General features: G+C 34.2%; 1 long non-coding RNA gene across 1 annotated transcript; it reads left to right on the top strand.

Annotated features, from left to right (window-relative positions):
• The first annotated feature begins 34,162 nt into the window (after positions 1 to 34,162).
• Positions 34,163 to 50,473, top strand: LOC138337739 (uncharacterized). The gene is made up of 2 exons (XR_011211133.1): positions 34,163 to 34,428; positions 49,969 to 50,473. It is a non-coding gene; the product is annotated as an uncharacterized lncRNA (long non-coding RNA).
• Positions 50,474 to 72,089: the final 21,616 nt, after the last annotated feature.

Genomic DNA, 72,089 nt, shown 5'->3' with positions numbered 1-72,089 from the left:
CTTCAATTTGCACTACAGATACATTCTCAACCCAGTAAGATATAGTACATATCGTTTGGAGCCTACAATTTTGCTTCATGGACTTACAGATATTTAAAGTTGCTTCTTATTTATTCAACCTTAATTTCATCTACCCCTTTAACATATAAACTAATGCACACCTAGCGTCAAGGAATGGTCTTCCTAGAATAACGGGGACCTCGAAGTCAACCTCATAATCAAGAATCACAAAATCCGCAAGAAATATGAATAACTCCACTTTCATAAGCACATCATAGACTATACAAATAGGCCTCTTCGCAGTTCGATTGGCCATTAGTAACTGCATCATTGTAGGATTTGGGTCAATCAAGCCTAATTTCTTGTAAATAAACAGATGCATGAGATTTATACTCTCGCCAAGAAAACATAATGCCTTAGAAAAGGGTATCAACCCTATCATACATGGAATAGTGAAGGCGCCTAGATCCTCTTTATTTTGCACAAGAGACCTTGTAGCAATAGCACTAAAATGTTGCATTCTATCATAATCCTTAAAACTTACCGACCTTTTCTTTGTCACCATATCCTTCATAAACAATAACCAAGCATTTTCTCCAAATATTCTATCAACAAAACATAGATGGAAAGTTATTTCAACATAGTGATAAATCGCCTATATTTACCATCTTTAATTTCATCACTAACAATTGTGGGAGTTGTGGTGGAGACTATGAAGGGCGACCACTTACGAGATAACTCTGCTTTCTCTGACGGTGCATCACCAACCTCTATATTAGCTTCTTTCACCTCATCTTCCTTTCGAATATCTTCTTCAACTACAGAAAATATAGGTTGATCAACGGTCTGTCCACCTCCTCTAGTAGTGACTGTCGTGCAATTACCATAATTCATAGTATGATGGATAATGTTTCTTGGAAGAGTTATAGGTTGGCTTGGGTTCACAGAAGTAGAGAACTGATTCATCAGTATCTCATGGTATTTTATCAAGAGTGCATGTGAATCTCCTTTTTGTCGAATGCCTATAGTTAACCTCTCATCTCCTTGACATTCTCATCTATTGCATCAATGTTCATCATCATCTTTTGAAGCATATCCTCAACCGGATCCATACTACTTCCACCGTCCCTAGGTGCCACTTCCCTATTTTGAGGTGGAACATATAGACCACCCTTTTCATTCCTGTTACCATAGTTGTGCTGGTTGAATTTGTTGTCGCGGTTATAGTTTCCATATCGGACATTTTTTCCCTCTCGGTTGTAATTTCCATAGTTTAGACGTTGTTTTCCTTAAACTTTGCACCAATTATCCTAATTAGAACCTTGGGCTTGTGGTCGAAAACCCCCTGTCTGATCATTCACTCCATATGTATTCTCTTCATATTACTACTCATCTGCTAGTTGTGATGGTTTATCCAAATAATTCACTGCATTTACTTTCTCTGCGTCTTCGATCACATGCTTCAAAACCAACCTAAATTCAACTCTAATATACGCCACCTTTTCCCGAATCGCATTAGTGGTTGAGCTATTTGTATCCCATACCGCGATGGTATTCCGCCTAGTGTCTGACTTTATAGTGCTCCACCCACAATAGTATCGAGAATTACTTTGTTGTTATAATCTTGACCTTTGTAAAAGTACTCTTTCAGTAACTCATCCTCAATGCGGTGGTTTTGGATGCCTCTCACTAACAAAGTAAATATTTCCCAAGAGCTACTTATCGACTCTCCTAGCAATGCCATAAAGTTGTTCACCTTATTCTTGTGGCTTAGCTTCTTGGACACTGGATAGTACGTCACTAAGAATACATCTATCAAACGATCCCAAGTACAGATAGAATAATAGGGCAGCTCAGTGAACCATATAGCGGCATCTCTTGTTATTGATAAAGGAAACACTTGCAAGACAATAAAGTTCATGTCCAAATCTGGTCTACCCACACAACTTTTGCACATATACATCAATTTAGCCATAAGGGCATGTGGATCTTCAAATGGGATTCTTGAAAACAAGCCCCTCACAGTAAAAATCTGAATCAAGCTGCTCGAGGTTACAAACCTAAGGTATCACTTAAATGATGTTTAATGTGCGTCTGGTGGTGGGCCTCAACAGGTAAAGGTGGCTGACGGCTTGCTCCTTATTTAGATCCCCTCTATTAAGATTAATTGGAACCCCTTGATTTTATATTTGTCTTAAAGTTCGGTTAAGCTCAGGATTATAAATAGTGAGTTGTTCTCCTTGGATACATGTACTTTCAGTCAATAAAGCTAGACCTTAGAGAAGCAAAAACAGAAAGGTAAATTAAAATCAGGAAATACTTGACTAAATTTCAATAATGTAATTAAAGTTAATCTAAAATGTTAATTCCCCAGTAGCAGTGCAAAAATCTACTACGCTCAAATTATACCTCCTTAAAGAAGCGTAAGCGGTCATTACAAAGTAGAGTACCCAACTAGAAGGTTGGGGTTGATGGGGTTGATCCATCGAGGAATATGGTTTAGACTTAGCTTTAATTTACAATTCTGTGTGTTTAGTCAATGTCATTTTGAAAACAAGTAAATAAATGGGGGTCTTTGAGAAACATGATTCTTAAAAAGTGAAAGTTAACAGATAAACTAAAGTTGATTTTTCGTTTTTATCACGTTTTGAGAATAATTTGGGTGTTTGTGTTCCCCACAGGCTCATAACACAGTATTCAGAGCAATCACAATCCTTTCCTTGTGTGTTACATGCAAAATGGTAAGTTAGGTATCTCTAAATTCTTGGTCTAGCATCTAAAGAATTTCACCCCGCACCTTGGTACGGCTACGTGTATATAATATACTTACCATTACCTTTACCTCAGATTAGACATCATAACCGATGTATGAATTAGTTATTACTTCGCACCAATCGACATGAACCTATAAGATAGTATCACATTAAATCTATGTTGATAATTCTTTTCTTATTTCTACCTCCTTGGTCTGACAAGCAGCAACAAGGTGATTTTAACCTGTGCACTCGCTAAAAAGACTTCTAAGAGAAAGATTTATCAATGCATGCAACACACTATTCAAGTATGGCTTAATTTCTAAGATTACTTTGTTAATTACCCATGATTCCCACAACCCTAGTTGAGGATTTAGTTACCCATGCTAGAAATATCGCAATATATATTTTTGAATGAAGAAATAATGAACTTACTCAAAAATAATAAGAAACCTATAAAACTAAATCCATAAATTTATAAATTGCTCATGTTTGCAAAAGTCAGTCTCCAAACACCAAATAGAATAATAAGGAAAGTAGCAAACCCCAAACATGAAGTTTAAGTACCCTATATACAGAAAAGATAGTCTTTAAGAAAATATAATTGAAATAAACAATGTTTTGTCTAGGTACACAGCTTCAATCGACGACCACACTGATGGACCGTCGATTGATCGACGGTCCGTCAACTGCCTCCGTCAATCAGAACATAGAAATCTTTTTCTCCAACCGATAGAACCTTATTTGAGTCAAATGAGGGACCAGAAGTACGGTCCATTAGTGCACCTCCGTATCTCCATACGTAGAATTTTTAAAAAGTAAGGTACTGGAACCTTCTCTAAACTAGTCGACCATTCACCAGTACCGTCCGTCGAACAATCGACGTACTATCATTTTATTTTGTTGTTCCATACTTGGCAAGATTTCCCTGATCTTCTCCCAAAGACTGAAATACAGATCGACAATTACCAACTATGGTCCGTCGATCAAATGATAAGTCGTCGATGGCATTCACAAGTCATCTTCTGCAATTTTTCACCTTCCTTCTGCGCTTTCAGCTTGGACATCTTTCCTTCAAAACAAAACACACAACTTCTTAAAACTACTATCAAAAGTCTCTATGCACACACAACTCTCAAGTAAAATGAACGAAAATACCGTGAAACCATGGTACATCAGCCCCACGCCAGCCAGAGTGGCCCAACTACTTGTCTGATGTTAGGTAGGGTCTCCTTCCCCAACTAGTTCTTCATCGTTTCTTCCGAGAATTAAGCTTTGAGAAGTATTTCAAACATTTAAAGAAAGTCCTTCTAAGGAGGCTTCTACAACTTCTAGTAACTTGTTTCAAGACTCGAGCAATTGAGTGTGACGGTGAAGAGAATGTATTCATGAGTATACCTAATAATTATGATATCTACCATATAATGAACTAAAACCCTTCATAATTCACACTAAAGAGAGAGTAAAGACTAGAGTTTAAGAAAGCCTTTGAGTAACATTGTGAATCCTTTTGACATCCATCATTGAAATCAATCATAAGTTTCATAATCCTATTTTGAGATTTTAACTAGAATAAATGGACTATTATATTTTACTAATGAAGTCCTTGATTTAAATTCTTCATGCCCACAATTCCACATCAACACTATAAGTCGAACAATCTTGAGATGAAAAGTATTTTGAGTCCGTGAGATAACTAGTTCATGCTCATATTTCGTCATGAACCCTACGAGTTAATCATTCTTGAAATATGTAGTATTATTGAAGTTTTTATTCCCAAATTTTGATTTCTAACTAAGGTTATTTAAAACTTTGCATTCAGTAGTTCATGTTTATAATTCGACATGAAACTTATAAGAAGTCTTTTACAAATTTTTTAACTTTGTGTTTAGATTTCAGCATTGATTTCAGTAAAGTGTAAATATTGAATTCAATTTCATCAAAGAATTATATGGGTGTTATGTATTCCCAAAGATTGTAAACATGTCCTACACTTGAGCAAGAAAGGGAATATCAATTTAAAGACAAATTTTAAGAAAAGTTTAGAGCAATTATCTTACACCAAAGAAAGAGTTTTCTTTCATTAATATATGATCTAAGTAAATATTTGGAGTACTATTGAGTACTGTTATTGGGACATGAGTTCAGATAAATCAAGTCGCCATAAACCATGTAGCCATCATGGGTAGCGAAGCATCATACTTTTTGAGATGACTCCTTAACTTTGTTTTATTATAGACTAGTGGATCCACTTAGTTAAGGCATCCTATATGACGGCAAAGTATAGGGACAGTTCTGGCAGCGTGGGCAAGACGTATTATTACTTAGAGTGAAAGTGGTGGTTGTCAATAAGAGAAAATCCCACATAGTTATATTATATTTTATAGGCGGAATAATCTAAGAAGGCCCTTATACTTGACTGAATGTGTAATTTAGATCCTTCTACTCTTTTAAGTTTCAACAAGACACTCGAACTTCTTGAATATAAGAAATTTAAGTCCCTCAGCCAATGTGCTCCTCACTTGCTCTAACATGGATGACACATCATATCCAAGACAGAAAAATTAAGGCCACATCATATCCATATAATTAACCACGTAATTTTTTTATTCATTACTCATAAAAAACTTTTTAATCCTCTATTTCCTTTTTATTATATGATTTTTGTCTAAATTAAAAAATTAATGCGGCAACAACTAAATTTTGCAAGCCATTTTCTTCGATTATATCTCCCAAGGGAGTCAACGTCTATTTTGTTGCACAAAATAAACATATCAATGAAACACATGATAAAATGTATTAAAACACAGATTATGGGTTGTGACAGTCCGAGTAATGGTAAAGTGTACCAGATTTGCAATTTTTGGCAATAATAAGGGTTAATCACAAGAACAACTCAAAAATACACATGAATATATGCATATAATCATAAAATAGAGAAAAGCTCACCGATTTTTATGTGTGTTTGCCGGAAAATATATATCTGAATAGATTGAGTATTCGTTTGAGAAGTGAAGATAATAATATCCCTATGAAATTTGTTCAATGGCAACGCAAAAAAGGTGTTACACAGCCATACCTGAGATCTCACTGTGAAAACCACAATTTTAACGTGTAAATGTAGTGTTTTACCATTGATAAAATATTTTCTGAAATATCTTTTTTTATGATTTTACTATACATACTCACTTTTTATGAGACTAAAGAAGTTAGGAACGATGACGATGAAGGAAGGAGGGGTTGGGGATGATGATGGAGGAAAAAGGGGTCGGGCACGATGATAACAAAAGAGAGGTTAGGGACGATCAAGATGAAAAAAGGAGGGGTGAGAAGCTAATTTGGTTTATCTTTATTTTCTTTGTTATTCAAGTAATTTTTTGAAGAAAATTATTGCTTCACTCTCCTTTTAGAGCATGGATATCACGCTCTATATTGAGTCAGCAAAAAAATGCCACATAAGTTCGGTCAATAATCAGAAGGTCTTAAGAGTTTTGTTTTAATTGAGTTTAAGGGTTCAGTGTACCAAAAATAATTATAAGAGTCCAGAATACAAACGCATACAAGTATAAGGGTTTTATCAGATTACTTCACCTATTTTATAAGAAAAGTTGTTATTGTATTCTTCAATATACTGAGTTTCTTTCTACTATTTTAAAAGCTTTCCATATATTGCATGTGTATTGTTATTTTATATTGGGTTGAGTATACATAGTTGAGTAACTAGAGTTGAGTATCTAATCTTCAAGTTGAGTACCTTTAGATTAATTTTATTTCTATTGTGTCGATTACCTTATTGTGGAGAACCTAATTACTATTTCAGTATTTTATACTTGACTACTTTCGAGTTGAGTAATTTAGAGTAGTTTTGAGTATCCTTGATTCTTCCTTGAGTTGAGTATGTTTAAAAGTGGTAAATATGTTTTCTTTCTTAAAAGGATATTTAAGGTTATGTTGATGCTTTAGAATTCTTCTTACATTCACATACATTAGCCTGCATCCTTTCATGATGCATACACAGGTATTTAGGATCATCAACAAGAGCTTCGTTAATACATGCGGGAGTTCGAGTAAGGTATGGTAAGCCTCCTTAATTATAGAGGATTCCACTTTTACCTACTCCTATATCACTTGTTAGGAGGTTTTGGGTTTTGTCCCAACTTCTATATTTATCTTTTAGTGGCTTCAAGATAGATTGTAGAGTTCCCAAAATTTGTCAATTTATTTTATGAAATGATTAAAAGATATCGAGAGTAGAATACTTTATTTTTTTAAGAGTTTTTCGTTAGAGTTAAAGCTTTGTAATTTATTTTCATGAAATTTTTACTTAGTTTATAAGCTTTTGTATGTTTGAGTTAGTCTTTCACTTATACTCAACCAGGATGAGGGTTCACTTGGGGATGACCAATATTGTTTCTAGAGTGCCGGCCACATCCAAGCAGTAGGCTCGAGTTTTGACACCAAACTATTGGGAAATTATAAATAGTACAAAGAACGGAGAAATTAATAGTGTGTAAATCCCAAGTACCGAAGAATAGTAGAGAATTCTTAATCTATTCTTAAAGAAAGAAACACTATAGTTTGTGATGAACACTTTTAATTTTGTAGGGGTTTCAAACATTTCTTTTAAAATTGATAGATTGAAGTTGAATTCATAGTGGTTTTTCTTGTAATTACTTAATTCCATGTTACACATGGCTACATTCGTAAAAGATATAATTTTTTTTACTTTTTTTAATGGGTGGCTAAGATAGTCAGATCTTGGAGTGCATTAATATTGCTGGGTTTTGATTTACTATAGATGGTATTGTGTTATGTTCTAATTTATATTATTCATACATATAATTTTTCTAATTACCATTGATTTAACTTAAGCTTCAAGGTTGCAAAGTTAATTCTATTTTCGATATCCTATTGATGGTCCAAAGAAATTGATTGGAGTGGGTAATTATTTTCTTACTTGCAATTTAGATTTGATGTATGTAAATTTCATTGAAATAGAGTCTACGGGTCAAATCTATATGTTTTTTTGTTGCATCGAAACAATGGATAGTGTAAGGTATTTTGTTGAGTAATATATGACATAGAAATGATCAACACGAGATTCTATGAAATGTTGTTATGAGATATCGAGAAGATTATTGTCATTTACAATGATCCAACCTATATATGAATTTTTATCATTATAGAGAAACACAACTATCCCTATGTGACATCAATTTCCAATCCTTGCACACTAATTTACTTGTTACCTATTTGAATTTATTAAATCTAAGTTTATTGTGACTTTTGATAACAAATTCTTTTTATGAATTTTTTTGGGTTCATCAACTCAATTGTTTAATTATTGCAAATGGATGAATTTATATTCAAAATTTATGGATTGAATCTTGCCTTGTATGATACTATGTGGAACTCGTCTCTAATTATTATATGTTTTGATCTTGAAAGATATGGATTCGTAATTACCTTTCCTATTTGAAATTGATAATTGACTTTTATGTACTCCATTGGTATTTAGACTTAATCACGGGAAGGGCTTGAGGTGGAAAATTGAATAGGGTAGTCTCTCTTAGATACCTCTTGTCCCAAATTAAGTGCCCTTGTAGAATATCTTAAATAACATAGCTAGTGGATCCACTTTAGCAAATGATGATATCTACTGATTCTACCTTATCTAGTATGGATTCCTCTTCTTGATGTATGAGGGTATAATGGATTCCATGATATAGCTCTCGTGGTCTATTGTCACTTAAAGGTATGATCCCAGAAATTGATGTTTTCTTCAAGCTTTTGTTATGTAATTTAAGCATTGACTATATCTCATAATTTTCATGTTTTACTTCCTCTTGTTTAAAATGTCAAAATATTTATCATGTCTACATGTTATAAACCATTTATACAATTATATTCATGGTAATGATTATTAAATCATATATAGTATAGTTTATGTATAAATGCATACTTGTGCCTACATTATTATATGAATGTAGTATCCGACGTTCTTACCTTGAAACTCATGGCTAGACCTCTATTGGATGATTTAAGTGATTTGTGAGTCCTCTTGTTCTGATGATCGAGACAATATATATGTTTTGGTCTTTTCATTTAAGACTTTCTATATGATGTATCACAATCACTTTTCTTATCATGAATTAGTTGACTTTGACTCTTATATTACAATTCCACCTTTGTAAAAATATTTTGATTTATAAAATGTTATCCTTTGAACTCTTTATTTCTATTATATTTTATGATGTACGCTAAGTGACTTGTGTAGGTCCTCTCGGGGTTTAATACACCATGTCACGACAAGGGTGTACTATGGGTCGTGACATTTTCATTTTCTTTAGCTTATTGTTTCTTATTAAGTAATTTCCACATGATAGCCCATTTTCTATGATTCTGGGCTATGAGTTAATTATTGAAGGGGATAGTCTTGTAGAGATAAGATTCAGAGGTAAAACTGTACCTGAAGTAGAGTAAAAATAACACATCTTAATCATTTCTAAACAATGTTATAGATTCCAGAATATTAAAAAGTAAATCTTTCACTGAAATGCAAAACTAAATATAAAGATCGTGTGCCTGTCATGAATTAGTAAACACAAAAAGTGATACAGCTGAAAAAGCCTATAGTAAAAAATAGACTAAAATCTCCAAAAAATGATTCGAAAAGTGAAAAAGCTTAGTCAAGTCAACAAGAAACAATCTATAAAAGTTTTTTGCAAGAATTTAAACAAATTAATTCCATAATAAAATTTACGTGATAAAATAGACAAAAATGTTCTTGAGTTAGCATGCTTATATATAAAAAAGTAAGTAGTTACCATTCGTATAAAATTAACATTTTCTTTCCCATGAAATTCAGTTAGACCCCCAAAAGAAGAATCCTTTGAAATGCTATTTTTAAAAATATAATTCTAATATTTCCAAAGCTAATTTTTTTCATCCTTATATAATCATAGAAACATCTCTCATTTTTCGTTTGGCAGAAATAACAAACATTCCTAGAATATTTACATGCTTGAGAAAATATTTTATCAAATGGTAGTATTGACTTATTTTTATATATCGGTAAAATATAAGACAGTATATTGATTGTTTTCACTGGAAAAAGAGAGTAGTTAAACTACTTTTTGAAATTAAATTAAGTTAGATGTTGTATGAATTGATATGTTCAATATATCTAAAAGCACATCATTGCTTAATTTTATCCAAAATAGGCCTTTTTGGTTTACAACATTTTATGAAAAAGTCACAATCACCATCAAGCATTCAGTCGAGATCATCCAAAGTAAGCACAAAAAAAGGACTGGTACCTTGATGAGGTTGTAATATATGAAACACGTTTTTCAAAATACGCAACCATCTCTATAATTGATTTTACAAAGTATATTGGATAAGAAGATAAATATATGCCTCTTAATTTCGGTAAGACAAATCTAGATTCTTTTCAGGGAGCACGTCAACTAAACATCCCACAAGAACTTCAAGCCAAGTTTAGCATCGTAAATCATATTTGGATCCATATCTAGTATTTCCTTACAATTTTAGTAAAATGGTGGAACCACATCCCTGACATCTTTCAATGATATGTCTTTTCTAGAATATAGCAAAAACAAGGGAGCGATCAAACATAACTCTAGTTTGTACTTCTAATATCAGAACCATTGCATTCATCATAAAATAGAAGCATAAATAACTAAAGCGTAACAGATTCACCATGATATAGCACGCACAATTACATGATATTTGTTAAGTAAATTTGAATAGTGCCAAATAACTTCTTCATTGTTTGAATTTGAAAATCTGCTAGATCAATCGTTTATAAAACTCAATCATGGTAAAGCTAATGGGCCTTTTGAGTTAAGGGAGTTGTTTTTATTGGAATGTCAAGAGACCGTCAAACCTTAGAACTATAATAGCCTAGAAATTTCTTCGAACTAATACTTGAGTCATTAATCGCAGTGAATGATATTTCATCAAGGAATTAAAAATTTCTTATGTCTTGAGGTCAGTTCTCTAGATATGGCACTAAGAGATCCAAAAAGAATTACATTGGGAATAACAAAAAATCTGAAATTTTGAGAGTTAATCTAAGTATGAGTTTTTGGACAACTTCAAAAGACCATAATACCAAGTACAGGATGAGGTAGGTGTGTTGAAAGATTCCATTGGGAATATAATTTAATATATTTCCAAATCCTCCAAGTTTTCTGAATTTCGAGTTCGGATAAGTGACATATGATCATTTGATGTTAGGCTGTCCAGTTAAGGAAAGTTAGCCGATAATAGTTAGGGGTGTTTTGGTACTTTCCTTGTAGGTCATTTTTAGTAATATTTTAGGTTGTAATACTTTTACTCTCAGTTTTAGAATCCTAATATGCACCTTTTAGAATCCTAGTATACACCTAGGGTTTTAGTTGATAGTTGAAGAAGAGGCAAAAAGAGAATAGAGGAGAAAAGAGGTAAGGATGAAGGCGTTTATCGTCGTTCTTGAGTCTACTTACAGATTAATGCCATTGTTTTAATCCCTAAGAGATATGTGAGCTTTCATAGTGTTGTGTTAGTTCACCCAAAGGCCAATCATGTATTTTTTATCAGCAAAATTTCGTTCCTAAAGATGAAAGATTAGAGTTCTTGAGGAGTTATTGAAAGGTGTTCTTGAAGTTCATTCTAAATCTTGTTGTGTTGGAATTTTGATTATTTTTTGAGATCAAATTAATAAATTATAGTTTTTTTCAATATATCAGAGTGTAATTAATTTGAGTAATCGTATCCATGTTATTGAGGAAGAGCCATTCGAATTTAGGCGATTTACAGTGAGAAAACAAGCAAAAGTGCTCGGTATAATTTTCTGGGTTGGGGCCTAGTAGCGCCTGCCAGAGCTCCCCAAAACCATCTATGTCTTCAAAGGTTGGTTCCCCACACCATCATAGCTCTAGGGTCGTCTTCTAAGTCCATTTTACATCCGGTAGCTCCGTTTAAATTTGTTTAAAGTGCACTTTCACTCCATTTCTACTATAACTGATCTAAACTACTTGTAAATACGTAAAATAAGTAATTACATGATCAAACTTGAATTCATAATTCAAATTCAAGGTAGAGTTGAGAGTTAAATTTTTTAGAATTATTTCAAACGTTTTGAGAAAGTCCTTTTGATGAGTCTTCTAAAACTTCTAGTAACTTATTTTATGACTGAAGCAAGTGAGTATAAGAGTAAATAGTATGCATTCTTGAGTCTAAATTATCACCTAGATAGTTAATATCATGAACCATATCTCTTGAATTAATAATTCACATTCAAGAGAGAGTTAATAGTAGAGTGAAGAGAGCTTTCCATTTCATGAATCTTTTGAGATCAACTAATTACTGGAGCTAATATTGGAGGACGTATGTAAGAGAATTAGAAGAGTTGTACTCATTAGTTCCATGTAGTTATGTAGACCTTTGAATTTAGTAGTCCATGCTCATAATTCCATATGAACCCTATAAGTCGAACAATCTGGAGATAATAAGTGTCTTTGAGTCCTGAGTTGAGTAGTTCATGCTCATAATTCCGCATGACCCCTCCAAGTTGAAAATTATAAAATCATACAAAATAATTATATATTGAACCTTTAATTCATACTTCAATTCAAGAAAAGTTAAGATTCATGTCGAGAAGTTAAAAAACAAGTCAATGTAAAGTTCACAAGGTTTTCTAAGGTGTTTCACAAACATTTTCACTTTGTCTTAAGGACTGAAAGTTCAAGTCAATAAAGAGTAAAGAGTTAAGTTTAATTCTCAAAAAGTTATAAGGGAACTAAGTATTCCTTAAGAGTTAGAGTTTCAGGTTAAGAAAAGAGCAAGAGTTGAGTTCATTACTCAAAAGCTATAAGGGAAATAATTATTCCCTAAAGGTTTATAAATGTTTCACATTTAACTTAAAATGGAAACTAAGAGTTTCAAAAGAGTTTTGAACTAAGATGGAAAATTGATTCCAAAAGGAACTTTTCAAAGATAAAAAGTTCAATAAATTATCTCAACCCAAAGGAAGGAAGTTCTATTAAAAGTATGAGCTAAAGTATATTTTGGGAGTAGTATTGAGCACCGATGTGGGAATGAGAGTTCATATGACTAATGTCCCTATGTAAACCATATAGCTATCATGGGTATTAATGTGCATACATTTTAGATGATCACATAAGTTAAGACAATGGATTCACTAGGTTAAGGATGTTCTATGCTACGAGAAAGTGGAGGACAGTTTTGGCAACGTGGACAAGACATGGTATTATCACTTAGGCTCATAGTGGACGTTTTCGGTTAGAGAAACTCCCACAATATTAATTACATGGTTCTTAAAGGGGTTTTTCTTAATTTTTTCTTAGTATGAATGGGGGTATGAGACTTTATTCATGCAATTCACAAGTAGACTTTGAGATGGAGTATAATATGTTTTTACGATATTATTGTCTTGAATTAACATGTTGTTTTAAAAAACATTTCTTTATATTGAACTTGTTTTCAATTGCTTTACATTGAAATGAGTTCAGTTGAGTATGAGAAGTTGAGTATTTTAAGTTATTTTGTACGTTATTGAGTCGAGTATTATATCTTTAAATTTAGTATATAATCCTTGAGTTGGTTATATTATCCTTGATTTGAGTTGAGTTGAAAAGAGGTATGTTTCCACTTTTTTTATTCAAGTATCAAGCTTATGTTATGCTTTAGCATTCCCTTAAATGGTCTTACATTGAACATATTGATACATTTGGCATGCATCTTTTTATGATACAGACACACGTACTTAGGATCACCAACAAGAGCTTCGTTTAAACATTCTAGAGTTAGAGTTGGCCATGGTGATCCTCCTTATTTCCGGAGGATTTCATTTACTTTTCAGCTTAGTTAGGAGGTCGTGGGTCTTGTCCCGACTTCCATCCTTGTCGGTTTGAAGCTACATAGATAGTAATTATAGTTAAGGAGTTTGTATTTGGCATTTACTTTACATAATGTTTTAATGACTTAGGTTGACTTGTATTATGGCGAGTTTAATATATTCTTTCAATTAAAGTTGTACATTTAAGTAAAAGCTTTGTATTAGAGTTATTCATTTTATTTAGTTTTATGTTTTTACATGGTTAATTTAGTGATCCACTTGAAGTCAACTAGGATGAGAGTTCGTTTGGAAACCAACGACGGTTCTTGAGAGCCGGCCAGGTCCAGGGTGTAGACTCCGTCGTGACAAGAAAACTTCCTTTTTTGCTTTATAAAACCATCACAAAAGGATTTTCTTAAATATTCTTAACCTGTTATTCAATTTATATAAATCATAACTTCTTTTTTGTAATTTTGTTGTTTATTTCAATATGAATGAACATTTTTTTTCTGACAAGTATAGGTGTAAAGCCACTTGACTAAAGGAAGGCGTGTTGAACATTACTTTTTTAGTTACTACCACAACTTAGCAAAATAAGTTATTTAGTTTGGATAAATTTGAATTTTTAATTTCAGTTAGTTTATTTATGTTGTTGAGTATTTTAGATTGTTTAAAATGTTAAAGTATGTAGATTATGTAATTTATGTTGACTATTTAAAGACCCTCACTGCTTAATAAAATTATTTAAACCTATTTCAATCAATTGAGTGACATTTTGAATTTTTTGTGCTGCCCTATTCTTAAAGTAAACACAAACAGTGGTATCACAACTTCATTGATCTTAAGAGATCTAAGAAATCTTACAAACAACTACCATAAATTTTTGACATATAAGGGATACCTTTTAAACCCGTTACGGCTACACATTTTAACCCATTAGGGATACATTTTCTATTCGTGCATTTTTCAATACACAGGTTTTTCATAACTTAATTTTTAAACCAAAAAACTTGCAAGCAATAAACTCTTCTTGAATACCCCACAATTTTTTACAGACAAAAACTATCAAATTAGATTTGTGAGCATATAACCATATGTTGAAACCTATGTGATATGTGAGGTTGTGTTGGAAGGAAAATCCTTACATCATCTATCTATAAATCATACAAAAGTTCAAATTTAAGAAATTTCCAAAAAAATCTTCTACACAAGGCAATGTCATTGCATGTGTCTTTGAAGAACAAACTCAAAAAAAAAAAGAAAAACAAAACAATGAGAAGAGTCAAACATCAACTACCAAAGCAAAAGTAAAGGAAGAATAGTTTTTTCAATTGTAGTAACTAAAGCCAAGAACGATTGTTGAAGTTTGCTTTTAGATGTTGTAGTAACTTTTAGCAAAATAATTTATTTAGTTTGAATAAATTTGAATTTTGAATTTTATTAATTTCTTTATGTTGTTGACATACTTTATATTGTTTAAATTTTAAATTATGCAAATTATGTATTTTATGTTATCAATTTAAAGCCTTTCAAAGCTTAATAAAGATATTGAAAGCTATTTAAATATGTTGAGAGACATTTTGATTGTTTTGTGATGCCTAATTTTTTAAAATAACACCAACAAGGTGTACAACTACGATAACTTTCTTATCAATAAAGAATGTATGTGTTTTTACACATTCTAGATTTTGAGGATATACAAGAAGAACAATAAGAAGCTATAATATATCTCGTCATTAATAGTATCAATAAGTTAATATTTTTCTTGCAATTTTAACCTAATTAATACACATCAACAATTTGTACTTGAAAAAATCTTACATAAATTGGTTACAACTTAATTATTTTTGCTTCTCTAGTAGGATATTTGTGTGGCATTTTATGTATAAAGTAAAAATCGTAGTTGCATTTGAGCTCACCTTCTTTTGGGAATTGCATAGAAAAGACACATAATTTGATGAAATTAGGGCCGCAGTTCCATTTGTATAGAAGTTGTAAGGAAATACTAGAAAATGATCCTCTTGTGGTCAATGAAGATATCTAGGTTTGTGGTTCTTTTTCGATATTGAGTTGATGGGCTACATGAAAGGGATCGAGCTTTACCATAAAGTAAAATAGACCATTTTGGATGGTAAGAATAAAAATATATATATTTATATTCTAATCAAACATTACTTTGTAGCCTCAATTATAGAGCATAACTATTTTTCCCAAAGGTTTAACTAGAATTACCACTTGGTCAAGGCGTTGTCCTAATCTTGATGATCTTCCTTTAACTTTTTATTTATGATTTTTGATAATAATGTAAAAATAAAAAAATTTGAATTTTTATAGAAAGAGTTGGTATAAACTTTTAGAATCAATAAACATATCGAATTCATAGGTGGGGCCAGGAGAACAAATTGGTATGCACAAACTATGAAATATACCATTAAGGTAATTTTAAAGTAGTGCTATGATTCTTTGCTAGTGTACTAGATATCATTAATTTATGGATACATATTGTCTTATTCTTTCGTTAATAGTTATTTAATATTCATAATATGAAGTAACAAAAATAAGGTCCAAAGAGAACCTACTCTTCTTTGGTAACTGCAACCGTCCATGAAAAAAGTCTGAAGATCCAATAAACTTTTTATAGATTTGCAATGTCCAGGGAAATCCAACTGATCAAACACTATGATAACCGTTAAAGATTTCTAGCCTTATGGTTGAAACGACTATCTGTCAAAATCCAAGAACAAAAATATGAAACATCGGTAGCATTTGATAGTTTATTAGGCCAGTATCAAAGTCATTTCACCCCTTTAAAACTGCACCAAAAAACTAGAGGAAATTGATCCTGAAGTATGCTACTATATAATATATATAGTCATAAAATTAGTGTACTAGACATTTCCTTTCCTTGATAATATAATATGTTTGGGTTTGATACAAAAAGGTCTAGTTGTTGGTTCATAAAAATGCGAGATAAGAGTTGTTGAAGCAATTTATTTAGGTAATCCTTCATTACTCCAAAGTACGATAATTCTATCTTGGGATTTATTTTATTTCTAGCCATCTTTGAAAATACATTATTGCATAGAGTGTATTTATTGTAACATTATCTCTGCCCTAGAAAGTTAGGATTAACGTTTTCCTACATTCTAAATTCCCCATATTCCGCTTGTGGGATTATATTGTGTTTGTTGTTATCATTATTTTGTTTCTTCTAAAAACATTTCCATTGCTCTTATTTATTTTGTGGATAACTCATTTTTTAAATTGGCGTTTATTTCCACGCAGTCAGGTTCTCGAGAGGAGACTCTTCATAAATATCAACTGTTATACCAATAACTCCTAATCTTTAACATGAGTTATGGGTAGGTTATAGGTGTGTATTGATCATTATAAAAATTCTCGTACCGTGGAATCATAGAAGGACTGCACTGAAATAAAAACCGATTTGAAAAAATAACATAAATAGGATAGTTGGAAAATATTTTATTTTAAAAAGTACCTTTTAAGATGAAACAAACTAACAACAACAACGTATCTAATGTAACCCGGAAAGCGGGATATGTGGAGGATAGGTTGTATGCAGATCTGTGTCTTACTTTTGGATGATAGTGAGTTTGTTTTTGTGAATACCTTCGACACAAAAACCTATTGTAAAAACAAGCAAGATATTTTGGTGGAATTGTATATTCCGTAGATAAATTGCTTCAAGAACACTACTCTCCCATTGCTTTAGAACCTCTACGTATTTCTTTCTTCACATGTCTACCACTCTTCATTTTTCATTTAACATAAAATAATTAATTATAAAGGAAGAGAAGTTTTATCAACTCGTGAATGATGTACTCGACGTTCTTACCTCGCACACTCATGTATCGACATCTATTGGGTGACTTAAGGATTCGTGAGTATCTTATCCCGAGGACCGAGCAATTTTTTTTTTATGTCTTTTCATTTCAGACATTGTATGAGTTGTATGAATTATCTCCTTATCACTTTTATTTTTATGTGTTAGATGACTTTGAAACTTAGGTTACACTTCTGCTTTTGTTGAAATCTTTTTATATATAAAGTGTTATCGTTTGAACTCTTTATTTCTATTATATTGTATTATGTATGCTAAGTGTGTTGTGTAGGAACTCTTGGGGTATCATACCTCATGTAACGTCAACGTAAACTATACTAAAATCGCCCAAAAAATGAACACAAAAATAGATTAGCAAAGTCAACAAGAAGCAATATATATTTTAATGCACAAGTACCTCCTCAACCATTACTCACAATCCGATATATAGACACACTTATACTATACTAAGGTCCTATTACCCCCTTGAACTTATTTTATACATAATTTTTACCCCTTTTCGTCCTACATGGCACTATCTTGTGGGCCCGGGGTGTGTTTTGAAACTAGTGTCACGTAGCCCGAAAATGAGTATAAAATTATTTATAAAATAAGTTTAGGAGGGTATTAGGATCTTAATAAAGTATAAGTGTGTCAATGAGATTTCAGATATAAGTTGAGGGTGCACTTATGCATTTTCCCTTTTTTATTTACAAGAAGGTAAACAAATGAATAATTTTATGATAAAATTAACGTGAAAAATTAGACAAATAGGTTCTTGAGTTTGCATTTATGTGTATATATACATATGTGTCTGTGTGTGTTTGTAAGAGAGTTACCATTCCTATGAAAATAACATTTCCTTTCGTAAGAAATGCAGCTTGGCGGAAAAAAGAATCCTTTGATATGCTATTTTTAAACATTTAAGTTTAATATTACCAAAGCTAAGATTTTTTGTTTTCATCCTTATATAATCAACTAGTTCTCGACACGTGCTTTGCACGGGAATATTATGAATATATATATATATATATATATATATGTATATGTATGTATGTATATATTAGATATATCATTATTATTTCCCCTGACATCACTATTATGTATTTATTTAAATTACTTCTATTTAAACAAAAGCATATTTTGCATAAACTATTCAAATATTATCAAACTCATCACGTATTAATAAAAAATTTGTAATTAAATAACACTTAAAAAATAATAACACGAAAATAAAGAATTTTTCTTTTCATAACAATGCAAAATAATACATAAATATATAAAATATGGGTTGCATACCAATTCATTTTGGACAACCATACCGTAACTCCAAATCGAAAAAAAAAAACATAAAGTCATAATCTAACATAAGAATGATCTAAAGAAATATATAAGTCATGTATTATACTTTTAATTAACATTTGAACTATATTCTAACAAAGCTTCTTTTCAAATTTAAGAATGAAGCTATTTGTTCTTCTCCTCAGTTAGCTTTTTAACAACTTGTATTCATATCATAAATCTAAGAAGAAGAAAAGCAAATAGTAGATGATAGAACAGAACATCATGTGAAGACCTAGGAAGCAATTAACATGTATTTATAGTGATGTTTCATTGTCTTTTTACCTACCAAAAGTTTTTAATGGTGCATATTGAATCATGATAGATAAATTTATTTTAGTTTCGAAATTCAAAGAATCACAGAAATTGAAGAATTTCATAAATTATTGTTTCATGATAGATAAATTTATATTAATTTGAAATTTAAAGAATCACGAAATTCGAAGAGTTACATACATTATTGTTTTCTTCTCTAATTTAATTCAACCAAATTTAAACTAAAGTCCAACTTGACTTTAAACGGACGCGACTAAATCTGGGCAGCCTATGCGCGACGCTCAAGTACGTCCAAATATGCCTTGTGAATTAATTTTGAGGCAGAAGACTCCGTGTCAAGACCAAGTCACAGGTAAAATTTTACCCTTTAAGTTTTAGAGGCGCTACGTTCCATTAGCCTCAAAAACAGGTTGTCTGCACACTGCCTTGAAAGGTACTTGAAAAATGTTTGGGTCCTTCTTGGTCACCCTTAGGGTTGTTCCGTGGTAGTCGTACCCAAACATTTTGATCCTTAATATTTTAATCTAGGCACTAGAGTCACATTCACTAATTTTGGAATCCTAACCGCACGTAAAAATATGCACAACATAATAGAACACACCTACACGTAATAGACTAGTTTTCAAACGTCTTGGTCTTCCCTTGATATTTGACCACCAAACTCGTTCAAACATACTCTAAAGCTATTCCTCATTATTTTAACCAATTATTAACTCATAAATTACGTGAAGCTCTTGTTCATCCTATTTCTTTTTGAGGGTCGTTACACTTATAGCCTTTATTGTAAAGAAAGTTACATACATTAAACATAAATTGCAAGTATGAAACTAATTATCCACTCCAATCAATTTATTTCGAGCATGAATCTGAGATTGGAAATACAAGTAAGTTTTCAAACGTTGCCCGTAAGTTAAATCAATGAAAATTTGATCAAATCCATGTAAGAAAAATATAAAGTATAAACAGTACCCACTACATTAAAGAAATTAAAAATGGGAAAAATATACCCTCAAACAATCAAAAATGATATGTCAATACCCTTCATCATACTTTTCATCCATTAATGTCGTGACCACTAAATAATAATTGCACATTTATCCCTCCCACTAATGGATGACTCATTTTGTACACATGGCGCAATCCTACACCACAATCCGAGATGATCGAATGTTTAAGCCAAATTTCAAATAGCCATTTAGCCCTCCTCATTACCCATTTAGCAAAATATATATAACCTTAATAAAAGGCCCGCTTACTCTCTCTTCTTCTTTTTCGTAGGCCACCACTGTTCCCCCATCTCGTCACCCCCGCTTGATATTCTTCTTCTTATTTTTCTTCTTTATCGTCTTCTTCTTCTTCTTCTTCTTCTTCTATCTTTCCTTGTACTATTTTAATAATATTTAAAAAAAAGATAAACATAGGATTTTACTTTCAACAAAATATTTTTTAATTATAAATAACAATTACCAAATCATACTTCGAAGGAAATCATATTGTGTTTTATATAGACATGAGTTCTAATGATTTTTATCCTCTTTTTACACCCATAAGTTGTCAATAAAAGAAATAAATTAAGCGATAAATGGCCTTCTATTTGAATTAGATCATCCCCTGAAAATTAATACTAAATCTAGATGTTACTTTCTTTTATTTACTATCAGAACTTGTTAAGAAAAAACAATTTACTGCACAAAACACATTATGTTTCAGCAAGCTTTTTTCAAATATTAATTTATTTCTTGAATTAATGGATGAATTTTTTTCCATCCATAACAAAAACTTCCTCTACATTTAAGTGACATCACAAAGAGGCCACCGACCATTCTTTTCCGTTGAATAATAGGCAAAGGGTTTTGTTAAGGTTTTTAGATAATTTGTTAGTGGGCAATGTACCAGGTAACGGGTATTTTAATTTTTTGTTAAATATTTGGTCAATCGGAATTGAGGCGTAGGAATATGCCACGTGTACCAAATGAGTTTTATGTTAGTAGGAGGGGTAACTGTACACTTATTACTGGACGACAAGGGTAATAATGGACGAAAAGTATAACGAAGGGTATTGACATACTATTATCAAAGGATCGAGGCTATATTTGTCACCTATCAAATAAAGTAACAAATTATATCTTTTATGAATATAGTCATGTGTAACATAGAAGTAAGATATTACAAGTAAACCCTGTTTGTATTAAACATCACTATAGAAGTCTTAAGAGCGAAGTATGAAAACCCCCCAAAATTGAAAGTGTTTTTCACAAACTATAATATTTCTTTCTCTAAGAATAGATTAAAAATTCTCTACTATTTTTTAGTACTTGAAATTTGTGATATCTTAATTTCTCTCTTCTTTGTACTATTTATAATATCCCTAAAATTTGGCAAAAAATTCAATGTGTGACCCACTAGGAGATGTTATTGTGGCTCATAGATCATGTAAGGTGAATAGGCAACTACTCTCCATATTTTCTTTCTCTTGATCCATGTATTTCAACCTCAGTTTCTGAGCTCATTCGAGTATGCCTCTCACAATTGCCGTATCACTGAGTACCACCATCGTTCTCCTTCATTTTTTTCATGTATTGTTCCTTTAAGTGATGATCATCATGTTATCCTTTCTTATTTAGTGAGTTCGAATTTCCCTTTTTATTAGCTGACCTTTCCCAAATAATTCAAGAGTTATGCAGTCAATTTCTTTTGATTTCATACCCATTGTGCGATTCACCCTTCTTTCTAGGTGATCAACAATATGGAGTTTACACATCTTCATATTTTTTCGGCATTCTCTCATACGTTCATCCTTGGTTTGTTCTTTAGCCTTCATAGCTGCAAAAATTTAAAACATCATTAGAATAGGAAAAAATTGGGTATAGAGGAAACGAATTATTGACCTAAATAGGTCTTAAATGATTGCAAATTTTACCATTTATCACATAACATTAGTTAGAGGCAAGAAACATTGAGTTTATTCTTGTAAGACTAGTATGTATGAATTTTTACTAGATTTATGCTTTGAGAGGGCGTGTCAAAAATTTTATTTTTTAAACATGATTTTCTTAAATATATACCATTTTCATAAGATTTTTAGGTTTTAATGATATTTACCCTTAAATTCACCAGGTTTTCTATTTTGCAAAATCTGATACTTTTACATATAGTTTGCGCTAACTCTACCTAAACTTGTACATTGTTTATATTTTTTATTATTTGAATACATATTATGGATTGGCAGGGGATCTTTTAGATTTTTCTTTTCTATTGTTAGTCTAAGAAATCATTACGGATTTCTGTAGGGAATCTGTAAAACCTCATAACTTATTAGACCAGGACACAAGCAAGATTCATGTACCACGACAGGGTTCACGGATCATGAATGTAACCACTGTCTGTCTCCTTATTAATCGTTTAGTCCTTCCTAGGAATGGTGCACCACGAGACCCTTCATAGGTTTCGAACCACCAAATTAGTCATACTGGTGATAGTTGTAAGACACAACCTCAAAGGACCGGACATCAGACCAGGAGCCCTCCACGGGTCGTGGTTTGGATGATAAGACATGGGAGTGTCCGTGGACATTAGCAAAGGCAACCTAATTGAAGGACCACGATGACCTTTACGATTTGTGGTCCTTCACATCTTCCTTGGTAGGCATATGGATGGGACCCAAAAACAACTAGCTACTACTAGTGGACCACGACCCAGTCAATGGGTTGTGGTCCTTATAACGGTCCATCACTGGGGCAGTGGTTCACCTCAACATATTTTGTGTCAAAGGTAATTGGGTCTTTTACCTTATGTGTTGTATTCCTAAACTATGTCGTTTGACCCCTAAACTACTTAGTTTTTTTATGATTGAGCCTGGGGGGGGGGGGGAATCAGGCAATATATTTCTCAAGAATACTCATTAAGGATTTTCCATATACAGCAAAATAAACAACTTAGGAAACTTGAACTTTGTGCTCTGATACCATGTTTCTTATGACCCAATTCTACAACCTAGACGTGGGTGACACTCAAGAACCATTGTTGTCCTCAAGTGAACCCTCATCTTGGCAGACTACAAAAGGAAGACTCACTTAAGTAAGCAAAAGCTCAAAACCAAATTAAATTGAAATACACAACTTTATGATAATATGAACAATACTGAATAGATAACGCTGAAGAAAAATAATAAACTAAAATCACCATAAATAGGAAACTTAAGTCCTTAATAGTTTAGCAAAATAAATTAATTGACTTGTGAAACTCTATTGTTCATCTATGAATGCTATTACAAACAAATATGGAAGTCAAGGCCAGACCCACGACATCTTAACAACAAATATAACTGAATGTACAAGTGGAACCCTCCGAAAGAAAGGAGGCTCACCAAAGCTAACTCAAGTTGGATGTTATGTCAACGAATCGTCTGTTGATTTTTCTTATTACCTATATCTACATCATGAAATCATAAAGGTTAAATGGATCAGTATATGAAATGTAAGAGCATGTAACTGGAATTAAAAAAATAACATAAGCTTGAACTTGACGAAAAAGAAACATACTGACATCTTCTCAACGCACTCAACTAACTCAACACATAAATAACATAGTCAACTCAAAGATAAGATATTTAACTCACTAAGATAAGGCTCAACATAATAATAGGATACTCGACTCTTGGTACTCAATAACTTAATAATAAACTCAATATAAGGTAACAAAAAGAGATGCAATATTGGAAATATTTTAGAATAGCAAAAATGAGTTCAGTGTATTTAGAAACACAATATACTTAGTTTGTATGTAAGGACATAATATCAAAATTTGTTTGTATAAAAAATTACAAAATGAAATATTTGTATATAAGAATACAAAATACTCTATGTGGGAGTTTCTCTAGCCAACAACCAACATTTATGAGCTATACGATGATACAATGTTTTGGCTCACGCTTTTTGGGACATCTTATATTTTGTCAAGGGTATAAAACCTACCTACTAGGTGGATCCATGTAATACCTCAAAAATGACTTAGGCGAATATAAAGTATAACATGTTTTTAATTAGTGTAAAATATTCCTAAAATGGTTTATTATGTGGCATTGAGGCAGTGATGATAGTATTAGGTTATTTGGAAGTGAAACGTCAACAGACGACTAAGACATTCAATGACTAAGTCAATTATGTATATCATGTGTGGTTATGTTCCTAAATGTGTGTTTCTTGAGTTAATTGAGACATTATATGATTTATTATAGTTTTGATAGACTATGTGTTAAGTTTCATAAAGTTTGGAGGCCAAACGTCCACGTACGGACATGACGTTAGAAAGGTTTGCCTTGAAATGATCTTTTGTGTGTTGCCATGTTTCATCAAGTTTTACGTGTTAGTTTTGGATGAAATTGATGTGGTAAGTCCTAAGCTTGTATACATAAATATTTTGGTTAGAAACGTCTGGGAAAACATCCCTATGTACCATCCAAGAGTCCTTAAGGAAGAACACATGTTGGTGGCCAAAACTTCCTCAGTCAGTCCCACGTATGGATGAAAATCGATGGCTCGTGGCCTTGGCAGTGCCCCATAGGTACAGGAAGTCGAATATTACTTAGCTTAGGAAGATAAACTTCCATTTTCCCGTCTCTAAACCCATTGACGAAGGAAAGGACGATTCATTTGTTGACTGACACCCCGTCGATAGGCAGTCATTTGTGAAGCTATCTTCTTGCACAGCTTACTGTAATATCTAGGGGTGAAGTGGTAAATTCACCCCATGTCCAAATAAGAGTTGCGAGGTTTCCTAAGGTTTTTTGGGTATTTTAAATGTGTTTATAAGTCTTAAACACCTAGGTGAATTTATTTTTCAAAATCAAAACTCAAAGTCCCTAAGAAATTTTCTAGAACTCAATTGAAGCCAATACTCAAGGAAGAGCTTGGATTGGAGATTTGAGTGGTGATTCTTCAAAAAATTGGTTGATTAGCATCAATAAGGTATAATATTTTATCTTGAAACTTTATTCATGAAGGAGCCAATCTTCAAAGTGATTTTATCTTAAAACTTAAAATCCCTAATATTTATCTTGAAACTCTACTAAAGGAGTTCTTGAATTAAAGGTTTTAAAGAATTGAATATTTATTTAATTGTTATTAATTTGATTATTTAAACTCAATTTACCTATGAACCCCTATAATTAATGAACCGTAGTTGTTGAGTATTTTATGGGTTAAATGAACTGTTCTATTGTTTATGAATTCTAGTGTAATTTTCCAATGGCTATAAAATGATGTAATAATTGTATTGAATTGATGTCTTATTGGTATTATATTGATAAATATATATTGAATTGACCTATTTTCATTGAGTATTATATATTTTGTGTTGAATCGATGTTCATGGCCATGGTAAGGGCATTATGGTGTTGAATTGGATGATTTAGACATTGTGTGAAGTGGGGAGGATTGATTGGTGGTACGCTTCCCTAGTTATCTTGAATTTTTATTAATTAGACTTTACTTATGCTGTGATTGGTATTTTCCAATTATGATGGCATGCTATGTGCTATGCTTGCTATTGATATGGCCTCATCGACGTTACATTATGTATTATGATGATAATGGCCTTGTCGGCACTACTAAAAGTATTATGATGACTTGTGCAGTTGATTTATGTTATGTATGACCATATTTATCTGCACATGATTACGTGAAAGTATGTGTTCTTTCGTTTATGTCGTTAGGTGATCATGTTAGATTATGACTATGTCTTATGTGTGTAGTCTTAGAGTTTATGTATGATTATTCCAAATTGACTATATGATTCTATGGTTGTTATATTGATGAGGTTATAGTAATGTATAGGATGACATAAAGATGATAAGAGTCATTCATAAGCGATTCAAAGAATGATATGTTATATGTGATAAAGTAAAGTTTGTTGTGTGTTGTTTTGGTAGCCTTGTGTCCCTTACATAATATGTGTATGAATGATATGTGATTGTGATATATCTTGAATAGGTAAAGTTAGTACACCTTTGTCATGTATGAATGAATGATATGTGAGAACTTAAATGATGTTAAGAAGCTCATGTACATGGAACCTTAAACCTAGTGGTAAGGTTATATTATCGACTTGGAGTCGAGAGTCGTAATAGTATCCTTATTATAATGAATGATGGAATTAGGGTTTACTTGCTGAAACAACAACATATAATCCTTAAGAAAATCATGATGAACTATCTTAGTGTCCATTGAAAGGTAGCCCTAGTGGACATCTTTTGTAGGGTGAATGTGATGGGTTATGAACTAAATATGGAACCTTTTCATGTGATAATTTAATGTGAAATACTCTATGAGAAAAAAGGCTAGCTCTACTTGAGAATGAGAATTGAGTACATTGTATTTGTACTTGAGAATCAGACTAGAGTACATAAAAGACCTTCAATTTTCTTAACTATGTGTCTACATGGGATGTGTCCTAGTTCTACCCTTGGCAAGTAGAAAACCCTCATCAGAGTAGGTTAGAAATCAAGATTCCATATTGAGCTGTAATAGTCAATGTCAGTTATTGCTTATTCTCATTATATGAGATATCTACTAGCATTAGAAGATTTCTATGAAGTTTAGGAGAAGGTATGGGGAGCTATCTAGACATTGGACAATAGAATTTAAAGATGTTAGTGAGTGTCCCTAGGTCTTCTCTAAGACCATTACTTGAATGTCCTTTAGGTGATGAAAGATTCTTAAATGAATTAATGAATGTAATGACTTAAGTTAAGAAAGCATGTTAAATTAACAAGTTCTTTTATTGAGTAGTTAAGGTTTCTCTATTTAAGGTGTGAAGGGGGCATGGGAATGGTCACTTTGTATCTTACCTAGATAAGTCTTAAGAATGACTCTTCTTAGGGAAGATTGTTGATTATGTAGACTTGATCTAAGACTTAGGTAGTCTTAAGGATTATTAAGATAATCTTTAAGAGACAATCATGGAATGTATCTTCTTGATTTACTTCATTAAGTCTTTTGATAGACTTTGGAAAGAGAATGTCATATTATCTATTTGTTGTTGTATTAAGTGAGAATGATCTTATCCTAGGTAATTTATAAGATCTCTTAAGTAGGTGTGAAAGGTATTGTATGGGCGGTCGCTTCACATCTCTCTCAAGTGTGACCTAGAATCACCTTTGGTAGAAGGATCTCATGTTCATGTGTTTGATGTATTATAAGTGTATATATCTCATTATAGGTTGTCTTAAGGATTATTTAGGTGGGTGTAGAGAGGGTGTATGGGCGGTCTCTCTTTGTCTTAAATAAGTGAGTCTTAGGATATCTTTTAGTGAGAGGGTTGAATGTTAGAATGTATCCCTTGTGAAGTTATGAAATTTAACTGTTATAGTGAAGTTAGTTCACTGTAACTTGGAAAGAGTTAATGTAATGTTGTTAAAAATGTCATAAATTGTTTAAGTGTGTTCTTATGTGTTTCTAAGGTGTTAAATGTTATTTTTATGATTATGATATGACGTTTTAATGAAAAGACCATGTTTCTAATAAATGTCCTTTTTCATGGTTTTATGCATTAAGCCATACTTACTACAAGTGTTTGTACTAATTCCATACATTTAGTTATATCTAATGTTTTAGGTGAGGGCTGAGAAGGATTCTAGAATCGTTCAAGTAAAGTTGAAGTATGTCCTCAATTGAGTCGAGTGCATATATATGTCTCTTATTTCAAAGTAATGTCATAAACTAAGTATTTTTATATTAGTATTGTATGGGCTGTGTCCAAAGTATTCTAGAGTCTAAGAATGACATATGTTGAGACTTAGTGTTTCTATGATTTTAATATGAAAAGATGTTCCACGATATTCGTGTGAAGTTATAATTTCACACTAATTTTCATATGTTTATATGCGATAAATGATACAGAATGGTTTGTACAAGACCTCCAAGATATCAAGTACGCCAGTTGCATATCGAGAATGTCATATATTCTAGGGTGTGGTTTCGGGATGTGACAAGCTTGGTATTAGAGCAAAGGTTATGAAAGTGGTCTTAGGAATAAAAAGTATAATAAAGCCACATCTAATAAAGTCTTGGCATCGGTGTGAGTCGCGACACATCTATGGGCGATAGGCTATAGCACGATAGATTTTCCCTTTATTTATCAATATTTTGTTGTGCCGTAGAGTAAAAGTTATGAGTACTCTCTTCTTATGGTTTTCATTGTGTTTCTAGGAAGATGAATACGAGAAGGACACTGGGTAAAAGAGGTGAGGAGAATGATATGAATGAGGAGATTCATCGTCAAGTTGATGAAGTTTAGCAAGTTCCTCATCGTGATCAAATCCCTATTGGAGGTCAAGGTAACGAGGTTCCGATCGTTCCCACGGAAATGACCAATTGTGAGATTAGATAGACTTTACTGGATATAGCCCGAGCTTTGACTACCCATGTGAATATGGGTCTTGCACCTATGGTGAATGTCGTGGAGAGAACTATGACACCTATATTGAGAAATTTTGTGAGGATGGATCCTTCTATCTTTCTTGTCTATAATGTAGGAGAGGATCCCCAAGAGTTTCTAAATAAGATGTATAAGACAGTGCATGCTATGGGAGTGACTTCTAGGGAAAAAGCGGAGTTGGTTTTTTATCAATTTAGAGATTTTGCTCAAATGTGGTACACACATTGAATTGGCAATAGTTCAGTTGAGTCGGGTCCTATAGAGTGGGAAGAGTTTAAGGAAGCTTTTCTTGGAAAGTACTTTCCCCGTGAAAGGAGAGAAGTAAGGTTAATGATTTCATTAATTTCAAGCAAGGCAACATAAGTGTAGAAGAGTATTCTTTCAAGTTCACTATGTTGTATAAATATGATCCATATTTGACGTTAACCCCTACGAATGAGATGAATAGGTTTGGGACAGGTGTTGCCGACCTTGTGAAAGGACACTGCCATACGGCCATGTTACACAATTATATTACCTAAGCTAGACTTATGGTGTATGCTAGATCCATATAAGATTCCAAACTTAAGAGGATGTCTAAATTTTTATAAGAGTTGACCAAGTGAGATATATCAACCTAGGTTCAAGAAGAGGGATCAAACTCAAGATGGACCTAGTACTCCTAAAGTCAAACTTGAGAAAGAAGGTTGTTCTCAAGATGGCAAGCCTACTTGTTCTACTTGTAGAAAGAAACATTGTGGGAAGTGTCTAGACGGTACTAGTGGTTGCTTTGATGATCATCAGGTTTGATATTTTCCTACCGTTGCTTATAGAGGAAGAGAGGGTTAGCAAGTTGCTCCTAATGTTCCAAAACATGATACTCAAAATAAGAGGCGTTCCTATGCACTCCACACTAGAGGATCAAAGTCGGATGATGTTGATGAATGATGGTAAGTTCTTGTATTTATCTCTTTAGTGTTATGAGTTCATTCTATATTGTGAAGTATGGTGATTAAATGAGTTTTGTTTGATTGTTTCATCTCTTCTATTCACTCAAGCTTGCCGTAGAAAGTCATAGAAGTATGTTGCATGTGCATTGTTTTTAGGGGTCTTGGTGAAATTAATTTAATGGAATCCTTGCATTGTGAATTTTATGAAGTTATGAATGTGTTGTAAAGTGTGTTTATATGGTTTTATCTTGCATATTATCATGTTTCTATCATGAGTTGCCTAAAAGTTGCATTATTAGAAAAATTGCATAATTCATTGTAATGATACCTAATCATTGTGAGATTTTTCAAAATTTGACTAATTAGTTCATTGGTTGAAAATTAATGTACGGTGGTTAAAACTGATTTATATGATCATTAAAAAGAATATAAAATGATCTTTTGCTATTTAAAATGAAGGATATGAGTTTAATGACACAATGAGTTGTAGATTTATTTCTAACACCTTACTGTGTTGTCTTTTAATGATATGGAATTGATTTTTGTCCTTGATTGTGTGTTTTATGAAGTGTTAGGTATATTAATGAGTTGTCAAATTGAATCTCTATTAACAGTGAAACGTCAAGGGACGACAAAGATGTTCAATGACCAAGTCACTTATGTGCTTCATGTATGGTTATGTTCCTAAATTGTGTGTTTCATGAGTTAATAAGGTCATTATATCATTTATTATAGTGTTTATATGCTGTGTGTTAAGCTTCATGATGTTTGGAGGCCAAATGTCCATGACGTTCTAATGGTTTGCGTTGGAACGACCTTGTGTTTCTTCACATATTTTGTCGAGTTTTATGTTTTTTTTGATGAAATTCTTGTGGGAGGTTCTAAAATCTTATACGGAAATTTTGGGTTAGAAACGTCCGTGATAAAATCCCGAAGGACCATCCAAGGGTCCTTGAGGGCGGACACATGTTGGTGGCAAAAACCGCCAAATGGAGTCCCACCTAAAAATGGCAATCAATGGTTCGTTGCCTACTCAACGCCCCGTAGGTGGAGGGCGTCGATGATTACTTAGACTAGGATTATAAGCTCCCATTTTCCATACTTTGAACCCATCTACGGAGGACATGATTGTCTATTTATGATTTGACACCCCATTGATGGGCAGTCGTCTGTGATGCTGTCTTCTTGAGAAGCTTACTGTAATGTCCAGGGGTGAAGTGGTGAATTCACCCCACGTACAAATAAGTGATTGGACGGTTTCCTAAGGTTCATTGTGGTTTATTAGACGTGTTTATAATTCTTAAACACCTCGGTGAATTCAATATTCAAATAAAAACCCAAAATACCTATGAAATTTTATAGAACTCCATTGAAGCCAAAACTCATGGAAGATATTAGATTAGAGATTTGGGTTGTTATTGTTCATCAAATTTGTTGATTAGAATAAATAAGATATGATTTTTTATCCTTGAAACTCTATTCATCAAGGAGACAAATTTCGAAGTGATTTTGAAAGAATTCTTTAAAGGTGAGTTTTCTAAATTGAAACCTATCCATGGGTTCTTTCATTAATGTTTTTAAAGAATTTAATATTGATTTAATTATGTTAATTTTATAATTTTAACTCAATTAACCTATGAATCCATGTAATTTATGAACCCATGTTTTTTACTATATTATGGGTTCAGTGATACTGTTCTAATGCTTATGAATTCTAGTGTAGTTTTCAATCGTCTATTTAATAATGTAATAATTGGATTCAATTGATGTACAATTGGTCTTAGATTGATAAATCAACATTTAATTTACCTAGTTTCGGTCATTATTGTAGTTTATGTATTGCATTGATGGTCATGGCCATGGGTAAGGCCTTATGGAATTTAATTGGATGATTTAGACATGGAAGGTAAGGGCCTTATGGTATTGAATTGGATAATTTTTGTATGCAATAAAGTGGAGATAACGGATTGGTTGTAAATTGCCCTAATTCCCTTAATTATATGTTAATAACACTTCAATTATGTTGTATTTGTATGGTACACTTATGGTGGCGGTGCTATGTGCTTTACTTGCAATTGATGTGGCCTCATCAGCGTTATATTATGTATTATGATGATCATAGAATTGTCGGCACTAATTGAAGTATTAGGATGACTTATGTAGTTGATTTATGTGAAGTATGAGCATATCTATATACATGTGATTAATTGAAAGTATGTGTTCTTTTAATGATGTTGTTAGATGATTAAGTTAGATTATGACTATGTATTATTTGTGTAGTCTTAGATTTGATACATGATTATTCCTAATTGAATATATGAGTCAATGATGGTAATATTGATGAGGTTATAGTAATGTATAGGATGACATATTAATTATAATTTTAATGTGATAACTAAAACATTAAAGTGTAGTTGTTAGACTTCATATTCTATCATTATGTGATTAAATATTAGTATTTAAAAAATAAATTAATTTATATTAATTTGGTGGAGGGGAAAAATGGTAATTCAACTTTTTAGGTTAGAGCTTCCCACTTATAATAATATATGATATGATAAAACCTCTGTCATTTTCTATTTGGCATAAATGATGAACTTTCTTCGAATGATTACATGGTTGAGAAAATATTTTACATAATTATAATATTGACTTATTATTACATATTGGCCAAAAGTAAAAATTGATTTTGATGGTTCTGATAGGAAGAAATGAGTAGTTAAAATTATATATCTCAAATATGCTGCCTCATTCTCATATTCTTGAAAATATACACTACTTAATTTTATGCACAATAAGCTTTTTTGGTTTTAAAGATTTTATCAACAGTCCACAATGACCATCATGCGTTAAGTTGAGATCATCCAAACTAAGACACCAAAAAGAAAATGATTTGTACCTTGATGAGTAGTAATATAAGAAACACGTTTTCCAAATACGCAACCTTCTCTGCAATTGATATTACAAAGTATGATTGAATTAGAAGTTAAATATATTTTTCCTAATTCTTGCTATTCATGGTGGTATCTTTTCCATTGAGACAAAGCTAGATTATTTTCATGCAACATCTGTAATCAACGTCCCGAAAGAAATTCAAGCATAGTTTATAATCATCGACCATCTTTAGATACATTTCTAGTATTTCCTTACAACTTTAGTACAAGGGTCGATCCGCGTCCCTACCGTCTTTCAATGATATGTCTTTCCTATAAAATTGCAAAAAGAAGGTGTGATCAAACACAACTCTAGTTTGTACTTAAAACATCAAAACCATTGCAATCGTCGTACAATAGAAGGATAAATAACTAAACTGTAATGGATTCACCATGATGTAGCAAGCACAAATACTTGATATTTGTTAAATTTATTTTATCAATGCCCAGTAGCTTCTTTATGTTTGAATTTGAAAATATAAGAGACTAATTGTTTATTAAGCTCTCTTTGTTGCTTTCTGAAACTATTATAGAAAGTTTTTTTCTAAAATATTCTTAACCTTTTATTTAATTTATATACACTATAATTTGTTTTTTAAATTTTGTTGTTTGTTTAGATACAAATGAGTATTTTTTTGATAAGTGTAAGTGTGAAGTCACACGACTAAAGGAAGGTGTGTAACTACGTAACTTTCTTATCAATAAAAAAATAAATGTATTTTTTCATCATCTAGATTTCGAGGATATAGAAGAATAAGAGTCTATAATAGATCTCGACATTAATATCATCAATCAATTAATATCGTTCTTACTGTTTGAATTTAATTAATACACATCAACAAGTTGTACTTGCAAAATCATAGATTAATTCATTACACGTAATTATTTCAGTAGGATGATTGCGTTTGATTGTATGTATTAGGTGTGAACAGCAGTTGTGTTATAGTGGCACAATTTTTTGGAAGTAGCATAGAAAAGACATATCATTGAAAAACATTAGGTACATGGTTCCATTTGTACAGCAGTGGTAAGGAAATACTAGAATTTGATCTAAATGTGGTAGATGAATATAATCTACGTCTGTGGTTCTTTTGGATAGTAAATTGATGGCTACATGAAAGGGATTGAGCTTTACCCTAAAGGAAAATAGAGCATTGTGGACCATCGGATCAAATCAATTTTGTTGTAACATCAATTGTAGAGCATATCTCTCTTTAATCAAAGGCTTGATTAGTATTACCACCTCTTCTAGGGGGTGACCTAATCTTGATAGTCTTCCTCCAATGCATTTTGTAATTTTTTTATAAAAATGTAAATAAAAAAACAATGAAGTTGATTTTTAATTGGAAGAAGAGGAATGAAATTTTCGATTAAATGAACATATCAAATTCATAGCAAATAATATAAATATTTACATGAACAACAGCTGCCCATGTGTGGTGTGGAAAACATATTTGTACACAAACTATGAAATATACCGCTAAGGTAATTTTAAAGTAGTTTAATGATTTCTTTACTAGTGTACTTGATATCAGAAATTTGTGGATATGTATTTTGTTCTTCTTTCATTAATAGTTAATTATTATTGATAATATGAAAATACAAAAATAAGGTTAAAAAGGAACCTACTATTCTTTGGTAACTGCATCCGTCCATGACGAACGTTTCAAAATCCAACAAACTTTGTAAAGATCTGCAAAATTCAAGGAAATCCAACTGATCAAAGACAATGACAATCTATAAGGATTTCTAGCCTGATGGTGGAAACCACCATCTGTCAAAATCTAAGAACCAAAATTTGAAACATATGTAGTAGTTGATAGTTTATTGGGCCAGTTTCAAACTCATTTCACCCCTTTAAAACTGTAAAACCCAAAAACCAGAGAAAATTGATCCTGAACTACGCTACTATACAATATATAGTGATGACATTAATGTACTAGTTGCTAACATTTCCTTGTCTTCATTATATAATATATTTGTGTTCGATACAAAAAGGGCAAGTTGTTGGTTCATAAACAATGGGAGATGAGACTTGTTGAAACAATTTGTTTAGGTAATCCTTCATTACTTCAAAGTACGATAATTCTATCTTGTGATTCCTTTTATTTCAAGCCAGCTTTGATAATACGTTGTTGCATCGAGTGTCTTGATTGTAACACATCTCTACCCTAGAGTGTTAGGATTAAGGTCAGCGAACATTCTACATTCCCCATATCTCGCTTGTGGGATTACACTGTGTGTAGTTGTTATCATAGTTTTGTTTCTTCTAAAATCATTTCTATTAATCTTATTTAAGTTGTAGATATTAATTATTTTAAATTAATGTTTATTTCCATGCACGCAGGTTCTAGATATGAGACTCTTCATAATAATCAACTGTTATGCCATTACTCCTATGCTTTAGCAGGTGTTATGGGTATACTATAGATGTGTGTCGCTCATTATAAAGTGTCTCGTATCCCGGACCCATAGAAGGATTGCATTGAAATAAATATTGATTTAAAAAATTGCTTTAAAAAGGATAATATGAAAAGATTTTATTTTCAAAAAGTATCTTTTAAGAAGAAACAAACCAACAATAACAACATACCCAATGTAAACCCCGAAGCGGGATATGGAGAGAAAGGATAGGATGTATGCAGACCTTTGTACTACTTTTGGGAAATAGAGAGTTTGTTTTTTCCAAGACCCTCGACACAACAACCTATTATCAAAACAAGGCACAAATTAAAAACAAATTCCCTAACATTGAAGTAATAATGTTTGGTCGAATTCTATATTCCTTAGATAAATTGCTTCAAGAACACTTATCTCCCTTTATTTTTGAACCTCCATGTCATTGCTTTCTTGACATGCTACAACTCTCCATTTTTAATCCTAACACAAACTAAATATTTATCATGGAAAAGAAGTTTTACAAAGTTCTCCACTAATGCTATGACTACCAGCAACATAGTAGCATGGTTCCGGAACAATATACTCTATTTTTGGGTTTGAAAAATTTAATGGAGGTATTTTTTTAAGGGATCAAGTGAGTTTGAAACTTGCCCAAAATAATTATCAAATGCTACCTATATTTCATACTGAACATACTTAATAAATAACATGATGATTGTTGAACCATTCAATTTTATTTGGATATCCCAAAATAAACTATCAAACACTTTAAAAACCATTTGCATGTCCTAAAGATAGAATTCCCATTCTTTTTATTGCAAATTAGAAAATTTTCCCGTGCATCACGCGGGAATTTTATATCACAAAATTTATAAAATAATAATTTAAACTTATCAGTCATTATAACTAAAACACTATATTATCTTATATAAAAGTTTACGTGGTAACAAATATTAGTTAGTATAGATATTATGATATACTAACTAAAAATGCAACATTAATGTATTGATGATGAAACTTCCTTAACTGGAACATGTATATTTTTAACACCCCAAAAAAATTTGAGCTAAGACTCGAACGATCCTTCATTTTGTATGGGATTTCACCAATGAAATTAAATTTTCCCCAAGTGTTAAGGTTACTTAATGTTTCACCTTAGATTTAGCTTATTCCAGACATAATTAGATTGATCTTAGTATTTGAGTATGATATGTCTTTTGTATTAAAACTCTTAGATTTATATATATTATGTTTAGTGTATGAGTTTTCTCCATCATTTTAGAGTTTACTTCATGTTTTAAGCTTCCTCATATGTTTATTATCTATAGTATACTCAAGATTATGCAAGTAGGGTTTATTTGGGATCAGTTGTGTTCATGATCTCATGTCCACGTCTAGGGCGTAACCTCATGGCGTGACAATCTCTTCATCACGGACTTGCTTATAGACAATGATTTTTTTTGTTTCTTGTGTCTAACAATATCAGAATACTCCTAAACATCACCAGATGATTCCTATCACAAATAAAAACCTTGAGTTCCCAAATAAAATTCAAGGTAGAGTTGAGAGTCAAGTCTTGAGAGTCCTTTAGAACATTTTTGGGTAAGTCCTTTTGAGTCTTTTTGAAGAGTCTTCTACAATTTCTAGTTACTTATTATTAGACTAGAGAAATTGAGAATGAGAAAAAGGATAATGTATTTCTGATTCTACCTTATAATTATGATATTCTTCATATCATTAATCATAACTCTTCAATCCATTATCCATATTAAAGAGAGAGTTAAGAGTAGAGCTGAAGAAAGTCGTCGATTTTAATTGTTAATCCTTTGAGGATAACTATTGATTCGAGCAATGTTTTGAGGATGTAAGTATGAGATTGAGGAGAGTCGTATACGAAAGTACTATATATTTATGTAGACCCTTGAGTTGAGTTGTTCATACCCATAAATTGCGCATGAACTCCATAAGTTGGATATCTTTGAGACGAGTAGTATCTTCAAGTTCTATATTTTGAGCATTAAGTTCATAATACTTTTGACACTATATTCCTAATTATGGGATTGTTACATGTTATCCATGAAGTTGTTGAGTTGAGTAGTTCATGCCCATAACTCTGCATGAACCCTATCAGTTGAGTGTTCTTGATATAAAAAGCATCCTTAAGTCATTGAGTTGAGTAGTTGATGCTCTTAACTCCGCATGAACCCTTTCAGTTGAGAATTCTTGAAATGAGTAGTATTATTGAAGTTCTTGAGTTCCAGTATTGAGTTCTATCTATGGTCATAGAAAACCTTAAATTGAGTCGTTCACGTCTTTAATTTGGCATGAACCCTGTTTTAAAAAGTCTTAAACAAATATTTTAAACTTATTTCAAGGCTTTAGTTTTGAGTTATGTAAGTGAAGTTGTATTTCTCAAAAGAGTGTATGGGAATATGTATTCCAAAGAATAACTGTTTTTAAATTCAAACATTAAAGAAAACATTGATTTCTAGCAGAGCATTTGAGTTAGTTTTTCCGTAAAGAGTAAATATTTTCATGTTTAAGCAAGAGAGGAAACACATATTTCCTAGAGTCTTTAGGTTGTGTTTTGAGTAATTATTTCAAATCACAGAAAGAGTTATGTTTTTAACATATGAGATAGTTATATTATTTGAGTAGTATTGAATGTTGATATGAAAAAGAGGTCATACAACTCACAGCCCCCATAGACCATGTAGACACCGTAGGTAGAACAGATTCATACTTTTCACATGATTTCTTAGTGCTTTTTAGTATAGACTATGGGATCCACCTAGTGGTTAGGTTCTATACCCCCGACAAAATATAAGATGCCCTAAGAAGCGTGAGGCAAAACGTTGTATCATCTCAAAGCTCATAAATGATGATTGTCGGTTAGAGACACTCCTACTGAGACCATTTTGTATTCTTATATACACAAATTTCATTTTGTATTCTTATATCCATAAATTTCATTTTTTATTTTTGTATACAAACAAATTTATATTGTGTCCTTGCATACAAACTAAGTATATAGTGTTCCTAAATTCACTGAAGTCATTTTTACTATTTTAAAAACATTCAAATTTTGCGTCTCTTATACTTACCATGTATTGAGTTTAGTATCTAGAGTTTGAGTACTAATAGTCGAGTATCCTATTACTAAGTTGAGCCATATTTTAGTGAGGTGAATATCTTATCTTATAGTTGAGTATCATATTTCTAAGTTGAGTTAGTTGGGTGTGTTGAGATGATGTAAGTATGTTTCTTTTTTAATCATGTTCAAGCTTATGTTATTATTTAAAATTCCTCTTACATGATATTACATTTCATACACTGATCCATTTACCCTCTATGGTTTCATGATGCAGATATAGGTAATTAGGATAATCAACAGACGCTTCGTTGGTACGATATCTAGTTTGAGTTAGATTTGGTGAACCTATTTTTTCTGGAGAGTTCCACTTGTTCTTTCCATTATATTAGTTAATAAAATGTCGTGGGTCTGGCCCTGACTTTCATATTTTTCTTTAAGAGCCTTTATAGATAAACAATAGTGTTTCAGAAGTATTTTCATTTATTTTGCTTAACTTTTAAGGACTTAAGTTTCCTATTTATGGTGAGTTTAATATATTATTTTTATTCAGAGTTATTTATTCAATATTTTTTCAGATTATCCTAAAGCTGAGTATTTGAATTTAATTTAATTTTATGGTTTTGCATATGCTTAAGTTATTCCTCCTCTTATAGTATGCTAAGATCAGGGTTCACATGGGGAAAACAATGATTCTTGAGTGTCATTCAGGTCTAGGGTGTAGAAATGGGTTGTAAGAAACATGGAATTAGAGCAGAGATTTCAAGTGTCCTAGGGTGTCTATGAAGATGCATCTGGAAAATCCTTGATGCATATTCTTGAGAAAGATATTGCCTATTTTCCACGTTTTCCTTAATGTTTGATATATTTTTTGTGAATGATTTATTTCAAAGTTATGATTCTAAAATTTACAAAAACTGAGCAGTTTAGGGGTCAAACGACATAGTTAGATTTCCTATGCATAGGTGAAAAGACCAAATGGCCTTTGACTTTAAATATGTCGAGGTTAACCACAGTCCTATTGATGGACCGTTATAAGGACCACAACCTGTCGACTGGGTCGTGGTCTGATAGTAGTCGCTACTAGTTCTCGGGTCCTGTCCACGAGCCCTACCACGAAAAATGTGGAGGACCACAGACCGTGAAGGTCATCGCGGTCCCTCAGTTGCGTTAGCTTTTATCATGTCCACGGACACTCCCAAGGCCTGTCGTCCCGACTATGACCTGTGGAGAGCACTGTGGTCTGATGTTAGGTCCTGAGAGGTTATATCATACCACGAGCACTAGTAAGACTCATGTGGTTGTCAAAAACCTATGAAGGGTCTCATGGTCCACCATTTCTAGGTAAGGTTTGAACCATTAATAAGTCAATGGACAGTGATTCCATTCACGATACGTGAACCCTTTCGTGATTCACCCATCTTTGTTGTGTTCCGGTCTCATAAGTTTAGAGGTGTTACAGATCCCCTAGGGAAATCAAGAATGATTCATTAGACTCAAAATAGAAAAAAGAAAATATGAAAGATCCCCTATCTATCCAAAATGTGTTTTGGAATAATAAAAATTATAAACAATGTACAAGTCAGGGTAGATTTAGCTCAAACCATATGTAAAAGTGTCACGACCCAAAACCGGATCGCGACTGGCACCCACACTTACCCTCCTATGTGAGTGAACAAACAAATCTAAAGCTTAACATTTCAAACATAATAAATAGAAAACAATGCGGAAGACTTAAAACTCATTAACAAAATCAATAATCAACTTCTATAACTCAAAACTTATCATTATCCCCAAAATCTAGAAGTCATCACCACAAGAACATCTACGATCAAATGACTAAAGTAAGAGTATTCTAAAATCTAAAACAAGTAAAAGCTAGTCCATGCGGGAACTTCGAGGCATCAAGACAGGAGGAAGAAAGTCAAGTCCAATCTAGAAGTATTAGCTCACCCTGAAGATCCGGTGTGACGAAGACTGGCTAGAATTACTGTTGAGTTGAAGACGACGACACGTTTGCTGCACTCCACAAATAACAAAGAAGAAAACATAAAAGTAGGGGGTCAGTACAAACACGGGTACTGAGTAGATATCATCGGCCAACTCAAAATAGAAAACAATATATATTAAGCAATATCATAAAATCGACTAATATCCTTCACATGCAGCATTTACAGTTACCATAACCCTTGGTTACAACACCAAGCACATCAATAAGGACTCACACCTCCTCATCATACTTATTTGGGAATTCGGTTCATTAGATTAAATATATTAACATCTTTCAAGATTCATTATCTTTATTCCCCTCGTGTCGGTACGTGACACTCCGCTCCTCGATATACTATCCTGGTGTTGGAACGTGACACTCCGATCCTCATTATATCCTGGTACCGGAACGTGGCACCCGATCCATATACTATCCTGGTGTCGGAACGTGACACTCCGATCCTCATATACTATCCTAGTACAGGAACGTGGCACCCGATCCATATTCTATCCTGGTGTCAGAACGTGACACTCCGATCCTCATATACTATCCTTGTACCGGAATGTGGCACCCGATCCATATACTATCCTGGTGTCGGAACGTGACACTCCGATCCTCATATACTATCTTGGTACCGGAACGTGGCACCCGATCCATATTCTATCCTGGTGTCGGAACGTGACACTCCGATCCTCATATACTATCCTGGTACCGAAACGTGGCACCCGATCTATATTCTATCCTGGTGTTGGAACGTGACACTCCGATCCTCATATACTATCTTGGTACCAAAACGTGGCACCCGATCCATATTCTATCCTGGTACCGGAACGTGGCACCCGATCCCCTAATCTCACTACTTTCGTTCATCAACCCTTCTTTTATACCAAGGCATCATCATTAACAAAGTAGATTAGGGTTTCTTTTCAAGATTTGAGATTTCAATAGCTTCATCATGCTTATTTATTCATAATTACATAATCTCATCATTCATGCAAGCATACAATTAAGCATATAGAAGGTTCACAATACTACTAACACATATCATTCGCTATTAAGAGTTTACTACGAATAGCATGAAAACTATAACCTACCTCCACCGAAGATTAGTAATCAAGCAAGCAAATTTTCTCCAAAGCTTTGTGTTTCCCCTTCTCGATCGACCCTCTCTCTCTCTTCTTGTTCTTTCTATTTTCTTTATTCAAACCCTCTTTCTTTTTCCTTAAATAGTATATAATTAAGAATAAAAGATGGCAATAATACCCCACTAATTAACTTAAGGTTAACTCTTTTAACCCCCAAGTAATTAGACTTATTAACATTAACCCACTAACTTTATAATTAAGGCAGGAATAGTCCAAAACGTCCCTTAAAACGTATAAAGAAATCCGACCCAAACTGGGATTACGCAGCCTGTGACGGCCCGTCGTGCCTGCGACGGTCCATCCTGCAGATCGTCGCAAGGTTCAGAGAATGGATTTGTATTGAAGGCTCTGTGACGGTCCATCACGCCTATGACGGTCCGTCCTGCCATTCTGTCACGAAGTTCAGAGAGTCGATTTTCAGTACCCAATTTCAGATTTTCTAAATGTTTTGAAACGAGACCCTGCGACGGTCCATCATGCCCATGACGGTCCGTCGTGGGGTCCGTCGTTTCTGCCAGCTTTTCCAGAATTAAAGTCTGCTGCTCAAAACGACTAAACAGGTCGTTACAATAGATACCAATTTACCCATCGTTCATCCCCGAACGATCACAAGAAGGAAAGCAAGGGCGAAAAGGAGTACCTGAATCTCTAAATAGGTGTGGGTATCTTTCTCGCATATCGACCTCCTTCTCCCAAGTTGCTTCTTCAACCGGCCGATTCTTCCATTGCACCTTGATGGATGCAATCTCCCTTGGTCTCAACTTGCGAATTTCCCTATCTAGAATGGCAACAAGTTCCTCCTCATAAGACAAATTCTCGTCAAGCAGAACTGAATCCCAACGGATAATGTAGTTTCCATCCCCATGGTATCTTTTCAACATCGACACATGGAATACCGGATGTACTCCGGATAGCCCTGGAGGCAAGGCTAACTCATAAGCCACATCCACTACTCGCTTAAGTACTTCAAAGGTACCAATGTACCTTGGGATTAGCTTGCCTCTTTTACCAAACCGCATCACCCCTTTCATTGGCAAAACTTTCAACAAGACTTGTTCACCCTCCATGAACTCTAAGTCTCTAACCTTTCGATCTGCATATTCTTTTTGCCTACTTTGCACCGCTAGAAGCTTTTCTTGAATAGATTTCACTTTCTCTATCGAATCCCGCAAAAGATCAGTACCCAAGGTCTAACCGCGAATGCATCAAACCAACCAATGGGGGACCTACATCTCCTACCATACAATGCTTCAAATGGAGCCATATCAATGCTTGAGTGATAGCTATTATTGTATGAAAACTCCACTAAGGGTAAGAAGCTATCCCAATGGCCTCCAAACTCTATCACACATGCGCGAAGCATATCCTCCAACACATGAATCGTTCGCTCACACTGACCATCGGTCTGAGGATGGAACGCGGTACTAAGGTCCAACCTAGTACCCAATTCAGCATGCAATGTTCTCCAAAACTTTGAAGTAAACTGCGTACCTCTATCTGATATGATGGATAGTGGAACCCCATGCAAATGAACAATTTCTGAGATATAGATTTTGGCTAACTTCTCTGCATTGTAAGTCACCTTGACCGGAATGAAATGAGCAGACTTAGTTAACCTATCAACAATCACCCAAATAGAGTCATACTTACCCATTGTCTTTGGAAGACCAACCACGAAGTCCATTGCGATTCTCTCCCATTTCCATTCCGAAATGGGTATTCTCTGAAGTGTTCCTCCGGGCCTTTGGTGTTCATACTTTACTTGTTGACAGTTTGGACATTTGGCAATAAAATCCACAATATCACGTTTCATTCTACTCCACCAAAAGTGTTGCTTTAGGTGACGGTACATCTTGGTTGTACCCGGAAGTATAGAATACCTTGAACTATGAGCCCCTATCAGAATAGTGTTGATCAAATCATCAACTCGGGGTACACATACCCTTCCCTTGATTCTCAAAACACCTTCCTCATCGATTTGTGCTTCCTTAGCCTCTCCTCGCAACACTTTATCTCGGACACGGATCAATTTCTCATCATTAAACTGCTTTCCTTTAATCCTGTCAAGCAAAGAATATCTTGCCTCCACACAAGCCAACAATCCTCCCTTCTCATTTACTTCTAACCTCATAAGGTCGTTAGCCAGAATCTGAACTTCTCTAGCCAATGGGCGTCTAGAAGCTTGCAAGTGAGCTAGACTCCCCATGCTTCCCGTCTTTCTACTTAAATCATCCGCTACAAACATTCGCCTTCCCCGGATGATACAAAATAGTGATGTCGTAGTCCTTCAGTAGTTCCATCCATCTCCTCTGTCTCAAGTTCAAATCATTCTGAGTAAAGACATACTGTAGGCTACGATGATCCGTATAGACCTCACACTTAACCCCATATAAATAGTGTCTCCATTGCTTTAATGCAACCACTACCACGGCCAATTCCAAATCATGAGTTGGATAGTTATGTTCATGCACTTTTAATTGTCTTGAAGCATAAGCAATCACATTCTTCTCTTGCATTAGTAGTGCACCCAAACCCGAATAGGATACATCACAATAGACAATGAAATTCTTACCTTCCACTGGCAAGGTGAGAATTGGTGCATTAGTAAACAGAGTCTTGAGCTTCTGAAAGCTTTCCTCACACTCATCCGACCATACAAATGGAACATTTTGCTTAGTCAAGTTCGTTAGTTGGGAAGAAATAGAAGAGAATCCCTTGACGAATCGGCGGTAGTAGCTAACTAACCCAACAAAGCTCCTTATTTCTGACACATTAGTAGGTCTTACCCAATTCTTCACTATCTCAATCTTAGAAGGATCCACCATCACTCCATCCTTGGAAACCACGTGCCCCAAGAAGGACACTGCATCTAGCCAAAACTCACACTTAGAGAACTTGGCATAAATATTTTTCTCCCTCAACATTTCCAATACCATTCTCAAATGCTCCTCATGTTCCTCCTTACTTTAAGAGTATATCAGTATATCATCAATAAATACGATCACGAAGTGGTCCAAGTATGGCCTAAAAATCCCGTTCATCAAACTCATGAACGCAGCAGGGGCATTCGTAAGACCAAAAGACATCACTACAAATTCGTAATGCCCATACCTGGTTCTAAAAGAAGTCTTTGGCACATCCGTTGTCCGTATTTTCAATTGATGATAACCGGATCTCAAGTCAATCTTAGAGAAGACGCAAGCACCTTGTAACTGATTGAACAAGTCATCAATGCGAGGAAGAGGATACTTATTTTTTATGGTTACCTTGTTCAACTGCCGATAGTCTATGCACATCCGAAAACTCCCATCCTTCTTCTACACAAACAAAACTGGAGCACCCCAAGGAGATGCACTTGGTCTAATGAAGCCTTTGCTCAACAACTCTTGAAGTTGTGCTTTTAACTCTTTTAACTCCGCGGGAGCCATTCTATAAAGGGGTATATAAATGGGGCGAGTACCCGGTTCAAGGTCAATACCGAAATCAATATCTCTATCCGGTGGCATGCCTGGAAGGTCTGCAGGGAACACATCCTGAAACTCACGGACCACCGAAACCGACTCAATCGAAGGCACTTGGGTAGTGTCATCCTTGAGATGTGCCAAGAAGGCTAAACACCCTTTACTAACAATTTTCTTAGCACGAAGAAAGGAGATGATACGAACCGGATTGGAAGTGTAGTCACCCTCCCACACTAACAGATCTGTCCCAGGCTTGGCTAACGTCACAGTTTTAGCATTACAATCCAAGATTGCAAAATTTGGAGAAAGCCAAGTCATACCCAGAATTACATCGAAGTCAACCATTTGTTGAATGGATTTTGCCGTAGCCGCTACTTGTAAGGCCGAAATCCGCAACTCTGACCTCAACCACTTCACAAAACGACGAATCCGCTCTTGTGGACTGAAACAAAGTTGAGTGGCATATCTGGATAGTGCGCGAAACTTAGCCTCATATGCATTGACCGACATCCTACCTTGCTCTAGGCTCAAAAACTCATCCCTTTTCCTATCCCTCAATGTCCGAGGGATATTCTTCTCCATAAACAAGCTAGAGAATGACGCCCAAGTCATAGGTGGCGCCTCTGTTGGTTGACACTCAACATGTGACCGCCACCACATTTTTGCGTTCCCTTGAAACTGATAACTCACGAACTCAACACCAAACCGTTCTACTATACCCATCTTGTGTAGTAGCTCATGAAAGTCAACCAGAAAATCGTAAGCATCCTCAGATTCAGCGCCCTTGAAGACTGGAGGTTTCAATTTCAAAACACACTGAAAAGTTCATGCTGATCACTTGTCATTATGGGCCCAGTAGTCAGACGTTGAAACGTGCCTATGTCCAATGACGCATCCATACGAGGAGCCATAGTGGCTGCATGTTGTACCTTTGAAACCGGAGGTGTTGGTGAAGAAAACACTGGAGGTGTTTGACCTTGATCAGATAACCCACTAAGACAAGCAAGAACCTGATTTATCATCTCTGGGGTAGGTTGGGGTGGTAGTTCCTCATTCTGCACTTGCTCAGTTTCCCTTTCCTCACCCTCTCTTACTACTTCTTCAGTCGGTGGAGGAGTCACTGCCCTAATATCAGAAGAGCTAGGTGCTCGTCCTCTTCCTCTAGAGGACGTCCTCCCACGACCTCTACCACGGTCTCTTGCCGCTACTATTCCTCGAGCTACAGCCCTAGTGGTTGGCTTAGACGCTTCTTATCTTGCCGATGTTGGTGTTGGCGCAGTCGTTGCTCTAGTTCTAACCATCCGCGAAATAGAGTGAAGATGGTCAGATACCAATTTGTATCACCTAGATACCAATTGGACTCAAGTAATAGCACGAAAGAAGGAAAGAAAGAATGGAATTTTCCTAAAGTCTTATAGCCTCTCAAAGAAAAGTAAAGGCGTCCCCCTACCGTTCCTTAAGACTCTACTAGACTCATTCTTGTGTGATGAGACCAACGAACCTAATGCTTTGATACCAAGTTTGTCACGACCCAAAACCGGATCGCGACATCCACCCACACTTACCCTCCTATGTGAGCAAACCAACCAATCAAAACCTTAACATTTCAAACATAATAAATAGAAAACAATACGGAAGACTTAAAACTTATTAACAAAATCAATAATCAACTTCTATAACTCAAAAATTATCATTATCCCCAAAATATAGAAGTCATCACCACAAGAACATCTATGATCAAATGACTAAACTAAGAGTATTCTAAAAGCTAAAACAAGTAAAAGCTAGTCCATGCCGGAACTTCGAGGCATCAAGACAGAAGGAAGAAAGTCCAGTCCAAGATAGAAGCATTAGCTCACCCTGAAGATCCGGTGTGACGAAGACTAGCTAGAATTACTGTTTAGTTGAAGACGACGGCACGTTTGCTATACTCCACAAATAACAAAGAAGAAAACATAAAAGTAGGGGGTCAGTACAAACACGGGTACTGAGTAGATATCATCGGCCAACTCAAAATAGAAAATAGTATATATTAAGCAATATCATAAAATCGACTAATATCCTTCACATACAGCATTTACAGTTACCATAACCCTTGGTTACAACACCAAGCACATCAATGAGGACTCACACCTCCTCATCATACTTATTTGAGAATTCGGTTCATTAGATTGAATATATTAACATCTTTCAAGATTCATTATCTTTATTCCCCTCGTGTCGGTACGTGACACTCCGCTCCTCGATATACTATCCTGGTGTCGGAACGTGACACTCTGATCCTCATTCTATCCTGGTACCGGAACGTGGCACCCGATCCATATACTATCCTGGTGTCGGAACGTGAAACTACGATCCTCATATACTATCCTGGTACCGGAACGTGGCACCCGATCAATATTTTATCCTGGTGTCGGAACGTAACACTCCGATCCTCATATACTATCCTTGTACCGGAATGTGGCACCCGATCCATATACTATCCTGGTGTCGGAACGTGACACTCCGATCCTCATATACTATCCTGGTACCGGAACGTGGCACCCGATCCATATTCTATCCTGGTGTCGGAACGTGACACTTCGATCCTCATATACTATCCTGGTACCGGAACGTGGCACCCGATCCATATTCTATCCTGGTGTCGGAACGTGACACTCCGATCCTCATATACTATCCTGTTATCAGAACGTGGCACCCGATCCATATTCTATCCTGGTACCGGAACTTGGCACCCGATCCCCTAATCTCACTACTTTCGTTCATCAAGCCTTCTTTTATACCAAGGCATCATCATTAACAAAGTAGATTAGGGTTTCTTTTCAAGATTTGAGATTTCAATAGCTTCATTATGCTTATTTATTCATAATTACATAATCACATCATTCATGCAAGCATACAATTAAGCATATAGAAGGTTCACAATACTTCTAACACATATCATTCACTATTAAGAGTTTACTACGAATAGCATGAAAACCATAACCTACCTCCACCGAAGATTAGTGATCAGCCTGTGACGGCCCGTCGTGCCTGCGACTGTCCGTCCTGCAGGTCGTCGCAAGGTTCATAGAATGGATTTTCATTGAAGGCTCTGTGACGGTCCGTCCTGCTATTCCGTCACGAAGTTCAGAGAGTCGATTTTCAATACCCAATTTTAGATTTTCTAAGTGTTTTGAAACGAGACCCTGCGATGATTCGTCGTGACCATGACGGTCCGTCGTTTCTACCAGTTTTTCTAGAATTGAAGTCTGCTGCTCAAAATGACTAAATAGGTCGTTACAAAAAGCATTAGATCTATCAAAATGGAAAACCTAGTGAATTTAAGGGTAAATATCTTGAAAACCTAAAGATATCATGAAATTGTATATCTTTCACAAAACCATGTTTTAATAATAAAATTTTTTACACGGTCCCTCAGAGCGTAAATCTAGTAAAAATTGAGACATAATAGTCATAAAAGAATAGACTCAATATTTTTGCCTTTAGGTCATGTTATGTGATAAATGGTAAAATTTGGACTCATTTAAGGACTATTTAGCTCAATAACTAGTATCCTCAATACCTTATTTTTTCCTATTCTAATGATGTTTTCAATTTTTGCAGCTATGAAGGCTAAGGAAAAAACCAAGGATGAATGTATGAAAGAATGCCCAAAAATGTATAAAGAAGTGTAAACTCCATATTGTTGATCACCTAGAAAGAAGAGTAGATCGCCACATGTGTATGAACTCCTAAAAATAGACAGTGCATAACCCTTGAATTAATTGGGAAAGGTCAACAAATAAAAAGGGAAATTCGAACTCGCCAAATAAGAAAGGAAAACATGATGATCGTCACTTAAAAGAACAATACATGACAAAATTGAAGACGAACGAAGGTGGTACTCGATGATATGCCAAATGTGAAAGGAGGACTTGGACGAGCTCACAAACTGAGGTTGAAATATATGAATCAAGAGAAAGGCAATCTGGAGAAAGATTACATGATCTGTGAGCACCACGAACATCACCAAGTAGATCACACATTTAATTTTTGAATGATTTTAGGGATATCTTAAATAGTACAAAGAAGAGAGAAATTAAGATATCAGAAATTTCGAGTCTTAATAAATAGTTGGTAATTCTTTATTTATCCTTAGGGAAAGAAACACTATAGTTTGTGAAGAACACTTTCAATTTTGGGGGTTTTTCCAACTTTGCTCGTTAAATTGCTATATTGAAGTTTAATTCAAACTAGGATTGCTTGTAATAACTTAATCCTATGTTACACATGGCTACATTTATATATATATACATATATATATATACATATATATATATATATATATATATATATATATATAATTTGTTACTTTTTTTTGCTAGGTGGCTAAAATTCAAAGATCTAGGAGTGCAATAATGTGGTTGGGTGTTTATTTAAGGGATAAGGGAAAAATATACCCCCGAACTTTTGAAAATGATATGTCAATACCTTTTGTTATACTTTTTGTCCATTATTGCCCTCGTCGTCCAATATTAAGTGTAAAATTAACCCTCCCACTGACTGAAGACTCATTTTGTTCATGTGGCACAATCATATGCCTCAATTCCGATTGACCAATTATTTAACTAAAATTCTAAATGCCCGTTACCTGTCACATTACCCATTAACAAACTATCTACAAACCTAGAAAAAACCTCTGCCTATTATTCAAGGGACAAGGGTAGGAAGTGCCTTTTTTGGGATGTCACTCAAAGGTAGAGGATGTTTTTGTTATGGATGGCAAAAGATTCATCCATTAATTCAAAAAAAATTAGATATTTGAATAAATCTTGCTGAAACAAAATGTGTTTTGTGAATTAAACAGTTTTTTCTTATTAAGTTCTAATAGTACATAAAATAAAGTAACATCTAGAATTAGTTTGAATTTTCGGAGGATGATCTAATTCAAATACAAGGCCATTTATCACCGAATTTATTTCTTATATTGAGTACTTAAGGGAGTAAAAAAGGGCTATAAATTATCAGCATTCATGTCCATATAATAAACAATATGATTTCCTCCAATGTTTGATTTTTCACTTGCTCTTTATAAGTAATCTTCCTATGCGAAGAGTATATTTTTCACTCGATATATTAAGTGTATGTAGAGGTCTATATAAACCTCCATATAGTAGTAATGAAAACATTTAAAAAATTCTGTATTTTTAACCTATGAATGTAATGATGTAATCTAAGAGGTAAGTGTTAGTGTTCAAGGAGGAGGACGACGCCGGTTGCGTCTTACGGGTGCTCCTCGGATGTGACAAAGTTGGTTTAAGAGCATGAGGTTGAATATGTTTGAGTAAATGTCTTTGTCAACCACTTCTATATAGGTTTACATTCATAATTTTGAAGCGCGCAAAACATATGAATAGGAATCTATATGATGCTTAAGAAATTCTCACTTTCTTGGAAGTCCAATATCTTTGCTCTAGAGTTTAGATGTATGTGCTTTTAGAATCTAATCCTTTTATTGTGATTATAGGAATGAATACTCGAAGGAACGCGGCATGAATACTTAATGAAGATATGACAAATGTGGGAGTTCCTCATCATGGTGATAAAGTCCCTCCTCTTGAACAAGATGTCAATGATGACCGAGACGTGGTCAATCCTCATACATTGACGGATGGCAATATAAGGGATGACATTTTCCAAATGTCCCAAGCTATTACTACTCTAGCACAAGCTGCCACTACTTAAGCTAAATCCATGACGGCCCAAGCGAATAGAGAGATTGTACCCCAAGAAAATCAACATGTTGCTACTATGGCCTACTGTTTGAGAGACTTCACTAGAATAAATCCCCCTACTTTCTATGGGTCCAAGGTTGAAGAAAACCCCCAAGATTTCATTGATGAAAATATTATAAGTGTCATTCCTAAGTGCTTCAAAGAATGATGTGTTACATGTGATAAAGTAAAGTATGTTGTGTCTTGTTTTGGTAGACTTGTGTCCCTTATTTGATACGTGTATTAATGATATGTGTATATGAGATGTCTTTAATAGGCAAGCTTAGTGCACCCTTGTCATGTATGAATAGATGATATGTGAGACCTTAAATGATGTTAAGAAGGTAAGTTACGTGGAACCTTAAACCTAGTGGTGAGGTTATGTTATGAACTTGGAGTCAGACTAACAACCCTAAAATGACTATGCTATGCAATGCTGAATGTGTCTAAAATGCCTAGATTCAACTAGGCTAACACGAATTGATGCACGTAGAACCATACCTCTGATCCTCTGTAACTGCCAAGCCAACTAACTTTGTGAGATAGTTGAGCTAGGAATGGTTGGGTCCAGCCATGTAGGGCACCAAATACGAAGATTTACTCGGATGAGTCTTAACCGGACTTAAAATGTTTCAAGTAATTTATCGCTCCATTCAGGTTCGAACCTTGCTAGAAGCAATGATTTAATTGATTTATTTTATTTAGTGAATTACTTAAATTAATTAATATTTAATTTGCTGATTTAATTAAAGGAGATTCACATTTTTAATAAAATAATAATAATAATAATAATAATAATAATAATAGTAAATAACAGGGAGTCCTAGTTTCAGTAAATCTCCACTTAACTTTCCTAATCCTAAGCACATTTGTAGCATTTCTTGAAACACAAGCCACATATCCTGAATTGTCTTGTCCCCCACTTATTTGAATGTGAGAAGGATCTCATGAGGTTTCATAATTTAAAAAGGGGATGATCGGTGTGGTACCTATAATGACTATCTATTTTAATTATGTTTTTGGATATTAAAACAAGAAAAACAAAATTATAAATAAGGATAGTAAGAGTACAACTAAAAATAACGAAAATTCAACTTAACTACATATTTCAAGTAAAACTACTCTACTAGAGATGCGCTGCTTTAAAGATTTGCTTAATTAATGACAAAAAATCTAGTACTAGTGTCTACAATAGGGTAACAATATATCAACCTAACCAAGGGTTGTGGTCGTGTCCCAAGGTTGTGGCAGTCAGAATATATAAAAAGGTAATATTATTTAAACTAGTCGCAACTTAAATATTTACGAATAAAAACAATATAGATAAATGATTGCGTAACACAAGCATCAATTATCAATGGGGGATTTTGTTACAATTTGTTAAAATAATGAAAATAACAAGAGAACTAATTTAAGGGAGGGGAAATTGTTGGGATGTGATAGGAATATGGGTTAACCTAAATTTTTAAGTGCATACTTTGGATGGAATATTTATAGAATAATTGTTACTAGGATAATCTTTAAGAGTTAAGATCTCTATCGAGCAACCTAAACTCCTCTCAAGCTGAGCATCATGTCGATCCACACCCACCGGCCATCAATTTAGTAGTCCTAGTTTCATGACTTCTATCTCAAGCAATCCAAAAATGTATGAATAAACTTGTATTTGTAACTTGAAATTCATTTTATTTATCCATAACTATTAAACCAAATCAAAATCAAATTACAATTAATCTGGTAGCTAGCCAGAACTAACAACAATCTTAGACTGAAGTCTAAATCCTTAGAGTGTAAGCCCTTTGGGTCTTCAAGATCTTCTCTAAAAACCCTCAAAAAATTAGATAAAAAAGGGATAAATATAATAGTTCTGTACCCTAACAATAATAGTTTGATATATAAGCTAAAGCACTCATAAAGTATTTATATTTATCAAAGATTAGTGCAGCGATAGGATGCTCGATGGCATTACTCGGTATCGCCAAACAAATAGGCAATCCACCCTTTGATCACTTCATTGTCTTATTTGTGATTAGTCTAAGCATCTCCCTATTAAGAGTCATATAGAGACAAGGCACTACTTCGCGGAACTTTTCGTCCATGTGCCCAGTGATCCGTGCAATCGCCTATTTGATCCTTTCCTTCAGACCTTAGCACTCTGGAACATAAGGTGATGCTCAGACCTATCGGTGTGTCTCAAAGTTAAGAAGGTCATCTTCAAAAACTCAGGCCTTCATTTCTTCGTACTTTTCTTTCTTTTTTCTTATTTTTTCTAATTAATGTTTATGCTATGCCTAAAAAAAAAACTGAAACTCAAGGTTATATTATAGTAATTGATACAAAATAAGCAATTGAGGACACTATTTATATCAAAATATAGCATTGAATGATTCAAATATATGGACACATCAGTCGCTTCCATCCCCTTTGGCGCTACAAGGGTGCGTCGCGCTAGCCCCTTCCAAGCCAAACCTGACTAATTTTCAACTCATTTTCTAACCTTAATTCGATCAATTGCAATTTTTTTCCCAATATCTCTTTACATTTAGGTACTCAAAAGATAACCACAAGAATCTAAGTCAAAGGAACTATAATAATCAACATTAAACTCGCAAGAACTCCTCAATCCCCTCCCATATTAAAGAACTAAACTTATTCTAGAATACAAATCATGAACATCAAATAATTAATCTTTTTAGGACAAAAATATGTTGAAATAAACATGTTTTCCATGTGAATAAGCTAACCCATTGCTATATGATCTCACATACGTCATATGGATCACCTCTTAACGGAATCCACTACTAAATCCTTACAAACAATGATCTTGGGTATTTTCTCCTTTATTATCCTTTTGCGTTCTTTCAACAAAAAAAAACCCTAACTCTATTTTTCAAAAGTGTAAACCACCAAGATCTGTTTAGACCCTAATTAATTGCAGAAACAAAATTAAGTCACGGGGATGGAAAAGTCCATGATGCCCTTCAAAAATCTGGATAATACTTTCCTTAATTAATATTTAAACTTAAAATGAGCATAACTCAATCATACGAACTTCAAAATCAAGCAAACTGAACGACGTTATAAAGATTCTTCCATGAACTTTTATACAATATCTTGAAACACGCCTAAATTATCTTGAGTTAGAATTTATGGTTGTTTGAAGTTGGTCGAATGTCCAACTTAAAATACTTAACAAGATTTCCTGTTTTTTAAATTCATTCAAAAAATGACTATTTCCCGTATTAATTTCTTTCTAGTTTTTCTAGTTGTAGTGTGCTACAATATTATACCTCGAGAGGACCTAGACAAGCAACTCAACATAGATCATATAAGATAATAGAAATAAAGAGTTCAAAGGATAAAATTTTATACGTCAAAAGATTTTGACAAAAGCAGACATGTAACATAAGTTTCAAGGTCAACTAATACATCAAAAGAAAACTGATTGTGATGTGACTCAAACATCATATACAAGTCTGTAATTAAAAGAGAAAAATCTATAAAGAGTCTCGGTCATCTTAATATGAGGACTATTAAATCACTCAATGCACCCAATAGATGCCTAGTCATGAGTGTGCGAGGTAGGAACGTCAGATCCTACATTTATGAGATAGTGTAGGCACAAGAATGCATTTATACATGAAATGTACTAAGTATGATATAGTATACATTAACATTAACATTATTGTATAAATGGTTTAGAACATATATACATATTGAATATTTGGACTTTTAAGCATGAGAAAGTAAAACATCAAAATGTAAGATATAGGCAATGCATTTGAAATGATGGAAATAACAAAAGCTTGAAAGAAGCATGAATGTCTCGAATCTTAGATTTAAGTGACAATAAGACCATGAGAGATTTATTATGAAATCCATTATACCCTCATACCGAAAGAAGAGAAATATATACTTGCCAAGGTACAATAAGTACACATCCTCATTTACTAAAGTGGATCCACTAGCAAGTTTCGGAATAAAGGTTGCTACGAGAGACTACCCTTTTAGGACTCCACATCAAGACCTCTTGGTGCTTAGTCTAAATCCCAGCGGAGTAGATTAAATTCAATTATAAAACTTGAAATAGGAAAGGTAATTACCAATTCATATATTTCAAGATCAAACCATAGAATAGTCGGAGCCGAGGTAATTAGGGAATGATACAAGCAAAGGAATTTAACCATAAAATTGGAATATAAATTCATTCATTTGCAACAATAAAATAAGGGGGTGGATGATTTGACAAAATTTAATGAAAATAATTTTTCATCAAAAGTAACAATTAAGATAATATTTCATAAATTCAAATAGGTGACAATTAATATAGGGTGCGGGGCCTTTCATCAAAAGTAACAATTATCTATAAATTCATAAATATATATAGATATGTTGTGTCATTACCAATGACACTAATATTCTTAAGATCTCATAACATCATTTCATATAATATCCTACTGGTCACTTCGATGTCCTATATTAAATACAACAATACCTTACAATATCCTCTATGAGACAAAAATATTTGACCCATTATAACGACCCAGGAGTACCTCGATTGGCGTCACACAGCGTACTTGACCTCTTAGAGGTCATATAGGAGCCTCTTAGCTTCATTACATAAATTATATAAAAATGAATGAAATTTAAAACATTTCTTTAGGCATAGTACAAAAATCATTTCATAACAGCGCAAGCCTTTCTAACATGTCTCTTAAAACCATATACGAAATACATGAGTAAGAATATCTTGGGACTTAACCCCAAAAAGTCTAAAACATATTAAATGACATAAAGGGAACATTCGAATGTTGTCCTCGAATTCTATGAGGATTCACCAATATTTAATATTCTCCAAACGTAGGAACCTAGCCTCGAGGTACTCAACCTCCCAAAAGACCTACATTTGGTTAGAAACGTAGGCAACATGTGTTAGTACAAAAGTACTAAGTATGAAAGCTAACATTTAAAAGATAATAAATCTCAAAGGGTTAGTCAATATAAGATATAACCATACGAGACAAAGACACAATCATAACATAATTCCAACATACGCATTCTAAAATCAGAATTCAACATAAGATATACATAAGTTTACACTACAAGTACTTGGCCTTCTTCCTCATGTGAACTGCATCACAATCCACCTCGTAGTATACTTGTTCAAGGACAAGGTAGCATCCCATATTACGTAAGCGAAGTACCTCTCTTTTGTCATTATTGATTATAATTCACTATCATAATTAAGATCTATGTTCTTGATGAAATAAGAGCACTATACCACTAGATCACCTCAAGGCACACTTGTGAAATGCTTTTGGGGCATCCCTCTCTATCTCACACACTATGCATATCTTGAAGTCACCCTATTCATTTTCATTAACTCTAGGTGTCACTAATAAACCTAATTCGTATTTACAAGGAACTATCATCTTAAGTCATTTATATTATGGAAGTATACAATAGCAAGAATCCAGGGAAGGCATACATCACATATGAGGTCATTTCATAAGTAGCTTCAAGTGATACTTGTGGCATGTATGAATGGCATCCATACTATCTTCCATACTAAGTACATCTTTAGGCTAACCTAATCTATGCGGACCTATCTTTTTTTCTAATCAATTAATCTTAGCATACTGATATAATAGACATACTACCATGGAAAAAAAAATAACATACAATTCCATCTAATAAATAAAGAACATAAGAATACAAACCTAGACACCATGTAACAATTCATAAAGAAGCAACTTATCTATAGGGGAGAATAATTCCTTTACCCTAAACAATTCTTAGGATTTTGTAACATCTCCATCCTAATCTACCATGAAGTGGTCATGGCTTAATTAAATCAAGATTCCATGATAGCACTCTAGTCATTCTATTCAAAGCTAACCCTAGAAGAGTATCCACGATTCTCCATCCTAGGCTACCCTACCTACTACTAATTCAAGCTACCATTACAACCATTCTACCAATGCAAGATCAACATAACCTTAGGAAAGCTTACTTCCCTAATACTGTCAGATCCGAGGAGCACCCCCTAGATTCAATCGGCATCTTCGTCCTCCTTGAGGACTAATACTAGCCTCTTAGCTTACATTATTATATTCATACGTTAAAAATGCAGAATTTTAAAAACTATTCATTACTATAACATAGAGGTTCACATTGGCCTCTACATACACATAATAGTTATAGAGAGTATACGTAGACTCTTCGTGTAGAAATATTACTTTGTCTTCTACTTTTATTACTCAACAGAAAATGAATGAATATAAGAGTCATAAAAACTAAAGCACATCATAAGCTTGTACTGGAATTTCCCTCGGAAAGTGAGGACCTACCCACTTGGATGATTGAGAATATCCAAACATTCTTCAAAGTCGTCTCAAAAGCCCTTCAATGATCAGAACATATAATGTTGGGGAAATGGGAAGAAAATGGTGTTAGTACACCACTTGTACTAAGTATGATACCATATGCACACATATGATGACATCATTCTTAGAAATGGGATATTTAATAATGATATGCAATTTACTTTAGAAAGACTTATGCACATTCAAGAAGATCATACGAACCAGTAAGACATATCCATTAAGTCATAGGCATGTACATCACAAGACAAACGATACAAACTATAGTCAAGTCAACATGCATATCATATAATTAAACACATATTCAATGTAACATTATCAGCAAGTTATAATAACACAATCATGAATAAGAGTACATTTAAATATAACCAAAGCAAGACCATTACTAATGACCTCTTTAAGTCCACTTAAGCAATTACTAAGAAAATCCGCATTACCTTTGTTAATCAAGTATACCTACCAACAACCAAACCAATTCCCAACTTCGCATAACATAACATTAAGAGTACATAATATCATACATTAGAAATCGACACAAAGAACATGTTCATAAGAGTAATAAACATCATATAATGTCCTTAGCATGTAAGATCATCATATACATATTATCGACATTTATAAGCATATACATACATAAAAACATCCTTACATGACATCCATTAAGGCTAGCTAATGCAATGTATAGGTAGAGTCCGTACCCCTAACTAGACTAAGCTAAACCCTTTAGGTCATCTTAGGTAGATTTAAATCCTTAAGTTCATTTTACCTTTTGGGAACATCTTGCCTTAACAAACATAGACCACATGAGCTAATGTGGAGTACAGTTTCATGGAACCTTGCACCGAATGAAGGCGGCCTACTTGGAAAGGTAATACAAAAGCATGAACATACCAACTACGTGGATCCACTAGCTACTATTCGTATGCGGCAACATAGTTCAAGAAGTAGGAGATATAATTGAGAACTTCTTTAGATTCATGAGTTATAGTATCCAATATCAAGAATACATTAGTGACACTCCTCACTCTATTTCACTCAGTGCTAAGCTAGAGTCTCTTAGGAAATGTCTTTAATACCTTTATTAATCATCTTAACTTAATGTAGTTCATAGGGTCTAGCCCATGTATAAACATCATCATCATAGCTCCATAACAATTTGCATGAGTATTGTCCTTTAATTAAAAATTTATATCAGTGAAGTTAGCACATTAACATATTAACATCATGATAAGGAACATTGGTAACTCATCACTATTCTTATAACATTTACATCTTAAAAAAATCTCACGAACCATTGTCAAGAAATTTAAATTCAACATCATACTAACCCTATCAATGTTAACATAAGACATACTTCAATGCAACATCATCACTTAATCACAATTAACAACAATTGAAGTAAGGAATAAGGGTCACAAGGCTTACCAAGTCTTCTTTATAATCTATCATGAAGGTCTTACCATAAACCCTTCATTTAAACAAATTTGGGCCTCATATCATCACACATAAATAACCTATATAATAAGAAAGATAACTGGTGGACTACATAACAATCTATAGCTTAAGATAAGAGACTTACGTCAAGATCATAATCTAGAACAATTACTCAAGAAATGTAATGATAGGACTATAATTCATCTCAATCTATTGAAAATTCACACAATATCATCATCTAGTATTAATTCAACCTATAACCAAGTAAATTGAACCAACATTACATAATTCAAAACAAGATCACAACCTCGGGTTAAGGGGAGTGGGTTATCTTCTACAAACTAGACAAATACACCAAGGAATAAAATAGTTGAGTTTTAATACATGTTAATCCATTCATATTATCAAAATTAAATAATAAACAATGTTATTCACAACTTCAGTTTCGAAAATGGAGACCCACATGAAAACTCAACTTTTGAAATCAAGTTGATGGAACTGTTTGAAAAAAGAAGTCGCAAAGGTTAAAGGAATTCAATACCTTACTTATTCATGAAAATTTATGGAAAAACATGACCCTTTGCAGACCTTGAACCCACCTCCAGCTTTATCTTCAATGGGGTTTCTTTTGGAGAGAGAAAGAAGAGAGAAGGAAGAGTGTTTTAGGTTTGGGAATTATGAGAACTTTTTCTAATGAGGATAGAGGCTTTATATATGTTGTTAACTAACTTAATTCTAACTCCCTTAACCCCCAACTAATTAACTAACCCCTAATTAATAAATAGAAATCAACTTAAAACGTGCACAAACTCAGGACGTCACAGACGAGACCACAATCAATGGTCCGTCTTTGAGACTACGGCTACATGACCATTTGTTCTGTAGGATTGTTATTTTGGTAAAACCACTGTTGATGAAAATGACTAAGTATTCATAAACTCCGCATCGATTGACACATGAATCGTCAATTACAAATCATTGGTCACACTTCCTTGGGCAGTCCTTTAACCAGAAAAGCAAGGGTCCTCGTCAAGGGCCATTTGTTGGTCCTTGAGGAGTCCTGCCCGAGCGTTTCAACAATGAATTAACTCTAATATGTGTGACACATCCTTCCACCAATTTTTTTAATTTTCCGACTCCTAAAAGCTAGAAAAATAAGCAAAGTAACACTAGTACATTAATGAACTAGTTTCGGACGTCATGGACGTTCTAGGACTTTTTGACTTCTAAACTTTTTAAATGATTTATATTCTTTAAAATTGACCTTAAAACAGTGCCTAAACCTTTTGAATATTATTTTAGGCTATAGAAAATGTCTTAGATCTTCAAAGTGTTACATTATCTCCCCCTCCCCCCAAAGGAACTTTCATCCCCGAATGAAACTTAAATCATTGAACGGAAGGAATCAAGTCAAGACCAGCAGCAAAACTAATCAATAATTCATGACAACATGAGTTATAACTTAAATCATGAAATTTACACAAGGAAATTCAACAATTTCAATTATGTCACGCCCCGAGCTACCTCCAAGACGTGGACACGGGACATAGGCCCATAGGTTTGCCCATATTTTCCTATCGACACTTCTTTTAGCTTTCTCAAGATTAAAAAGGTCTTTTTAATTTTTGAAAATGAGGATGATTGCAAAGATATGTTCATTTAGTATAAGTTACTATGATCCGCATAAAATGTGGTGCTCACAATACTTCTCTTCCATTCATCCCATCACATTCTTTAGTGCGTACAAGTTGTCCATTTATTAACTTTCCTATAATGTGTTGCGAACCCCCTTTTTCTTTTTCTAACTTTCAAATGTATTCATCCAATTTCATTTTAATTATTTTTTCTTTCTCTTTTCACTTTTTTAATATGGAAAGGTTCCATTTTTCTCAACACAATGGATAGACGGGATCTTTCTTGCACTTTCTTAACTTGCCTTCTCTTTTCACCACACCCCCAATTTAGGCTTTTTTTTGTCTAAGTTGGCTATGATATTAAGACCAAATATGGAGGATTATGGGTGAAGGGTTAAGAGAGATTATGTTGTTGTCAAGTTCCTTCCAAAGAAAGATAAGACTCAAGGGGTGTTAAAGAGATATTCACACACTCATAGGGTAGGTAACAAAAGAGGTATATGTCAAATTTATTTTACACTCTTCAAAATTTCCTAAGATCATATAAGGAGAAAGTTTTACTTAAACCAACAACGAAAATTGTAGGTATTGTCATGCATGTTTCAAGGTAGCTTATAACACAAGACATTTCAACTAATGTCAAACAAGACTCAACAATTTCGCTAGTGTGGAACAATCATTACAAGAGAATTGATTTGACAATTGGCTAGTCACAACGAGATGCAAAGAGTTCACATATTGTCTAGGTAACTTTGTTTGTCCTCATTGTAATTGTACGTTCATGTTTGTTCTATTGCGAGCACTATTCAAGTCATTGGTATTGTTCGAAATTGAAAATTAGATTTTCCAAAGAGCAATAACGTTTTAACATATAAAGGAGGTGGCGAAAATTTATGAAAAATCATTCTGTAGTTATATTCAAAAGGGAGCCAGAAGCTTAATAATCCACAAAAAGCAGATAAAACACAATTTAAAACCGAATAGCCCAAAGATAAACAAAACACAAATAAGTAGTTCACTCACACACAAGAGGTTATGGGACTCACCCCACTCAAATAAAATCTATTTATCCTAAAATACAAATATGATAACAATCCAACGGTCAAATTTGAAAGATATAGAGATAGGGTAGAGAATAATCCTGATTAAGCAACTGCTTCGAGTTGGAGTCCTTCAATAAATTTAACATTAAGTAGAAGGTAAAGTGGAGACGTTTGGCAGATTACCGAGTGATTAAAAAATATCCATATAGATTCTCTCAGAAACCCAATGCCATTATTTTTAACCCAATTTTCTCAAGTGATTCATAGATGCCATGATTTGACTTTTGCACGAATTAATTCAAAGTTGAATAGTTGGAAAGAAAAAAAGCCGCATGTTCTGAGCACCAATCAATGACTTAAACACATCACAATAAAGAAATATATGTAAATTAATGCGCAAAGGAGTAGTTGGAGGAATAAAAGCGTGTAAAAGTGAACAAATATGAAGATCTAAATGATATGCTTGCGAACTGTCCAAGCTTATGCCCATTCGGCAACAGTGGTCATGAGTACTAATACGTTTGGCATTCTTTTGAGAAATCATGTGCTGCACCGAGTTTTACAGAAATCCAGTGAGTTTTGGAGTTCAAACGGTGGTAAAACTTAGAATTTTTAATACATTTAGCGATTCACCAACAATTTCCTACTCTCGCCGAGTTCCATAAAATCTAGTCTTTAGAATATCTTGAGTCTAACGGTGAATAATGTATGGTTTGCCAACTTTTTTGGGACACGCTGACTGGATTTTTTGCTTGCCACTAAATTCTTTCTCGAAAACTTCCTCACACTTGAGCCTAGAGAATCAACATATCATTATTTTACTAACACAAATAAGAGAGAGTAAAGGGTTTTGGGTTGCCTCCCAAACAACATCTTAGTTAATGTTGTGGCACCACGTAGGTCAACAACTATTCTTCATCATCCGAATCATCCATGGTGTAGTTGGGTGAGTCCTCGATGAATGGAGTATAATGAACTTTCATTAAATCGGCGATGTGGGCATCTTGGAACTGAATGGTCATGTATTTTGACATGCATGTTTCACAAAGAATGTCAATGTTTTCCTTCGTGTCCTTCAATCTTTTGTCTTGTTATTCAATTTTTTGTTGAATGATCGAAAGGACTTCATAATCTCGCATGCCTCTACGCTTTTTCTTTTGTTTACATTCTTAGAGTGAGAAGTGTTTTTATTTTTCCATGGTGTGCACTTTAAATTTCGTGACTTAGTTTGCTAGATCATCCAACAAGGTAAGTAGTTCATTCCACTCTTTCTTCTTTCTTTCTTCCTTGTTGACTTCTAAAATGCCGTCAAGGATTTTTGCTAGAACTTCGTAGGGTTGGCATAGAACATCACCCCCGGAGACTTGATAATCCATAGTCCTATTCTAAAGACCAAGACCCATACAGAAAACATTATAGTATTGCTCTGCGAGTCATACCATAAGATGGGCACAATTGTAGTATTTCTTGAATCTTTAGCCACATATCAAGAACTGTCTCGTCCCCCACTAGTTTGAATCTAAGGAGGATGTCTTGAGGTTTCGTAGTTTCAAAAGGGGATGATCGGTGTGGTACCCATAACGACTATCTATTTTAATTACCTTGTTTAGATATTCAAACAAGCAAATCAAAATTATAAATAAGGATAGTAAGGATACATCTAACAAGGACGAAAATTCAACTTCACTACATATTTTCACTTAAAACCACTCCTCTAAAGCTGCACCATTTTGATGTTTTGCGTAATCAATGACACAAATTCAAGTACGAGTGTCTACAATCGTGTAATAATTTATTAACCCAACCAAGGGTTATGGTTCTGTCCCAAGGGATTGGTAGTAACAATTTATAAAAAGGTAAAATTATTTTAACTAGTCGCAGCTTGAAATATTTACGAATAAAAACAGTATAGGTCAATGATTGGGTAACACAAGACAATTCTTTGGATGTGATAGGGATATGGGTTAACCTAAATTGCTGGGTGCATACTTTGGATAGAGGATTTATAAAATAATGGTGACTAGGCAAATCTTTAAGAGGTAAGCTCTCTCTCGAGCAACCCACCCCGTGTCATATGTGTTCCTCTCAGATACTCAATTGCCGCATGAAGAGTATCTTACCCCTTAATCCACTAACTTACTTGAGCTGAGTGTGTGGGAATGAGACTATGACTCACCCTCTCCAGCTGAGCCTCATGTTTATCCACTCTCACCGGCCATTAATTTAGTTGTCCTAATTTCATGTCTTCTATCTCAAGCAATCCGAAAAAGTATAAACAAACCTATATTTGTAACTACAAATTTATTATAATTATACATAATTACTAAACAAAATCACAATCAAACTACAAGTAATCTATAAGCTAGCAAGACCAAACAACAATCTTAATCCAGATTCACAAAGTCACACCCTAATAATGGGGTGGTTAGACACACATGGAGATATAGAAATTTATACCTAAATGGTCCTTCTTTCAAATGGGTATAAAGATTTAAGTCTTGTTACAAGCCTAGAATGAAGAAATAAAATTACCCAACTCCAAATCCTTGCAGTTTAAATCTTATTGGTCTTCAAGTTCTTCTTCGAAAACCCTAAAAAATATTAGATAAAAATAAGAAAAATATGATAGTTCTATATATTAAAAGTAATAGTTTGAAATATAAGCTAAAGAACTCATCAACTATGTGTAATTATAAATAGTTAGTGCTACGATGGGATGCTCAGCGACATTACTTGGTATCGTCAAACAAATCGGTGATCCACCCTTTAATAACTTCATTTTCGTATTTTTGCGTAGTCTAAGCATCTCCTCTTTCAGGGTAATATCGAGACAATGCACTACTTTGCAGAACTTCTCAGCGATGTGCCTAGTGCTCCGTTATACCGCCTATTTGATCTTTTTCTTCAGAACTCAACACACAAGAACAGAAGGTGATCCTCAAACGTATCGACGAGTGACCAAATTCACAAGGTGATCTTTCTAACTCAAGCCTTCATTTTTTTGTTTTTTTATTTCTTTTTGCTTCTTTTTTCTAAGTAATGTCAATGCTTTGCCTCAAACTCAAAATAACTGAAACTCAAGGTTATTTTATATTAACTGAGACAAAATAAGAAACTTAGGACACTATTAATATCAAATTATAGATAAATGAATCAAATATGTGGACTCATCAGCCGCCACAGCTCCTCTGCTGCTAAAAGGGCGCATCGCGCCAGCCCCTTCCAGGGCAAACATCAAGAACTTTACAACTCATTTCTGACCTTAATTCGATCAATTACAATTCTTTTTTCTCAATATCTCTTTAGATTCAGGTATCCAAAATATAACCACAAGAATCAAACTAAAAGAAACTCTAATAATCAACATTAAACTTTCAAGAACTCCTACATCCCATCCCATATTCAAGAACTAAACTTATTCAAGAATACAACTCGCGAACATTAAATTCTCAATCTTTTTAGGAAAAAAATACATTGAATTACATATTTTTGACACGTGAGAGAACTAACCCAATGTTATGTGATCTCACATACCTCATATGGATCAACTCCTTACGAAACCCATTGCTAAAACCTTATGAACGATGATATATTCTCTTTTCTCCTTTATTATGTTGTTGCGTTTTTTAAACTAAAAACCCATGACTCTATTTTTTTAAGGTGTAGAATGACTAAGATCTGTTTAGACCCTAATTAATTGCCAAAAACAAAATAAAGTCATAGTGATTGAAAAGTCCATGATGTCTTTCTAAAAGTTGGATAATACTTTCATTAATTGAACTGTAGAACTAAATAAGAATAACTCACTCATACGAACTCTAGAATCGCGCAAAATCAGCGACAGTCGAAAGATTTCTCCATGAACTTTTATACAATATCTTGAAACATGCCTATATTATCATTATCTACGAGTTATAATTGTTTAAACTTGATCAAAAATCCAACTGAAAAAACTTCATAAAATTTCCAGTTTTTAAAATTTTGTCCAAAAAATAACAATTTTCAGTTTTAATTTCTTTCTGGTTTTTCTATTTATGGTGTGCTAAAACATTATACCCAGAGAGTCCCCAAAAAAGCCACTTAGTATACATCATATAAGATAATAGAAATACATATTTCTATGCTTAACATTTTATACATCAAAAGATTTTGAAAAAATCGGACATGTAACATAAGTTTCCAGGTCAACCAATAGATCATAAGAAAAGTGATGGCGATGTAATTCATACGTCACATACAAAGTCTGTAATGAAAAGACCAAAAGATATAAAGTGTCTCGTTCATAAGAACAAGAGGACTTACAAATAATTTAAGGCACCCAATAGATGTCTAATCATTATTGTGAAAGGTAGGAACGTCCGATCATACATTTATTAGATAATGTAGGCACAAGTATGAATTTATACATCAAATTTTCTAAGTATAATATAGTATGCATTAACATGAACATGATTGTATAAATGGTTTATAACATGTTAACATAATAAATATTTTGAAATTTTAAACATGAAGAAATAAAATTTAAAAATAATTTATAGTGAATATATTTGAAATAGCGGACATAACAAAAGCTCGAATAAAGCATCAATATTTTGAATCTTAGCGTTAAGCGACAATAAGACCATGAGAGCTATATTTGGGAATCTATTATACCCTTTTACCGCAAAAGAGGAATCTATACTTTCCACGATACAATAAGTACATATCATCATTTGCTAAAGTGGATCCACTAGCAAGGTCATTTAAGGCATTCTATATGGGCACATAGTTTGGGAATAGAAGTTGCTATGAGAGACTACCCTATTTAAGCCTCCACCCCAAGCTCTCTTTGTGCTACGTCTAAATCATAGAGGAGTAGATAAAATTCAATTATAAAATTTGAAATAGGAAAGGTAATTACCAATTTGTATCTTTCAAGATCAAAATATAGATGTAGCACCCCATATCTAAAACAGTCCAAAAACCAATTTTTCAGAAAATCTGCAGCTGCATCGACGGTTGCCATCAACAGACCGTAGAGTGACCCACGGTACATCCTGCACATCCGTCGATGGATTAAGAAACACCCAAAATGTTAGACAAGAAATATTGACAATGTGTCGAACGATGGACGGGCATACAATTCGTAGGTCAGACTACTGTCCGTAGTTTGTGTCTTTCGACCAACACACCATTCACCCACTCCTGGACAAGGACCACAATTGACAAGAACGGTCCGTAGATGGACCTACGGACCGTAGGTGGAAACTAATAGACATTTAGGGGGGGGGGAATTAAGTTAGGTAAACTTCAATATATCATAACTCTTAGCACAAAGTGAATTAGGTGTCCCATAACATAGGTGTCCCATTACATACCCACAAATAGATAATTGAATTAGCTTTCCATATCCACCAACCTTGCTAAAATCCGACCCCTTAGTAAAAAGTTAAGAACGTTTTAGTAAAAGCCTGTCGAACATACCCAACCTACAGACCCAAACGACGGACCATCGATTGAACGACGGAGTGTCAGTCCAGGTCATTGTTTGGTCCGACAGCAATTAACTCAGGTGTCTTTATGTATCACCTCGTAGCCAAAATAGACAAAGAAATTACTTTTTTTCAATAAAATTTGCAGGTGCAACCAACGGTGGCAACAATGGTTCATAGGACAGACGACGGTCCGTCCTTCGAAACCATCGATGGGATTAGAAACTCCCAAAAACTAAGCCCAGAAAAATTGGCTAAGTCTTGATCGACGAACCGACCAACGGTCTTTAGGTCAGACGACGGTCAATAGTCCTCGATCGATAATCGAGACCCCTATTCACCCACTCTCTGACAAGAGCTACTGATGACTAGCACGGTCTGTAGGTTGACCTACGGTCCCTAGGTCTTACCATAGGTGGAAAATTTGCAGAAAGTTAAGTGAAATGCAGTTGGGTAAACTTTAAATGATAATAACTCTTATCAAAAAAATGAATTAGGTGTCACATGACCTACCAAGAGATAAAAAATTGAATTATCTTTCTATAGACACCGACCTTGCTAAAATCAGACCTTTGACTAAAATGTTATGCCCATTTTAGTAAAGGTCTATCGAACAGGCCCTGAAGATGGACCAAACAACCGGGCATCGGGCAGACGATAGACCATTAGTCATGGCCATCGTTTAGCCCGACAACAATTTTCCCAGGGATCTTTTGGACCTTTCCCACTTTATTTAAACCCTAACTTACGTCATTTTGACCCTAATTCACTATATTTTAGTCAGTTTAAGCCTAGAAACATAGCTGAAACATATTTAAGTCAGATAATTAAATTAAAACTTATAATGTAGAAGAAAAAAAGGATAAAAAGCTCAAGAACCGTAGTTCAAGAATGAAGCGAGTTTGCAGTAGTTCCAGCTCAGAAATATAAGTGTTTCTCCGTGAATTTCACCACAAGGTATGTGGAATTTCACTAGTTAATTCCTTTCACCAATTGGATCCCTAGTTTTAAGTCATATTCTTGATTCCCATATCATGATTAGATCTAGAGCCTCTAGACTTCAACAGAACTTCATCAGCTTATTAGTTACATATTCCAAATCATATTCTCATGTAATTATTCAGTTTATTTCATTAATTTAAGAACCCTAGCTTTGTATTTCTTTAGCTCTTGAATTCACATGCTAGGTAAGATATTTCTGAAACTTCAGATATACAAGACTCATTTGTAAATGCATAATTACCAGATTAATTGTTGGAGTCTCTGTTTGCATGTTTAGTTTCGAGCTATTCAGTATTTACAGAAACTCAGACATAATCAGTAGATTAATAGAATCCATTAGGAGTAGCATAATATAGAATTGGACTAGGGTTCAGTGTACAAAATAGTCCCAGAAGTACTAGCCAAGTAGGTTGTAATCCTCTCTATGGGCAAACAGTTTAGTGATCACGCCAACATGCCTTTATACCTTTGGCACGTTATATTGGGTCCTCTCGATGGGGAGTATACATCAGACTAAAGATTTAGCTCGTTTGTTTTTATTATCGGTTATTAATAGGTCCCTCATTTTAGTCAGACTCTCCTGCATTGACCATTTATTAGTATATTTCAGTATTTAGTTTCAACATTTTATAAATTGGTCATTGCATCCAGTTAGCTCAGAATTCAGTATATCATTTCAGATTATTATACTTGCTTTTACGCTTGTTTAGTTATGTTTTATTTCAGTTTTTCTCTATCCTACATGCTCAGTACCTTCAAGTACTGATGAATACGTGCGTTACATCTTCTCGTGATGTAGGTTGAGGTCTCAGCATTCAGATGACGCATAGATCGAGTTTCGATCTCAAATTTAGAAGATTCAGTGGTGAGTCCTCATTCTTCGAGGACAATAGTCATGAGTTTATTTCAGTCATTTAGTTTCTATTTTTGCTAGACTTAGCTGGGGCTTGTCTCACTATTTCTAGTCCAATTTAGAGGCTATTTTAAGACATAGTTACTTTCAGCTTAATATTGAGTAGCTATTTTTCTTTGTATTAAACTCATCAATTCTAAAAATATCTCAATTATACAATATGGGTATTCCCCATCTTTTATGATTAAACTATGACTTAGTTTCTGCATTCAGTTTATTATCATTCTAGCAGAAATAGCTTGGGTTCACTTGTGGTCCTAGGTTCCATGTCCGCATCTCGGGGGTAGCTCGAGGCATGCCAAAACATGGTATCAGAGCACTAGTTTTATGAGTACTAGGATGTCTGAAAAGCCGCACTAAGTAGAGTCCTTTTTATGGTTGTGAAATGCAACACATCTAATGAGAGGGAGGCTATGAAGTGCTTAGAGAAACTTCACTTTGTTGTTAGTCTTATCGTGCATAAAGTATGATCTTATTCCATTCTAACTTGTTGTTCTACGTTTCTGCTCATGCCTCCTTGTTGAGCTAACGCTATGAATGCGATTTCCAGAAATGCAAACGCAACTGCTTCAGTACCAGATAAAAAGTCTCCAATGGTGAGTTCAAAAATGCTATGCAGATGTTGGCACTAAGTATGAACAACCAGAACAATTGTGTTCATGCTCCTGCAAATGAAAATTAAGGATAAGCAGCAGCAAGGGTCCATGACTTTCTTAGGATTAATCTGCTTGATTTCTTAGTATCACAAACTAATGAGGATCCTCAAAATTTCTTGGATAAGATCAAAAAAATCATTGAGGTAATGCAAGTCACTAGGAATGATCGAGTTTAGTTGGCATCATACTAGTTGAAGGATGTTTCTCATATTTGGTACGCTTAGTGGACGGAGAAATAGGGGTGGAAATGCAGCTCCTTTTACAAGGGTTTGCTGCAGTGAGACTTTTCTCGACATGTTTTATCCAATAGAGTTGAGAGAAGCAAAGGCTCAGGTTTTCATGAACTTAAGACTGGGAAACATGACAGTCTAAAAGTATGGTTGAGGCTTAACCAACTCTCACGTATGATCCTCACATGTTTGTTGACTCCAGTGCTCAGATAAATAAGTTCTTGTATAAAGTGTCACCAAAAGTTCTCAGCCCCAACCCCTTCATCAGCTAGTGTTCCATCCTCTAAGAACAGGTACGACAATCAATTTAGAGCACCGGGATCTAAGTCTCAGAGGAGTGTTTCAGTAACCAAATTATACCCTACTTTCCCTAAGTGTAGTAAGAACCATACGGGCGAGTGTTTCGCAGGAAAAGAAGGACACTTTGGGTGCGGTCAGTATAGCCACATGTTAAGGGATTGGCCTTCTAGACATGGTTAGGGGGTGGTAATGGTAGAGATCAGTCTAAAACTTCATCAGCATCCGCAATTCAACCGACTCAGCAAGGTAACTCATCTTGTACAGGTAGCGGTCAGCACCAAAACAAGTTGTATTCTCTTCAGGCTCACCAGGATCAGGAAAGTTCTTCTGATGTAGTCAGTGGCACGTTGCTAGTCTTTGACTTTGATGTTCATGCATTGTTAGATCAAGGGGCTACTCTTTATTTTGTAACTACTTCAAAAAACTCTCTCGTAACCTTTCTCAGTCTCTTCTCATGTTGGTGACCTAGTTATAGCTAGAAGGGTATAAAGAAATTACCCTGTCACAGTATCTCAGAAAGTCATCTCAACAGATCTTGTCGAAATAGAAATGGTAGACTTCAATGTCTTTCTTGGTATGTATTGGTTACATTCTATTATGCCTCAGTCAACTGTAGAACTAGGATTGTTTCATTTTGAGTTTCTAGATAAACCAATCATAAAGGGTTATATCTATCATCTAGTTTGAGTTAGAGTTATAACTCTGAAACCTCAATTCTTTAGACAATTCAATTAATTTGTGACTTTGCAGATGTGTTTTAATGAAGATCTTCTTGGAGTCCTTCCCGAAAGGGAGATCAACTTTGTAATTGATCTCCTTCCAGAAACCAAGACTATTTCTATTCCTCCTTACAAAATGTATCCTACAAAGCTTAAGAAAACGAAACAGTATTTGAAAGACCTTCTAGATAAGGGCTTCATCAGACCTAGTATTTCACCATGGGGTGCAACAATGTTGTTCGTAAGATGAAAGATGGTTCGCTCAAGATGTGCATTGATTATAGACAGTTGAACAAGGTCATAATCAAATATGAGTATCCCATCCCCAGAATTGATGACTTGTTTTACCAATTTCAACGTGCTAGACATTTCTCAAAAATATACCTCAGATCGGGTTATTATCATCTTAGAGTCAGAGATAGTTACATTCTGAAAACAACCTTCAAAACTTGGTATGGTCATTACGAATTTTATAGTTATTTCGTTTGGACCTACCAATGCTCCTGCAGATTTCATGGATTTGATGAACAGGGTGTTCAAACAGTACTTGGACTTGTTGGTTTTCATCTTTATTTATGATATCCTCATTTACTCTAGGAATGAGGAAGAACATGTGTGTCGTTTGGGAATTGTTCTACAAACTCTCAAGGATCGCCAGTTATTACCTATGATTAGCAAATGTATGTCCTGGTTGCAATCCGTTGCTTTCCATTGGTACATTGTATCAAGCGAAGGGATCCGAGTGTATTCATAGAAGATATAAGCAGTGAAACAATGACCCTGACCTACCTCTTCTATAGATATTAGAAGTTTCTTCATTGTAGTGTGGTATTATAGAAGGTTCAAGGAAGCGTTCTCATCCATAGTTTCACCATTGACTGGGTTAACTACTAAGATAGTCAAGTTTCAATGGTAGATGATTGTGAGAAAAGATCTGCAGAATTAAAAACTAGATTGACTACATCTCATGTCTTGACTCTACCACAGGGTTCAGAAGGTTATATAATCTTTTGTGATGCATCCAGAGTTGGCCTAGGTTGGGTGTTGATGCAGGGAGATAAGGTTATACCTTATGCCTCAAGACAACTTAAGGTTCATAAGAAGAACTATCCAACTTTTGATCTTGAGCTTGCAGAAGTGGTGTTGGCACGCAAAATATGGAGACACCCCTTGTATGGTGTTCATCTAGATGTTTTCAGTGATCATAAGATCCTTCAATATGCTTTCACTCAAAAAGAGTTAAATCTTCGCTAGAGGAGATGGATTGAGTCCCTTAAGGATTATGACATGACTGTATTACTATCCTTGTAAGGCGAATGTGTAGTGGATTCTCTAAGTAAATTATGTATGGGTAGTGTAGCCCATGTTGAAGAAGAAAGGAAGGAGGTAGTGATGGATGTTCACAGGCTTTGTCACTTAGGAGTTTTCCTTATGATCATATAAGAAAGTGGTGTAACAGTTCAGAAAGGTGTAGAATCGTCTTTAGTAGTGGAGGTTAAGGAAAAGCAAGAGCGTGATCCAATCTTGCTTGAACTTAGGGGTGCAGTCCATAATCAGAGAGTGGAGGTTTTCTCCCAAGGGGGAGATGTTATACTTCGCTACAAGGGTAGATTGTGTGTTCCTGATATGGGTGAGTTAAGAAAGCATATCCTTGCAGAAGCCTATAACTACAGATATTCGATTCATAGTGGTTCCACAAAGATGTACCACGACTTGCGGGATGTCTATGGGGGAATGGCATGAAGAGGGATATAGCAGATTTTATGGGTAAGTGCCCCAATTGCCAGCAAGTTAAGGTAGAACATTAGAAAACAAGAGGTATGACTGAAGAGATCGATATTCCTACTTTGAAGTGGGATGTGATCAATATGAATTTTATCATACGGTAACCTCGTACTCGCAGACAACATGATTCAATTTTTTTGATAGTTGATAGGACGACTAAGTCCTCTCGCTTTTAAGAAGTCAAGACTACAGATTCGGCAGAGGAGTACGTGAAGCTTTGCATTAATGAAATTGTGAGGTTGCATGGGGTTCCTTTGTCTATTATCTCAAATATAGATCATCATTTTACCTCTCATTTCTTGAA

Source organism: Solanum lycopersicum, chromosome 8, assembly GCF_036512215.1.
Source record: "Solanum lycopersicum chromosome 8, SLM_r2.1".
NCBI classification, from domain to species: Eukaryota; Viridiplantae; Streptophyta; class Magnoliopsida; order Solanales; family Solanaceae; genus Solanum; species Solanum lycopersicum.
Note: the sequence above shows the minus strand (reverse complement) of the source record. Positions and strands in the feature narration are given on the sequence as shown.